The following is a 72,089-nucleotide window of genomic DNA, read 5'->3' as shown; positions in this document are numbered from 1 at the left end:
AACCTTATAACTTAACAAATTAATTATTACTTAAGTTAACAATTGAGATTTACTTTCTAAATTTGTCGTTAAAAAAAATCTGGTCTATAATCTATGATTCTACAATATATAAAATTAAAAATGTGAAGAATTTGTTCTGTATACAATTTTATCCTTAAGTATTTTTATAATACCTAAATTAACTTTTAGAGGTTATTTATTTCATGGGAATCCAAGATTTTCGTGGACTAGACATCTGAAATACCTCACTCGATTTGCGACAATGTAAGATGCCTAGACATCCTAGGATTCCCTTATGGAAGGCGTCTCAAGAATTTTGGATGTTCTTACGAAACATGAATTTTCTGAATTCCCTTGTTGAGAGCATCTGTTTTTTTTTTTTTAATTTTATAATTAAAATAAATATTGACAATTATGTATTTTACTCTCTTTGGTTACATTTGTAGTTGTTTTTATTTTTAAAAAGATATTAAAATTAAAATGTATTTTATAAACCTTAAATTAATATATGTTATTTTGTTGAGAAAAATAAATAATAAAATAATAAAACTATATTAATTTAAGAAGAAATTCAAATCAACAAAAACAAATAAGTTACATAAATTCATATTATATTAAATTAATTATAAATTAATAAACAATCGTAAAGATATTCTTGAAACTAAATTTAAGAAATTTCCGAATAAAAATCATACAAAACAAAAGCAGTCATTCAAGTCTTTCCAAATATCTTTAAAAATATTTTTACAAAATAAACATGGTTCTTAAAAGATGTTGGATATTTGTAATTCCCAGAGTTTATAATTTCAGACATCTAAATATTTTGGTTATCTATATTTCTAAGAACAAATGATCACGCCTCAATTTATTTAATTTAGTTATTAAAAATGAAAATAAGCATATGCATCGAACGAATGTGGAAGAAATGCTTTTTCTACGATATAACCTTTGATTATTTTACAAATACCAACACAATCTTTAGTTAATTATTAATTATTAATTATTTATCCATCTTTGAATCATAAGTTTCTTTCCCACCTACTCTTTCAATTCCACAATTTTCTCCCTCATCAGTACATTTCTCATCGTTTTCTTTCTCAATTATACATCTCTCTCTCAATACTCCTAATTTCTTTTTTTTTTAAAAAAAAAAAAAAAAAAAACTTAAAGTATGTGAAAATTTGAAAGATAAAAATGGTTGAAAAAATTGGCAAAAAAGAGAGAGAGACAATCTAGTAAGAAAGAAACTTTTATTTAAGAAAGAACAAAGATGGACATTTTGAGAGAATACATTTTTTACTCTCTAACACTCACTCACTTTTCTTTGCTAACTCTCTTATTTTGCTTTATTCCCCTCTTTTCTTAGCGATATATATTTATAATCTTTTAGTGACCCTAGAGATGTCTAATATTTACACATAAGCTATTTATGTAAATACTTCAAGAAACTAGTAGAATAATTAGTATTACTTCTATTTCAACACTTCTCCTCAACGATAATTATTCTAGCTCTTTCCATGATTTCTAGTCGTTGTTGGAACTCTGCATGCTTGGATGCTCCTAGTTTTATGGCACCAGGGGTGCAAGGCAAAAATCGAAACCGAAAAACCCGCTTAAAGCGATTGAAACCGACGTTTATTGTTACCGACCACCCTTTGACGGTGAAATTCAATAGTAGCGAATGGATAAAAACCATGGTCGTCAGAAATGTGGAACATGCAAAACAAAAACTCGTTACGGGCTGAGTCAAGATTTCGCTCTCTTTAAGACGTTTCATGGCTCTGCCCAAGTGTGCAAGTAGGTCAACAGTATTGTCACATCGTCCCCAGGATAAAACAACCCCAAAAAGGTCTCGATCGGAGATACAACGTCACCGACCAAAAAACTCACACCATTCAGACTAATTGCTCAGAAAAAAAAATCGAGAGAATATAAACTAAAAAAGAGGGTTGAGAGAGGAAAGTGGAGAGTATTCAGAATGAAGAAATGGTCCTTAGCAGCTTTTATTCTCTCATCTACAGGTTGAGTTTTCCTTTCTCAACTGCTTATGATCAATTATTACCCGTTGAACCTATTTCTTGGGATCTCCAGACTACAGGTTGGATTTTCCTCACAGTGATTCATTTCTCTATAGGCAAGAGTCCTATCCTTTTTGAAGTTTTGAAAACCTTCTCTCTGGCTAGTCCTTTCGTCAAAGAATCTGCCAAGTTTTCATCAATTCGTATATGATCTATTCTAACTATATCAATAGTGAGAAACTCTCTAATGGTACTGTGCTTATGACGTATTCGTCGTCTCTTTCTATTGAAATAACGGTTCTAAGCTTTTGCGATTGCTGCAATACTATCGCAATGGATCAATACGACTGGTACCGTCTTTTCTCATAGGGGAATATCTGATAGCAGACTTCTAAGATAGTCTGCTTCTTCACTAGTCGTTACTAGTACTATCATTTCTGACTCCATTGTAGACTGGGCTAAAATAGTCTGTTTCTTAGACTTTCAAGAGACATCTCTGCCTGCTCTATTGAAAATATAGCCACTTATTGCATTTGAATCATCCAATAGGGAGTTCCAGTCAGCATCACTAAATCCTTCAAAAACAGCGGGAAACTTCTGATAATGTAATCCTAGGTTCTGGGTTTTCTTCAAGTACCTCATTACCCTTTCTATAGCATTCCAATGCTCTATACTAGGTCTACTTGTAAACCTACAACGTAATCCTATAGTATAAGTTATATCAAGCCTAGTGCAGTTAGCAACATATCTAAGACGGTCTATGATGCTCGCATACTCAGATTGATTAACACTGTCACCAGTATTCTTAAACAATTTAACACTAGGGTCATAAGGGGTATATGATTTCATTGACCTTGAAATCGTTAGATAGTATCAGGTTATCAAACTTTTCATGCCATTGCTTAGGAGCTTGTTTCAGACCATAGAGAGATTTATCTAGTTTACAAACCTTGCCTTATTGACCATGGACTACAAAACCCTTAGGTTATTCCATGTAAATCTCTTCTCCAAGTTCACCATTTAGGAAGGCGGTCTTTACATCCATATGATGTACTAATAGATTATAAAGGGCAGTGGAGAGAACAAAACACGGATTGAGGTAACTCTAGTGACAGGGGAGAAGGTGTCAAAGAAATCCATGTTTTCTCTTTGTCTAAAGCCCTTTGCCACTATCTGGCTTTAAACTTTTCAACTGTTTCGGTGGGTCTAAGTTTCTTCCTTAAGATCCATTTTACACCCTATTGCCTTACAACCTGGAAGTAGGTCTACTAAGTGCCAAGTCCTATTTGACTTAAGAGAGTCCATTTCATTATTTATGGCTTCTTGCCATAAGTTGGCATCTACAGAGGACAAGGCAACTTTTAGGTCTTTAGGATACTCTTCTACATTATAGGTCTGAAAGTCATCCCCAAAATCCTTTGTGGTTCTAGTTCTTTTGCTTCTTCTAGGTTTTGGGTCGACTTCCCCTATAAAGGTAGGATTTCTAACTAGGGTTAGACTACTAGATCCCAAGCCCTCACTATTTCTCGATTTAAAAGGAAATCTATCCTCAAAGAAGTCGACATCATATACATCACACACACACGCTCGTCCCACCACGTCACATCACGACACGTCTGTTCGTCCATCCGACTGAATGGGCAACGGCTACATGCGGGATTCCCACCGTACCCATATGAAGGAAATCGACACTCGAGATTTTCGTGAGCAGCAGAAGCAAGATTATTCCAAATTACAATCATGAATCAACAATACATTTACAGTCGACTTTAATACAAACAGTTATACAATTTACAGAGAAATTACAGCATGATACAACAAATGCATAAAGAGAACTCTACGCACATAAGAAGATGTGTCTCCACGCTCCGATGCGCGACTCTGATCGAACAGTAGCAACCACGAGCGCTCGATCTACATGACTGCAACACTGCACGAACACAGCACGAACTCTTCGCACTCGTCCTCAACGATCTCCTCGGTCACGAACTCCTCCGCAACAACGAACAACCTCCGCAGCACCACGAACGGCCTCCGGAAAACCTCAACAGTGTCGAGTTGAATCTGACACCACCAACAAGGCGACCTTGGTATTCTTGGTGTGAGAATCCAGAGGGTGGGCTCTGTTCGAATTTGGTGTGAGGCAGACGAATGGAGGAAATATAGATCGTGTACACGACTGGGCAAGTGGGAGAAGTCAGAAATCTATCGTATAAGTCGATGCCCAATCGTTTAGATAAAATTATGTGATCGTCTAGCAAAAGCTATGCGATCGTTTAGCTTTATCGTTTAGCTCAGTCGAATCTACACGATCGTTTACCTTGGGCCAACGATCGTCTAGCAAAGCTATGTGATTGTTTAGTAAACATTGCACGATCGTTTAGCTAGCATCTGCATGATCGTTTACCTAGCCCAGCCATCGTTTAGTAAATCTGTATTTACTTGATGACTTTCGTGAGTTTCTTTTCGCCGGAGAAAAAAAATCTTTTTCAATCTTTTGTAAAACACCCTTTTTCAAAATAGGAAACCGATTTCCTTTTAAAACCTCACGATTACCATGATCAATAACTATCCACTACATTTGGTTATTTAAAAGAAAAAGTATTAATTATCTAATAACTAATATTATTATAAATATAAATGATAACCAACTTATCATACTATATTTATAACCTTATAGTTTTAATATTTCATCCCATGAAACATATAAACCATAGTTCTTTTTCTATTCCATAGTACTTAATGTAAATCTCATTTACATCAATCATCTACTAGATGTATCTCATACATCATACCGATTATATCACATATAATCAAAATATCTCTTGTCAATTTGAACATTTTAGTATTTTTAATTACAAACATGGCCTTACCTGCTTTCATATTCTATTTCTTCAAAGTAGCAACATTCTCAGGTGGCGTGACTTCAATGCCTCCCACAACATCCCACAAGTCTTGACCTTAGAGATATGACTTCATGCATGTGGACCGTGTTTTATAGTTATAAGTGTTGAGCTTCTTGATTTCTCCAACAACTTGAAGGTCTCCCATCATCTTGTAGTGATGAATGCACTCTGTGAATAGTTGTGTCCTAGACAACAAGCTTCACAATCCTTGACTGTATTCGATTTCAGAAGCTCCTCTATAGTAAGTTATGCTAACTTGACTCTGATACCAGTTGTTGAAGAAATTGACACAAAAAAGAATAGAGACAACCTTGGAAGAAAGAAAATTTTATTTAAGAAAGAACAAAGATGGACATTTTGAGAGAATACTCTTTTACACCCACTCAATTTTCTTTAACTCTCTAACTTCGCTTTCTTCCTTTTTTTTTCTTTTTTTTTTAAGATATATATTTACAATCTTCTAAATAAACCTAGAGATGTCTAATATTTACATTAGACACTTAAGCTATTTATGTAAATATTTCAAGAAACTTCTAGAATAGTTAGTGCTGCTTCTACTTTTAAAAAAATAAAAAAAATAAAAAAAAAACTTCATTTATTTTATAGAAATTAATTAAAAATTAACAATTTCTTCCTTTTTTTTTCTTTTTTTTTTAAGATATATATTTACAATCTTCTAAATAAACCTAGAGATGTCTAATATTTACATTAGACACTTAAGCTATTTATGTAAATATTTCAAGAAACTTCTAGAATAGTTAGTGCTGCTTCTACTTTTAAAAAAATAAAAAAAATAAAAAAAAAACTTCATTTATTTTATAGAAATTAATTAAAAATTAACAATCTCACATTAATTATAATTAATAATAGAATTTTAAAAATTTTGAAATTCAAAAGTGTTGTAACATTCCTCAACTTCTACAACTATATAAGAGTTTTCCCCTACTTTTATGTTTTATCTATACACAGTGAGTCTCTTTTTCAATCAAAGTGAACTTAACTCAGCGGTAATTAACATGATCTTTTTCTTTAGAGATCAAAAATTCGATCTCCCATCCCATTGTACTTTAAAAAAATTCAAAGCTAGGATAATTCAAAGTCATTTATTATTTCTCATGTATTGCTTTCCTAATTTGACCTTTTCTTTCATTTCTGTTTTTTTTTTTTTAAAAAAAAAAGTTCATTAATTAGTCTCTCTAGTTTCTCCAACTATCTACCACATCACACAAAATCTTCTAAAATTGATGAAAATGGTTCTATCAGTTAGGTTAGCATCTTGTAATTAGTCGCATTAACAATAAAGGCTAGATATAAGCCACACAAATTTCTAAAATGCAAAGCTCAAAATAGGCCTAAATTTATAATTCAGCTTTTTTCTTTTTGGTTTGTTTGTTTTCAATGATACATTAATGTAAAAAATTTGACAGAAATATGGATGAATTGATTTCGAATTAGTTTGATAACCATTTTGATTTTTTATTATTCAAGTAAAAATATATAAAATTAATAGTGTATGCATGTTAGAGTGATTTCAGTTTAGTTATGGTTTACCATTTTTATTTGGATCTCGTCAACATATATATTACTAAAAGTTAATGTTTTATTATTGATGCAACAAAAAATATTCAAGTCAAATCTATGGCTAAGCAAGGAAAATCCATCCCTTAAAGATGAGAAGACTCTTTAAGGATAATGTTCTATTGAAAAGGATAATAAAAAAACTTCCTATTACAACATGAAAATAACATAATTAACTAATTAATTTTAAGTAAACATTAATTAATCTAAATTACTCATTAAACTAAATCTAAAATCAGATTTACAAATTATTTCCTATTTCTCCTCATCATTTATTTTATTTTGTTTTTTTAGTGGCATGCCTTCTTTTAGATGTCATCCCTCTACCATGTGTTCAAAAGTTCTTAGATTAAATAGAGAAGGAAAAAAAAGACCAAAACTTTTACAATTGGGTAAACACAAATTGTGTTTTGTGATATTTAACACCATTATAAGAACAAAATTAATATTTTTTTTTAAGTATGAGAACTATTATAGGTAAATTTGGACTTATTATGAGAAAGTTCAAGAGAGGGAGTAAAAAAAGAGGATAAAATCAGAAAAATAATTTCATCCCAAACGGATTAAGACAAGCAAGGAAACAGGTTCAGAAGAAATGCCAATGAAGAGTGAGCAAAGCAATTGAGTTGTTCGGCTTAATTGGCCAACCTCGACCTCCTTGCACTTCTCATTTGAATAAATGGCAATGAAGAGGGAGCGAAGCAATTGGGCCACGAGACCAATTGGCTCATGTTAACTCTAAAAAAGAGCTATTATTCCTAGCTTAATTCTGGCTCGCTATCGGATTTTACATGATCATTTCCCTATTTTGTAGGTACTGAGCAATCATGAGGTGGAATTTGTGATTTGGAGCCAAACGAGGTTAATTGAAGTAGTTAAGAGATTATTTAAGCATCAAGGCTTCAAAGGAATTGAGATAGCCAAATTACCATCGAGTACGGATAGCCATCGAGTTCTATCGAGTTAAATTCCACCAAGAAAACAAGTATTAAGCATTGAGGAAGTGAGAAGGAAGTATCAAGTAGCAAGTAGCGAGTATCGAGTATCTGGCAGAACATTCAGCGTCGCAACACTCTTATCAAGCCTTGGTCCAATGCTCACTCGACACTAGAAGGCAGTAGCACCAAATACAGGGCATCGTTGTAATGCTCCCCCAAGCGTCGTGACGCTCTGAAGTTAAATCATCACCAGCATTGCAACGTACCTCGACGCTGTAAGGCAGTGCACTTAGCGTTGCAACACCCCTTCAAGCGTTGCAACTATGACAGTTGACAAAAAATTGATGATCGGGCGGTGCAAGCAAGCGTTGCCATGCTATTTCGCAGCTTTGCGACGCCACGAGAAACCTATAAATAAAGCGTTGATGTTCGACAATGGAAGACACGCAGGGAATAAGAAAGTTACAGCCGCCAAACGTTTTTCGTCTTCCAAATAAAGCGAATTCTGAGAGTTTAGTTCAGTTTTAAGAGCCATTGAAGCCAATTCCCTGATCGATCTTCATCAAAGTCAGCCTCGACTCATTCCTCTGTTCATTGTAATATGCCTTTTAGGGGTTAGGTAATTTTCTTGGGATAGTTTGTATGCCTTAATTCTTGAAGTTACTATTTAATTTATTCAATTGTTGTGAACCCTTTGGGTGAATTTGATTTATTAATAATAGAAATTTGATGAATTTTTTATGCCTTAATTCTTGAAGTTACTATTTAATTTATTCAATTGTTGTGAACCTTTTAGGTGGATTTGATTTATTAATAATAGAAATTTGATGAATTTTTTTTGACAAACTAATTTATTGAATTTCTTACATGCAAAATCATTCTAGCCTGTGCATAATTGAGTGATTAAGTTGCATGTATTAGGTTTGCATGTTTAGGGGTAGATTTTTTCTGGCCAAATTAATGTATGCCCTAGTATAGTCTTCCCAAATAAATCGCGCTATAAGATGTGGTTGTCTGGCTTGTAGTATGTCTCGACGATTGAACCCTTTACTTAATGCTTTTCAGTTTTAACTCGTATGTCGTTGATAAGGAAAAGTTTAAAACTAATTTAGGGCTGGTTTAGATTGTTATCAGAATTGGCTAATTGGGCTATTAAAATTTCTAATAGGTTGAAGGGATCACATAATTGAAGGAATTAACTAGTAACTAATGATAGAAAACAAAAAAACATGCAAATTAGTCCCAAGATTTTTCATTAATTTGATTCAATCCTCTTTTTTGTGCTATCTCTTATTTATTCTTCTTTGTTTGGTTTTTAATTTATTTTGTAAACAAAATCAAGAATCACCAAACCCCCCTCCCAATTTTACTGGGAATTCATTAATTGATCTAAGTTAATTTGACAGTCTCCTTGTGGATTTGACCCCGATCTTATCACTTTGCTACTTTGTAGTTTAAGTCTTGGATTAGTGGTGGTCATTCAAACTGCAAAAATCGAACCGAAAACTTAGTGAAATCGAAAAATTCAGTTCGGTTCGGTTTCATTCACTTTCGAAAACCGAATTTGAAACCGAACCGAACCATTTTTAACTATATATATATATATATATATAAAAAGAGTAAAACCGAATTTAAAACCGAACCGCTTTTAATTTAAAGAACAAAACTGAACCGAACCGAACCGCTTTTAACTAAAAAAAGAATATAACATGGATTTTTTTAAAATGCCAAAACCGAATTTGAAACTGAACCGAACTGCATATATGCGGTTCGGTTTGACCACCAAACCGAACCGTTTCCACCCCTATCTTGGATCGGTGAAAATAAATTATCTTTGCTCGGGCTAGGGGCGCTCACGAGATACTAGTCTCTGAGACCGAACAACTCACCTTGGTCCCAAAGGTTAAGGTTGAGACCAACTTGCCTCACTGTTTGGGGCTTATTGTTGACAGGCTCCTATCTAGCACCCTTATGTGGTTCGACCCAACTTTCTTGAGTCCTATTTGTAAAAGAATGAAGGAAACTTACTCTATATAAAGCATGTCATCTATGAAGGGATGAGTGATCATCCGCAGCGAAAGTGGATCGAATCCCATTTTCATTATTTTACAGAAACAAAGAAAATTCAGAACAATTCATATGCAATTAATTAATATAACATGTTTTTTAAGAAAAAAAAGAATCCAGGGTTTAGAAAATACTAACCCCTTGAAGTCACAATTCTTCTTGACAGAATCCTCTCTTGGTCACGAACCTTCTTCATCTCTCCTTTGGAACATGAACCCGCTAAAAGACAGCAACCCAAAACCACCACCGCAATATAAACCTTTGTATTCTCTAAAGGAATGAGAATCCATAAGAGTTCGTGGACTTTTGTGATTAATTTTGCAAAGGGAATGAGAGATTTTTTTTAGAGGGAGAAATATGCAGAGATCAACACTTGGAAAACCAACCAATTATTCGTTCTATGTATCTTGGATGAAGGAGAGATTGCTCAACTGTCACACCCTTTCCAGATTACCCTCTTAATCCGAGAAAGGATGTGAAAACAGCAGTTGACAATCCTCTTATAACAACTACTGCCCAACCTGTTCCTATGGACCGGTATCCTTAGCATCTATTGACCTGATAGCAATTAAAGAAAATCTTATAGCAATTACATACATAATCTCATCTATCACTTAACTACATTTGACTCCAAAATTCTACCTTGAATCCCAAGACGTGTACTGACAAAATTAGGATTTTAAACACGACAAGTGGACCACTTAAACTTCAAATGACTAGAGAATTCTGAAAGTGACTGGCTGACAAATCTACTTGGCTTCGAGATGACGACCTCTACCTAGGGAGAGAGAACATTTAAAAGGATGAGTTTAAAATGCCCAGTGAATGACTATTTAAAATAAAACATATTTTGAACATAACATAGACATGGTTCCTCAATAAATATTTACATGATCATTTCCAGTGTTTGGAAATAAAAACTGCTCATGAAATCATATCATATATGGAACCCTAAAGTGAGCTCATTATTATCCTATAAAGCACCACTGCTCCTCTGTCCGAGCATACGGGAGAGCCATTTTGCTCAATTCCTAATAACCTTAGTTGAGAGAGAGCCCTTTTGCTCAATCTCATCAACATTAATAATACGGGTCATACGTGTGAAGGAACCTTTGAAGGTCCTTGAGCGAAAGTGTGGAGATTGATCCAAAATTTATTTTTACATAATCAAAATTACAGAGTACAAATATTATGCATAATCATAAATTTGCAGCATGCAAACAAAAAGGAAGAGAGAATTAGGGTGAGAGAACTAACATTTGAAGAACAATCTTGTTCCTGTATTCTCTTCTCCAAAATCACGAACTCGAAACCCCACAATGGATACCACTACTTGATTGCCTCAGTATTCTCTGGATGAGAATCCAGGAGTTTTGTGGGCTCTGGCTATTTTAGAAGAGAGAGATGAGAGGAAGATGAGAGGAAATGATGGAATTCAGATTTTGTCAGAACGTTTCTGTGGATCTTTTCATCTTTTTGTGAAACCACACCAAGAAGAAGAAGAACCCTCTCCCTGCTCCACTATCACGTATTAGAGAGAAAAAGGGAGAAGAAGTTACAACTTCCTCCCAAATGATTTTTAAAATAAAATAAAATAAAATAATTTATTTTCATAAATCAATTTAATATATATTTATATGATAACTACCTTATCATATAATATATATTAAATTATATGTTATATCAAATATAACACATAACCTATAGTTTCTATTCTCTCACCAATGACATTTAATATAAATCTCATTTATATTAAATTAAATTATATGAATCAAAATCATATAATTAATACTTGAGTCATATTCAAATATTTATTTCCTCTCAAATAAACTTTATATTATAATGTATCAAATACATTATAGTAATCATATCATATATAATTAGATTAAATCAATTATATCACATATAATTAGTTCCCTCGATTAATTTAAACCATTCAAATTAATCCAAAAATTGATTCTCATTTTCCGTTGAGCTATAGTGGGGACCTCATGGATCTGTAGCTTGAAACTCCAACAGTACGTGAATAATTAATTAAACTTCTTTAATTAAATTGTTCACCATCCATTAACTGTCGAACACTTCACTAAAGATTGACATCTACACTCTTCGCACTACAGATATATTTCTGTGTCCATCGGATATAACCAGTTAACAATATGATGACCCTTCACAAATTGCTCGTATGTACAGTTGGACCAAAATTATCGTTTTACCCTTGTATTTACATCTAAGTCCTTAAGTACCACCGATCCCTCTAATAACAATAAATCATAGTCCAACTATGACCAACCCCTCTCGGGCCAGGAGAGGGTGTAGTGCTATATTGTTCAAGCTCCGGAATCAGCCCTTAAGAGAGCAATTTATCTACTTGCCCCGACGTTGAGGAAGGAGTGAATTCCTTCTTGTGTAGCTGTATTCCTAGCTCCCCAATCAGACGAATCCTCCAAATGGTAGGCTTATTAAGTCGGCGATCTGATCACTCTCTCCCATACACATCAAAATACTGCCTTCATAGGCAGGAGTTCACAATTCACTCAGGATTCAGGTCATGTTACCTATGGTCATCCTAGTGAAATGTAAGTCTCTATTATGAATGGCGTTATATAATGAGACTAGTCATTTCCTGGTCCGGTCTTATTAAACTTCTTTGTATATCCCGTTCACATGTCTCCACATGAACAATCAGGATTAGATCATATGTAGCACTTTTCAACAATTTGTAACATCTACAAAGCATGCCATATTCGTAGTGTCACCAGGATAAGGTATCTAGCCCTATCCATCTATTACAGACCATTTAGGTTATCACTTACACATGATCCATCTATATGTCTCTACATACATATTTAAGCTACAATATATCTTGGATGTTAGTTTATTGGTTTGTGGTTGAAATAAAACATCATATATTTTATTAATTAAATAAGATATTTGTACATTACAAGTACAAACTATAGAACCCTACGAGATTTAGGGCACCAACCCCAATAATCTCCCACTTGACCTAAAGCTAGTGGGATGTACAATATATAAGCCAAATTAATATACAAAATACACAAACAATAAACTAGGGCATAAAATGCCTAGTACTAATCTCTGGCTTGTCCTAGTCTAAACGTGGTATGTCCCATAGACCCATATTCTGCAGGTGATCCTCAAACATCTTACCCGTGAGGGCCTTTGTAAATAGATCAACAACGTTGTGCTCCGAAGCTATCTGCGTGACGATCACGTCTCCTCGATGCACAATCTCTCAGATGAAATGATACTTCCGCTCTATGTGCATTTCGCGCTTGTGACTCCTAGGCTCTCGAGAATTAGCCACAGCGCCACTATTATCACAATAAAGTTTGATGGGCTTTGACATGTCTGGAACGACTTCCAGATCAGTAAAAACAATTTTGTGCCAAACAGCTTCCTTAGATGCTTTACAAGTCGCTACATACTTTTCCATGGTAGAGTTAACAATACACCCTTGCTTAGTGCTCCTTCAGACTACTACTCCTCCGTTAAGAGTGAACACTGGCCCTGATGTGGATATCCTAGAATCCTTATCAGTCTAGAAATCGGAGTTCGTGTATCCTGTAAAGATCATATCCTTAGAACCATACAAAGCAAAGCATGTAGTCCCTCGTTCTTCGTGGATACTTGAGGATATTCTTAACGGTGGTCTAGTGATTATATCTTGAATTAGAGTAATATCTACTAATTATCCCCACTGCATAGCAGATGTCAGGTTAGTACATATCATCACATACATCAAGTTGCCAACAGCCGATGCCTAGGGGACCCGTCTCATTTTCTCAACCTGTTAATGTGTCTTAGGACACTGTTCCTTAGACAATATAACTCCATGCCTGAAAGGTAGGAAACCTCTCTTGGAGTTCTGCATTGAATACTTGAAAAGCATTTTATCAATGTACAATGCTTGAGACAGAGCTAGCATTTTATTCTTCCGATCTCTAAAGATCTGTATTCCCAGAACAATCTGAGTCTTTCCCAAATCTTTCATTTGGAATTGGATCTCTAGCCAGTTCTTAGCTTCAGTCAGTAGACCTACATCATTCCCAATGAGTAGAATATCGTCTACATACAACACTAGAAAAGCTACTGAACTGTTGATGATTCTCTTGTTGGGGTTGATTCCCTAAATCTCATAGGGTCCTATAGTTTGTAATTGTAATGTACAAACATTTTATTTATGTAATAAAATATTTGATGTTTTTTTCAAAATTAGTTGCATTAACCAAAAACTAATAAACTAAAAGTTATCTTGTAGAATGTAGCTTAAACATGTATGTAAAGGCATACAGGCGGATCATGTTTAAGTGGTGACCTAAATTATCTGTAGTAAATGGATAAGGTTGGATACCTTATCCTGGTGATATTACGAGTATGACCCACTTTGTAGGTGTTACAATTGTTGTATAATGATTTGATCCTGATCGTTCATATGGAGACATATGAGCTGGAATATTCTATACAAAAAAGTTTGCATAAAACTGGACCACGAAATGTTTAGTCTCATTATATAACACTGTTCATCATAGAGATTTACATTTCATTAGGATGACCATAGGTAACATGACCTGAATCTTGAGTAAGTTATGAACTCCTGCCTATGAGGCCAGTCCTTTGATTTGTATGGGTGAGAGTGGCCAAACTGCTGACTCAACAAGCCTACCATTTTGAGGATTCGTCTGATTGGGGAGTTGAGAACACAGCTACACAAGAAGGAATTCACTCATTCTCCAATGTCGGGGCAAGTAGATAAATTACTCTATTAAGGGCTGATTCTAGGGCTTGAAGAATGTGGCACCACACCCTCTATTGGCCCAAGAGGGATTTGATCATAGTTGGACTATGATTTATTGTTCATTAGAGGGATGAGTGGTACTTAAAGGGTTAGATGTAAATACAGGGGCAAAACGATAATTTTGGCTCAGTTGTACTTACGAGTAATTTGTGAAGGGTCACTACTACAAAATCTACATTACTTGACACTTGTAGTTTTTAATTACTTGATGTTTCTTTGGAAAAAAAAATCAAGTAATGACCTTTTAGAAAAGAAAATGTCAAGTAAAAGGGTTAGAAAAGCGGATATTGACAGAATTTTTCGGATATTTTCACGCGAACCATTACTTCACACGTTTTTCGTGTCTAGTAATATAAGGTCTTGCTTGACACGTTTTTTGTGTCAAGTATAAGAAGCTTTTACTTGACATATTTTTCATGTCAAGTAAAATATAAAAAATAATATTTTTTTAATCTTTACTTTTTGTTTCCCTCCTGCCAAAATTATCAAATAAAATATAAAAAATAATTAACTTATTATTTTAAACAAGTAAAAAAAAACTTCCCCCTTTCTCATTTTTTCTCTCACCACATCCCCTAAACCCTTTCTTCGCAGCCGCCGACTTTCCCTCTCCTCGCCACTGGCAGTCTTACAGCCAACCTTCGTTCGTCAGCCCAACGAGTGGTTTTTCGGCGTGGGGTTTTTTCTCGGCGGTGAGGGTGATTTCAAGCAGTGAGTTTTTCGATTCATGGCTGGTTTTTTCGATTTGAGCAGTGAGCTCGGACAATCTCGCCTTTCTCAATTCTCACTTCGATGGTAATGCTTCGGTTTGGAGGGTTTTCAGTTGGGACGATCTCACTTTTCTCTATTCTCACTTCGATAGTATAGTGCCCAATCTGATTTAGAGCATGTTTTTAGTTCCAACATCCGACATTTGTTGCTATTGTTGTCTGTTCATTTCTCCTTTCCTTTTTTTCTTTGTTGCCATTCTCTTTGTTTCGGATTTTCTCTATTTTGATTTTTTTTTTTTTTTGTCTAAACTTTGTTTTGTTGTCAGGTTTTTGGTCTCAAATCGAGATGGACACTGGTACACAAGAAGATGTCCTAGAAAATTTGGGTGGCTTGCATTCATTGGTCTTGCTCTCTACATTATCTTCTTCTCTCCAGGAATGGGACTTGTGCCATGGCTTGTGAACGCTGAGATTTATCCTTTAAGGTATCATGGAGTGTGTGGAGGAATATCAGCCACAACGTTTATTAATTAATAGTGTCAAGAGATGGTAATGTGTCCATTCGAGTATAGTCATGTGGATGAGACACCTACTATCACCTTTAAGTCGATAGTTTGATTTTCCATTTCGTAATTGTTGAATTGTTTTCTTAAAAAGAGGATGTAATGTAGTTCTTCAGTTCTCGTAGTGTTGGGTTTGCATATATTTGTCTTTTTCTCTAAAGAAAAATGGGGATTTTATTTGTTTTCCTTTTCTCATTTTAGAGCTATGAACTTTTTAGCTGACCCTAGGAAGCGATGATTCATGAACGACGACATACCCACGCATCCCATCATTGTACCTCTTTACACTTGAATAGTTGTTTATGGATACTTGGATAGGATGATTAGTGTTTAGGGAAATGCCTTTAGTGATTTGTTTTGGTTTGTTGTGTTTGTCTCAGCAGGGAGAGCATTCACACTTCAAAAGTTATGTACATGCATGATCCGAAAAGGAAGGCCATACATTTGAGTTCCTGAAAAAGGATTAGCACAACGTGGTGTGCTTCTCCATAAATTTAATCCCACGCAACCGTAAGTTTGAAGAAGTATATTCGTTTCATTTCTATAGTGCTCCAATGCATAGATCCTCATCGATTTGAATTGACTATACTACTATTTTCTAGGTGTAGGAAATGTACAAAAGATCCAACTAAATGCTATCAACAAGGTACTTTGGATATAGAGGTTTTCCTTTTACTACTACTAGAAATTTGTCTTTTGGGTTCAATTTTATGAATGAATTGAGTGATTAAAAAAAGGTATTGTGTCTTGAAAAGTATCATGTTCAATCTATTCAACCTTCTCTCAAAGACAAATGAATAGGAAAAATGTTGTGGAGGGGATTAGTTGATTTGCTCGTCCAAGTGTTTTAAATGCTCTATTAATAACCAATTGCTTATAATTTTGGGTGATGGTGCTTTGTGGCTTTGATTTAGATGTTTCATTATGTAATGTGAGGTGATTAGAATATGTGTTGGAGTGTTTTTATTATCCTGCAGTTATGATAGTCATAACTTAGTTATTGTTTATGTTTCCATGAGTTGTTATGATTTCTATTAGAGTTTATTTTAGTTCATGAGTTTCATTAACTTCTTGTTCAATCTATTTCTTTTTATAATTTTTTCCAACACATGAAGCTTTTGTCTGAAGCTTGGATTCGTTTCAGATGTATTCAGATACTTTTCAGCTAGGTCCCAACTTATTTTTGGTCAGTTTTCCAATTGAGTTGTATGTGTTTATAGGTTTTTTGGTTTATGTTTATATATTTTTTGTAAAATTCTAGTTTGTTGTGTTTCCTATTAAGTTTAGGAGAATCATTAACTTGCTAAGTTTATGTTGAATAGTTTATATGTTCATTTTCCTTGTGCATGACTTTTTTGTCGTTTTATCTTAACACTTATTCATATATTTTGAAATTTGATGTTATCGCCCTTTATTCTATTTTACAAGTTGACTTGCTTAAACATGGCTTGCCTGACCCTTAGTTCTCGATCTGACTTCAAAGCTCAATGCATAGGTTAAATAATGTACTTTGTTGAGAGGTTACTTATTAAACAATTTGTCACTTTTGTGTTTGTTGAAAGTTGAGTTTTGTACACAAAAGCAATAGTTGAGATTTTATTTTGTGCATGTACATGTGAAAGAGAAATATTATTGTAATTTGTGAGGAGGGTTCATATGAAAGGTCATAGTTGAACATATGGATTTTTAGTGAATATATTGAGTTGATAGATCTTAAATGTATAGTGTTTATTTAGTTGATGTAATTGTATTATTGGAATACAAGGCAGAAAATGAGAATATCGATTGGGGCATTTAATTTGGAAAAAAAAAAAAAAAACATATACTTGACACATAAAAAACGTCAGAGAGTTATCATATATGATATGTAATCAATGTCAAGAATCGATAAACTTGACATACCACCAATGTCAAGTGTATTATCTTTCTTGACACGAATATTGTATCAAGAAACATTTGTCTTGACGTTTTTTCGGAGTCAAGTTATCACACTATATTTGACACTCAAATACTCGACGCTTTTATAAGTGTCAAGTATACTTTTACTTGACATTGGAAAAACGTCAAGTAATCCAATTTCTGTAGTAGTGAGTCATCGTATTGTTGATTGGTTATATCCAATGGACGTAGAAATATATCTGTAGTATGAAGAGTGCAATTAATTATTGTCCGATATTTAATGGATGGTGAATAATTTAATTAAAGAGTTTAATTAATTATTCATGTACCGTTAGAGCTTCAAGCTACAGGTCCATAGGGTCCGTTCAGTAGCTCAATTGGATTTAATGTGAATCAATTTTTGGATTAATTTGAATTGTTCAAATTAATTTAGGGAATTAATTATATATGATATAATTAAGTTAAATTAATTATATATGATATAATTGTTATAATGTATTTAATACATTTAATATAAAGTTTATTTTAGAGGAAATAAATATTTGAATATGATTCAAATATTAATTATGTGAATTAGATTCATATTATTAAATTTAATATAAATGTGATTTATATTAAATGTCATTAGTGGGAGAAAAGAAACTATAAGTTATATTGTATATGATATAATATTAAAACTATAGGTTATATATTATATTTGATAGAACATATAGTTTAACATGTATTATATATTAAGGTAATTACCATATTAATATATATTTAATTATTTATTTAATTAAATATATTTTTTAATATTTAATTATTTAAAATTAATTAAGGAAGGGTGTAACTCCCTCCCCTTTTTTCTCTCTTAATCGTGGAAGTGGGAAAATTGGTTGGTCACTTCTTCTTCCCGCAAAAACACATAAAGTTAAGTTTTTGTAAGTGATCTCAGAGAAAAGTAACAGTCTCATCTTCATCTCTTCCTCTCTATCCCCTTTTCCCTCAAAAATCCAAAATAGCTAGAACACACTCCTCTTGGGTTCTCATCTCAAAGAATAACAAGATCTCCTTGTGGTGGTGCCCAATTGGCCAATTTTATTTTCGGTTTGTAAATTTCACAGAGGATGAATTCGTGAAGATTGTCTTCAAAGATGAGGTTTACTATAACCTTAATTTATTTTTAGCATGCTATATGTTTGTTTAAATTTAAATTCACAATTTTTTCTTCTTCTCTATAAAATTTTTCAATTCTAAAAAATTGGGATTTGGAAGATCCGCTTCCACTCAAAAGTCCATTCAATATGGTTCTTGCACCTCTTGTATACACAAGGCTCATCAACATTCTGATCAAAACTATAAGATTTTATCGCAGTATCAAATCTTATATTCCAAGCTCAATAAGCTTGCTTTAATCCATAGATGGACCGATTAAGCTTACAAACCTTTTGCTCTTGACTTTGGGTTATGAATCCCGCATATTGCTGCATATAAATGGTCTTCTTAAGATTGTCATTCAAAAAGGTAGTCTTGACGTCCATTTGCCAGATCTCATAGTCATAATATGAGGCAAGGGACAGGAGGATCCGGATAGACTTTAACATGCAACAGGTGAGAAAGTCTACTCATAGTTGACTCCCTCAACTTGGGTATAACCTTTTGCCACCAGTCTAGCTTTGAAAGTTTGCACCTTCCCATCAGCATCCCATTTTCTCTTGTAAATCCATTTGCAACCTATAGGTTTAACCCCATCAGATTGATCTACAAGATCCCAAATCAAATTGAAGTACATCGACTCAATTTCGAGACCCATAGCTTTGATCCACTCATCTTTGTCAACATTCACTTTTGCCTTTTTGTAAGACAATGGATCCTTATTATCTCCGTTAGCTACCATAGCTAGGATTTCTGTTAAACCCATAAAACAGACAAGCGGGTTTGCAATCCTCCCACTAGGTTGAGGCCCCTCAGGTGGACATTATCTGCTAGATGAACCAACTTCAACAACTCTTGTTGAGGTGTTTGATTCTTCAACAACTTTTGTTGAAGGTTCAGTAGTTTCTTTAGAAATTTCATTCAATACGATCTTACTGCGGTGTTTATGCTCCCGCATGTGATCCTCTTCTAGATACGTAGCGTTTGTCGACACAAACACTATTTTCTTTAGGATCATAAAAGTAACCACCTTTCGTTTCTTTAGGGTAGCCTACAAATAAACACAATTTTGAACAAGGTTCCAGTTTCTTAAGATTTGCCTTGAGCATATGTATTGGGCAACCCCAGATCCTGAAATGGCGTAAACTACCTTTACAATCATTCCATAATACCAAAGGTGTTCTGGTAACACCCCAAAAGAAGTCCGATAGGGATGCATAACTCATCATAAATCGAACCATGTCCAATCAGGTTTGATTTCTCCTTTCTGATACACCATTCTGTTGAGGTATACCAGGTGCTGAGAGTTAAGATACAATTCCATGTTCTATCAAATAGTTCTAGAATGTAAGATCCAAAAAATCTCCACTTCAATCAGATTGAAATGTCTTAATCATTTTATTTAATGCATTTTCAACTTCAGCCTTAAACTCTTTGAACTTTTCAAAAGCTTCAGACTTTTGTTGCATTAAATAAATATACTCATATCTTGAACAATCATCAGTAAAGGTGATGAAATATTCAAATCCTCCCTTTGCTTTTACGTTCATCGGACCATAAAGGTCTAAATGTACTAGCTCTAAGGGTTCTTTGACCCTGTGACCTTTTCCAATAAAAGATCTTTTAGTCATTTTGCCTTTCAAGGCATGACTCACATATCAGTAAAGAATTTTCTTCTAACTCGCTTAGAAGTCCATTCTTATCCAACCTCTCAATCCTATTGAGATTGATGTACCCTAATCTCAGGTGCCAAAGTTGGGCATTTTCTTTAGGAGAAATTCTAAGTATTTTAGTTACCGCAGTTTTAAAAATTTCAGTGTTATATAAGGCTTTAGTTGCTAACGATCTTAGCATATAAAGATTTTTTTCCAACTTTGCAGAACAAATATTAACACCATTCTTTGAAATAAATACTTTATTTATGTAGAAATTATTTATGGAGAAATGAATAGAATATAATTGTTCTAACAAACACTTTACAGAAATTAAATTCCTCTTCAAACCAGGAATTACATATATATTTTCTAGTAAAATATATTTATTCTGTAAAGTCAGTTGGAGATCTCCTACTGCCACAGATGAGACGACGTGTCTAGTGAAGGAACTCTTATTCAAGAGTACCTCTGAGTAGAAGCAGATCTTTCCAAAGACATTGTGACAAAATTACCACATTTACATTCAAACATACAGATATGCATCATACTATAAAATTATCAGCATGCTTAGAACAAACAAACAAGTGAACAAGGTAACTTACCAGTTGAAGAACTTTTCTTCAGCAAAATCTCACTCTCTCCAAGTGAACAAACTCCTCTCGCTTTGGCTAGAACGTCAAGCCAATCGTTCACCAACACCCGATTGTCTCCTCTCGCTTTGGCTAGAATGTCAAGCCAATCGTTCACCAACACCCTATTATACATCACAAGCATACGTACAAAACAATGTTTACAGTACACAAGAGTTTAAGACATCATCCCCAATACCCAGTTCCAACCCACATCGTCATTTCCCTAGCTTCTAGTTGTCGACAGGAACTAATTCCTTGGAATGAAGAACAAACGTGTTAGTGGCGTTCGAATCAATTATCTAGGCTGAATCATCATTCTCCACTAAACAGGTTTCCAAAATAAGTAAATCATATTTACCTTGCTTGGCATTATTCTTTTTCGCCAAGTATTTGGGACATTTCCTTTTCCAATGTCCTTTATAGTTGCAATAGAAACAGATTCCTATTGCAACTTTGGCTTTCTGCTCTTTTGGGCAGTAGCTGGTAGGTTAGCTTTCCCTTTTCCACAGACCATTTAGGTTATCACTTAAACATGATACAACTATATGTCTCCACATACGTGTTTATATGTCTCCACATATATGTTTAAGTTACAAAAGACAACCTTGGATCTTAGTTTATTGGTTTTGTGGGTTCATGCTACTAAATGTCAAATAAAATACTACTTATTTTCTTAAATAAATAAATCTTTTGTACATTACAATTTTAAGCTACAGGACCCACGAGATTTAGAACATCAACCCCAACAATCTACACATTAAGGGTGTATTTGGTATGTGATAAAAGTAGAGAGTTGAGTTGAGTTGAGTTGGTAATTATTATCTGGAGAGTTAAATTATTTGGAGAGTTAAATTGTCTACGTTTGTTTGTAGAGTTGAGTTGAGTTGGTAATTATTGTTTGCGTTTATTGTGCAGAGTTGAGTTGTGTTGGAGGATCTGATGAAGTTTTTTTTGTGAATGAGAATAGTTCTATTTTTTTCTGTTTGTTTTTTATTTCATTCTTTTATTTTTTTAGTTTTATGCTTTGTTATTGTTAATTAATTTTCAAATATACACGCATTTTCTCAAATTATTTATGACATAAACTGGACAATCTCAATTTTTTTTCTCGATCTGTAGAACATAATAGATTGTTTTTCATATATTCTTTTAAAAAACTGTAATAATTCTAATTTTCTTCAATCGGTAAAACATACCAACAAAATATATTTCATATTGCTGCTCAATTAATTGGTATATTGTATATTATATGTATATATATTGAAGCTAATTATCCCAATTACTAATTGATATATTGTATGTATATATATTGAATCTTGCTAACTTAACTTTATTATTTCACATATCATACTTTATTTTATATAATATGGATAGTATATTTGGGAGATCCAAATGGCAAAGATGAGGGAAGAGAAAAAGAAATGAAAATAGAATCCAAAAGTTTGACGATAAAAAAAAAAAAAAAAAAAGAAAAAAAGAAAGAAAGAAAGATCTGGATCCAAATGGCAAAGATGGGGGAAGAGAGAAAGATCTGGATCAAAATGGCAAAGATGAGGGAAGAGAGAAAGAAATGAAAATATATTGATTTTTAAGGTTAGTTTTGAGGGATAAAAAAGAGGAGTTTTGAGTAGGTAAAAAATGGGTTTTAATAACCCATAGGTTTGACGGAAAAAAAAAATCTGGATCCAAACGGCAAAGATGAGGGAAGAGAGAAAGAAATGAAAATATATGATTTTTAGGGTTAGTTTTGAGGGGATAAAAAATGGGAGTTTTGAGTGGGTAAAAATGGGTTTAATAACCCATAGGTTTTCTTTATGAGCTTAACAAACATGGGTAATAAATACCCACCCAATCCAATAAGTCATACCCATTTATCAAACACTTCCTAAGTAAGTTAATTTTCTTTCCTAAAAGCTTGCTCTAACCCTTCTGCTGAAAACTAATTTAACATTGGAATGTTTGTGGTAAGCACCACATCGGTGTGTTGTTCTTTTCTGAAATATAAATTTACGATTGATGACATGTAAAGGTTAGGTGATTTTACTTGACAAGATTTTCTGAATTATCAAAATGATTAAATACCCTATTAGTTGATCTTTTAAGTGTATTCCATTTTTATCTCTAAATTTTGAAAATATCTATTTAGGTTTTTTTTTTAAAAAAAAAAAATATTCTTTTAAAAGGTGTAATTAATATAATATTTTGTCTCCCAATACCAACCCACATAATGTCAAAACTTACTTTCAGTCAACAAGGTTCATGCACACAATCATCATGTTAATATATACACAATCATCATAGATATCAATAGTGTTTAATGTCAAAAATACCGTCTTACTTCTCCATTTTCCCTCTTTTTTTCACCCATCTCTTCTTCAATACCTCTTTACTCCCCTTTTTGTTAACTATTTGACATTTGTTTATCTAAAAAATAATAAATAAACAAAAATGCACACTTCTTTTAAGGTAAAAGGACTATAATAAAAAGAAGGAGAATAATGAAAGCACCAAAGGATTTTAAGACTTAAATGTTTAACAAAGTTGTAAGTTTGTAGTTGAGTGTGTGCCAATAGTCAAATAAATTTTTTCATTTAACTATTTTCCGTTTGGTATGTTTTAAGGGGAGATCATTTTGATTTTGGAATTTTGTTAGATTTTATATTTTAACTTAAAGATTTATTTTTTATTTTAGTTGTTGAGAAAATTAGAGTAAGAATTAGAAAAATTGTTTTAAAATGGGTTCTTTTCGAACTCAATAAAATTTTAAACAAATTGATCATCATACTAACAATAGACGTATTTTTTAATTTTTTTTTTTAAAAAAACATTCTTGCAATGAAGTATTAAAAGCTTTTGTTCATATACTAATACATTTTTTTTTGTATTTTTTTAAGTTGAAGGGTAATTTTGAAACTTTTGAAAATATGAGATATTTTTTAAACAAAACTCTAACATTTTCCATTTGAAACTAACAATAAGAGTATTTTTTAACTTTTTTTTTTAAAAAGTTTAATGACCCGTTTGGTTCATGGGAATAAGAGGTGGAATGAAAAATGATATTTTATCACCATGTTTGGTATAAGTTTTTAACATTGTGAATGATAATATCTTATTCCAAGACATTTCATATTTTCATCTATGGAGGTTTTCTATAACCACTCAAATAGATGAGTTTTCTCCATTTCTCTTACTTTTTATCTTTCCATTTTATTTGTTTTTTTCTCTGTTGCTAGTGGTTAATATATTTAATTTTTATAAATATGTTTAAATTAAATTTATAATTGATATGTATAATTAATTTTATTAATAATAATGTTAATGTAATAATTTATTCTATTATTATGAATTAATATGAAAAACCTTAATTTTTTGTTTAAAAAAAAAATCAATAACTATAATTATATTTGCTTAAATCCCTTTTTATTGGTAATATATATTAACATCATAAATTATTAATTAATCTTTAAAAAAATATTAATTAATTAACTAATAATAAAATAAGTTAATTTTTTTTATTAAACAATCTTGTATACTTGTACTTTTAGTTTTAATCATAATCATAGTTTTTTTTTAAAAAAAAAAATTAAAATTGTTTGATCATTTAAAACCAATTAGTTTATATTAACTTCTTTTGTGTGTGTATATATATATATATAATTTATAATTAATATTAAACAATTAGTTAATTAACTCTTCAATTAACAAAACTACAGAAGAAAAAAAAGAAAATAGATATTTAAATTAATTATCAATATGTTTTTAATAAAAATTGATAATATAAATGTGCAATAAAAAATTTTTAATTGATAATAGATATTTTAAACTAGAAGTGAGTGAATAAATTTAGTTAAATTGTAATGGCTTAAAATTGATTTAGTAACCTAATGTAATAAAAGTAAATTAAGAAACGAAAATTAATTATTGAAATTAAATTTTATTCGTGTTATACTTTATAATGGCATAAAATAATATAACACATCATATTCTCATTCTCATACATAATCAAATACAATCATTTTTTATTCTCAGACATCTTATTTTCAGACATCATTTATTTCTAGGCATCTACAAAATCTTAATCCAAATGGCTGCTAAGGATATTTTAAAACTTTTGATAATTCAAGGGTATTTTTAACATAAAGTACAAAGTATATGGGTATTTTTTATAATTTGAAACAAAAATTTTAAGCTGGAATTTTATTATAAAAAAACAGGTGTCAAACTCTAAGACACCGTTTAGTAACCATTTTATTTATTTTTTTAAAAAAAATTAAATTATAGACACTATTTCCACCGTCAGATTTATTCCTCGTTATCTTTTTACTAATTATTTAAAAAATCAAACCAAAATTTGAAAAATAAAAAAAAATGGCTTTTCAAAAACTTGTTTTGTTTTTTGAATTTGGTTGAGAATTCAACCATTTTACTTAAAAAAAGATGTAAATCAATATAAGTAATGGGAGGAAATAGACTTAATTTTTAAAAAAACCAAAAATAAAAAACGAAATGGTTATCAAAATCTAGTCTTGGTGACTAAATATTTTAACTATTCTTAATACTTATTTTAATTTCTTTAGACTTAAATAAATTAGAATATAATAACTTTTAAAGAAATTAAATATTAGAATATTCAATTAGCTTAAAAAAAATAAACACACATGTTTTTTTGTTTGTGTGATTGTACCAACACTAATGCATAGGATTCTATCAAAACACACCTGTTGAAGAAGGAAATTAAAAATAAATAAATTAATCATGTCATTTATTTATTTTTTCTTTTACAACGTCATTAATGACATCTTCATTGGGTGGTGAGAAAAAGGGAAACCCAGAGATCGAATCAGGTGCTGACACGAACACTCACGTAATTACTGACCGCATGATCTTAACTACTATTTCATAACGTGGAGCTTTATACGCCGTTAGATTTAAAGCGGGACGCATGTGAACCATTGGAAACAGTTGGGCCCCGCCGGGTGTTTAATGGCCGCCCTTTTACTGCGCATCTGCCGGTAGAACTTCAATGTTTTTATTTATTTATTTGTGTGGGTCCTATAATATTTTAATTTACGATTTTGGTTCCAATATTTTAAGTTATTCGATTTTTATGGGTATTGATAGTAGAGTTGAGTTGGGTGAAAGATTTTTTTAGACCCAATTCAATTGTTTGGATTGTAAATTTTTTCAACCCAAATAACACTTATTAAAAAATGAACCCAACCCAACTTAAAAATATTTGGGTTGGATTGGTTCGGGTTAATCGAGTCATTTTTATTTAAAATTTTGTTCTAAAAAAAACAAAATGTTAATATGTAAAAATCTAATTTAATTATTTTCATATATTTAATTAAGATTAATAACTCAATTTCAATTTATATAGTGAAAATTTTCTTTTTATAGTACAAAGAAACTATTTTTAATAGTTGTTGAAGAATAAATTATTAAAAAAAAATTGGAATTAAATAAAATTAAAATCAATATATAAAAATAATTTTGTATAAGTAATTAAAAAATATATTTTAAAGTTAATGATAAATTGAGATTGGTTTGGATTATATTAGGTAAATTCGTGAACCAACTCAACCCATAAAATTTTCATTTATTCGAATCCAACCCAACCCAACCTAAGTCACACGGGTTAGGTTGGGTTAATATTTTTTCGAGTCATCGAATTTTTTGAACACCCTACTTATATTTTTTAATGCTGATTTTTAGTTTTTGTATTTTCAATACATCTTAAATTTTATCATATGAAATTAATTTTATTGAATTTAATTCCACAATGATATTGATATTCATGCAATAAAATACAATGATGAACATATTTCTAAAATTTAAAGCAAAAATGCTAATAGATAATAAAAAGTTTTTGAAAAAAATCAATAATAAACTAATATTAAGGACTAAATTTAAGATTTGATTGAAAGTTTAAGGACTAGTAATTGATGTTTAAAAGGTATAAGGACTAAATTAAAACAAACTTCAAAGTACAAGGAGTAAAATGATATTCTAACCAATATTTTAAATTTTATTTAAAAAAATTACGTCGTGAATGTTATTCTAGTATTTTCCTTTACTTTGGTTTTAGCACATTGATGAAATAGTTTCGAGAATGTGTACTAGTAGTTAAGTATAGATTTCAAATTATATAGATTGAAAACCAACATTTAAGCAAGTGGACATTAGTAGAAAAATAATTCTAAATGGTGGTCTCTTAGGAGTTTTGAAACTAAGATGAATATATTTGAAATTTTAAGATTAAATAAACTTAAAAATTAAGAAATTAAAACAAAACCTTTAATACAAGGAACAAACTAAGAGTTAAAATGAGATAGTTTATTAAAACTTTCAATTTGGCTTATACAATATACACATGATATACGTAAATCTGGTTAAATTGTTAGGTAAGTCTCGTTTTTAGTTCAATAATTGAGAATTAGGTTGAATTATGTTGGAGAAATTAGTTTCTTCATATTAGAATTTTCTTTTCTTGTAATTACTATCTTGTGTATTTTTATATAATTGTAGGTAAAGAGATTCGAACCACGGATTTCGTAGTTTCTCAATTTAATTAATATCTCATATTCTTTAACATAAAGTTACACGATCATTCAATAAAATGTCTTAAAAATAATGTCAAAATATATCAATACATACGTTTTTTTTTTAATGATATATCTATATCAACTTTTTATTAATATTTTTTTTCCAACGATCTAATTAAGATTTTTTATTATATAAATGTCAAATCGACAACTTTCTCTAATCGACAAAATTGAAAATACCCAAAAATATTATGTATTAATTTTGCATATGTTACCTCATAACTGTTTTATTTAAATTATACTTCGCTTTTATGTTCCATTTGAATTTTTAGTTAGTTCATCCCTATTTTATGAAATTGATCTATTTGATTATGTTGATTTACTTCATTGTGTTTCTTTCAAAAACCAAACACTAAATTTTAAAAACTATTTTTTTTTTTCAAATTACATTTATTTTTAAATTTATATGAAGAACTCAAGTGATTCATAAATATGATAAAAAAAATTCAGAATTAAAAAAATAAAACAAAATTGTTATCCAACAAAACCTTACATTTACACACTAAATATCACTTTCAAAATTGGGAGGAATTGATGCTTTAGAAATAAAACAACCAAATTTGCAATATAACGAAATGCTAAATCCTAATAAAAAAAAGGGAGAAAATAGCAAAATCGAGAGTTGTCTTTTGATTTTTGCAAAAAAATGGAAATAATAATATTTTTCACAAAAGCGTGTTGCGCACATGACATATATTTTTTTAATCCCCAAATTGCCCCCTGGTATGGTTGATTAGCAGTTTTTCGAGTACTGTGTAATTGTTATACCGTGCATAAATTTGGTCGGTTATGAGTCTTCAACCTAACATATTCAAGAGATAAAAATGCCGAATTTTTCTCCCATTTTAAAATTGGAATTTGAGGTTTCATATATGTTTTGATTTGATTTAACCAATTTTCGAAAAATATTCATAATTAATCAATCTTTAATCTGTTTATTACCATCTTGATTTTTATTTATAATATATCTTTAGATTTTACATTATTTTATTTTTTTATTATTTTAAATTCGAACTAAAATCTTTTATTATGATTAGGATTTTACTTAATATTTTATACGTATTATTATCTAACAAACTGTATATTTCATTTAAATTTTAGCATTTTTTTTTTTGTATTTTTCTAATCACCTTTTATTCATTATCATTTTATTATATTATTATACCATTAATTTGTCTTTTTGACAAACAAATGCATATTCACTTTTGCATTTTGCATTCTTGTTATTTTTGCTATGTTTCTACAACGACTTAGGCTCGTTTCGTAGGTTTTGTGGTTGATGAAGTTATAAATACAGTGTAATTGTTGAAACTTAAATAAAAACAGAATTATGAATACAACTTAAATGAAAATGGAATTATGAATACTATGTAATTATAAATAAACGAGCTCACTTTCTGATTTTTCTCTACAATTTATATTTAAATTTATCTTTTATTATCAAATTTGATTTTATTTAACTAACTTTCGATTTGTTTAAATGCCTGCTACAAATTTAATTGTATGAAAATATTTTTGTTCATTATTTTATAAATATTGTTATCACATTAATTTGATTTTTTTTCCCCATATTTTCGATGTTTTCAATTTTTCATATAGAAATGCATAAAAATGGCTTGTTGGACCTAAAAAAAAACATATAAATGGAAATTAAAGTTTAAATATTTGAAACATGTGTGTTATATATATATTGTTCAATTTATAATTATTATTAATATCAACATCATCATCATCATCATCGTTATTATTAAAATATAATAAAAAAAATTGAAATCTCATCTTATTCATCTTTTTTCACTTAGCCACCACCAAAATCACTTTTTCTCTTTATCAATCTCGTGTTTGTGATCATTGGTTTAACAACATTTTCTTGAATTCGATCATCTTGGCTAACTTTTGACGACCACCCTCGCTAGGTCACCGACCTTTTTCATTTGCACACATGTTTTTTGCTTTTGTTTCTACTTTGAACATCATTTTCAACAATGACGTTATGAGATTGATAGTGTTTAAAGTTGGGCCGTTGACTTTCAAAGATTCTATGAGTAAGATGGTCACATAGAATGAATGTGATGAAACTCCATACAACTGGTTTGGTGTCAAATGCAGTCATATTTTCAATAGTCATATCGTCCTACAGTTGCAATTCATTCAAATATTTATTTGGCATTAACAACTTCACTGGTACAATCAACTTTGATATTTCTCACATTGAGGGAAGTTCATCGTTGTGGACATCCATAAGTTTCTAATGACCCCCACCACTTGGTTGTCATCTTCTCTTTTATACACGCGTTCTATAGGTAACCGGAAGCGATAAGGATCATATTTGGTGATTTTTAATTTTTGCTTATGGAATGTTTAGATCGTGTATATTTGTGGTTATAGAATGTTTAGGTAGAATGTACTTGTGGTATTCAAGTTGTTTTTTAAACAATGTATCTTTGCCTTCTCGTTTGTATTTAATTTTGTTGTTTTATGGTAGTTTTGTCGTTTACTAATTAGTATTTTCTATTATATAATTTTTTTTTTTTTTTTTATAATTAAAATTTTTTTTTTATCATTTTTCTAAATGAAAGTTTAAAATTTACCATTTCTCTTGATAACCTAATAATAAATTCTTGTTGATGGGATAGACCACAATAGGGGCTCAATTGACGTGCATTCGTTTTGGAGCCCATGGGCTCAGGTCTCGTGTTTGGGCCTTTTCCAGGATTTAAATTTTAACTTCGTAATCAATCTATACGTCATTTAACATTTTTTTTTTTAAATTTAAAATTTTAAGTTTCTTTTGTCACAAACAGTTGAAGCATGACACTCGCGATACTTGGTAATGATAGTTTGTAAATGAGTTTCACCACAAGAATAATAAACAATTTAATCCAAAATAGTTTCCTTCCAAGATAAAACATGATGTTCATAGAATATTTCATTTAAAAAAACCAAATTTATATCATTTTATCATTGGAGATGACAAAATTATCTTTATAATCCATTTTAATCTCTCTACTTTAAACTAATTTTGGTATATATTCATTAAAGCTCCAAAGAAGTAGACGGTACCCAGCTGAACAAATCTCTTTAATCCACCAACTAATAAGAAAAATAAGTGTCTGTTTGGTAGAGAATCTGATAACATAAAATTGAAAACAATGAACTAAATGAAAACAGAGTTGTATTTCATATTTTCATATATGTGTTAGGTAGCATAATTAAGAAATTGAATTATAATTTAAAAAATTGCAAACTAGTTGTAGTTATCTACTAAATATTAGTTGACAATAAACTAATAATAATCTATTTATGAATATGGTTTTATGTTAAAAAATTGTATAATTATTATTTTTTAATGTCATGTAATGTATAGGATAAATTGAAACTTTTGTCCTTAGAGGTTTTATGTATTATAATTAGAATTTACTCTTGCAGTTTGATAAAAACACTTTTAACTGTATCCAAACTATAGAGACCGAATTTGGAATTTAATCTAATTTATAACAATTACATAACACATGTTTTAATATTCTTAAAAAATTGAATTGAGTTTATAACCTGACATACTATATTTCTAAGTGTTTTTTTAATCTTTATTTAATATAATTTTGCATTTAAAATTTTAAAATTCAAATTCTGGATACAATGAAATATAAAAATGTTGTTTTCAGAATTTACATTTTTTGGATCACATAATCCGAAAACAGTTTTCAAAAACAGAATTCGGGTTGTCTGTCAAATACATACTCGTTAAACTCGGTGAACCTAAAAAATCCATAAATTTCTCACATCTTCCAAATTGGAAGAAACAAACAAACCAAAATAGTTCTCAAAATCTGCAGTGAAATGAGCTATGTAGTGAGCAATTTGATTTCGAGCAGAATGAAAAGGAGAAAATATCTATATGCTTCACCAAAACAACGATCTCATCAATAATATTGTTCAACTATTCGAAGTTCTCATAGCAATTATTAATCGATTAACCACCAACCTAGCATCATATTTGATCTCAATATGGTAGGAAAGGCGAAGGAAAATTTCTTAAACCCCTCATTAATAGATTGAGCTTCCGACAATTTGATAGACCATTAATAAAGTTCCAAAACCGATACACATGAAAGATTCAAGAGAGTCACGAACCACTCAACCTAATCTACTCCATGCTTGAGCTTGGCCGTCCAGCCACACTTATAGTTTTTATAGTCGACGTTTAAATATAAAATGTGATTGAAAGAGGATAAAAAGAACAATATATATAAAATTCAAAGTATAAGCACTAACCATAAAGTTTGGAACGCTTACGCACTAGCACTTGCACTAGCCATGGCCGCAACGAGCATTGGAGCTCGGTGGAGTCTAAGAAGAGCAGCTCAATCTTCGAGTTTCCGAAGTCCCCTTGCTGTCAATCTCAATAAGCTCTCCTTCCACGAGGCCCGCTTTCCCTCTTCTCCCTCTTCTCCTCTGGGGTCCTCAGGTTTCGATTCGCTTCTTCACCATTCCTTGTTCTTGAGCAATGCAAAACCCTCTCAATGTTATAGAAAAATATGAATTGTTACTGTTTGGTGGGCGGTTTATCCTTTAATTGCATCGTGATTGCTTGCTAAGATCAAAATAATCGAACACTTAGTTCAGGCGATTTTGCGATTTGTATTGGGTACCGATTAGAATTAATCTTCCGTTTCTGGACTTGTCTATAATGAGTTTAATTCCATTTTAAATGAATGACATAAAGGGTGACTGTAACCGTGATTGTTTCTATAGAAAGGATGGTGGCTAATTGAGGAGATAAGCCCGAGGAGTATTTAGTTGAGAGAGGATGATGGATGATTTAGGGCGTGTTCAGATTAGCTTTCTAAGTGTTTTTGGTGGGCAAAAAATGCTTTCCTTAAAATCTAGTTTGTTTCGTAAGTTATACTACATCATTTTTTAATAATCATATTGGTTTAAAATCATTTTTTTAAAGTTGATAATCCAAAAAAGTGATTTACCGGCAATCACTTTATGGTAATTTAGCACTATGTTTTAAGAAAAATGCTTTCTTAAAAAGTGTGTAAATTAGAACGTTTAGCACATTGTTTCCTACTGTATGAAGTGGCTGTAGCATTTCGCTTGTGCAGTTATGGTTTTCCTTTTGATGATGTCATTCAATTGTGAAAGAGATTTTTAGCTTAATATTAAGCTTGCAGGTGTTCCTAAAGGGTGCCTATTGGGTTTCAGGCCTCCACCTTCTGGTTGAGAACTTAGTAACTTAATGTCCCTGTTGTCTGTTGAAGCCCATGTGGGGCATTCGATAACTCAAATATCAGTAAAGGAGAATTATATGTTGAACTTGCAGATAAGCATAATAAATTTTGAGTAAAATAACCTTGGTTTGGAAAGAAGTACTTCCTCTTAAACTATGTATCCACCAGACTGTCTCCTACATCTATCAAATTCTTAATTTTTGTCACTTGCATTGTAACTCTAAAAATGAAAACATGGGATAAAGGAAAAGACTAAGTGCTTCTTCTAATCCTGAATGTTAACCCAAGTATTTTTACTTATACAATTCAATATTTGCATGCTAATAATCGTCCAAATGCCATTTCAGGAATATGCCAATTAGTGCAAGCTGTAAAGGGAGATATTGATGTTTTACTCAATGGAGTTGGAGATAAAGGTGTCATTGTCGACGTGAAACATATTCTTGTGATGGTATTGAATCCTGATAAACTTTTAATGACATGTTAGTATCCAAGACTAGAGCTTTAACAATCTTGTTGCACTATATTTTCTTTTTCCTTGCCTTCTTTAATCATGCTGTGAAGACTGAATAAGCACGACTCCACAAATTTCTATAGATTTGAAGGGAAAAAGCTAGTCCTTTTTCTTCCCCTTCCATTTTGATGAAATTTGTATAAGAAACATCAATATAGTAACCCCTTTGTCTCTTGGTTGTGACTTGTGAGGGATGATTCTTGTTCTTCACTCCTTTTGGTTTCATCTAGGCCAAACGTTCACTATCAAGACGAGTAGTTCTCCATACAAATTTTCTCACCCCACCTGTGGTGAAAGAGTCAATACTAGCTTTACAAAAACTAGCTGACGTGAAAGCAATAGCTCAGGGAGGATACCCAGAGGTGAAAATATAGAAGTTTTGCTTGTTTTCTTCAATTGGGGATTGGGTTTATGAATCTAAGATATATTGCTGACACCACACGTCTTTCAAGTTGCCAAAATCTTTAGGCAGAGCGCTGCCGGATTTCTGTTGGGCATGCAGATGAACTACTGAGTGATCCAGACATAGTTTCAGCATTGAGGTATCGTTCTTTAATCCTTCACTTTTGTCCATATATTTGAGCGGTAAAATCAATTACTATTTTGTTCTACTTCTTTTTGAAGGGTTTTTTATTTTTATTTTTATTTTATTTTTATTTTTATTTTTGTCCTAGTATCACAGGAAATTTTATGTTTCACCCTTGCTCACATGGGGACTTCCTTGGAGCAATTCTTGGAACAGGGATTGCTAGGGAAAAGCTTGGTGATATCATACTCCAGGTATCATTATATTCAGTATTAAGTATAATTACAACTATTTTGTTCTCATTCTTACTGCACATTTGATGCTTCATGTCCATTGCTATTGATGGTTTCTTTCTAATGATTTGTTATCTTATAATAATTGTTTGAACTTGTGACTCATGAAGTATTATAAACGCATTACACTTTGGTCATCTGTGGGTTGGTTTTATTTTGAGAAAGTATAAATTTCTCTGACAAATCCCAAAAACTGATGGTAAAAGTTGTGTTTTGGGTTATCATGCTCTTGGCGCCTACTGATAGAGTCCAAAAGTTTGATCAGAAATGTGAATATATTAATTTTATTTTTTCAGTCATTTCACGTGGAACAAAATTTATGAAAAAGATTCAGTTTAGATAAATGCTACAACGGCAAATTCCATGCCTTGTCTATTTCCAGAAGTAGCTTTGTGTAAAATTTGTAGGTTTTCGATAAAAAAATTTCCACATGGCTATCATGGCCAGTCTCTCTCTCTCTCTCTCTCCCTCTCTCTCTTTCCCCTCAGTAACAAAAGTTTGATCAGTGTTACCTTTTTTTCAGGAAGAAAAGGGAGCTCAAGTAGTCGTTGTTCCAGAACTTGTTGACTTCCTGGCATCATCACTGCGCAAGGTAGTGTCATTATCTTGGGTGGTTCCTTCTACATGACGTTACATAAATTAATATGTGAATGAAAAAATGTTTTACCGGAGATTTGGTCCTTTGCTTGCCTCCATGCCTCTTTATGGACTTCGTTTTCTTGTGTGTATTAAACAAATTAAGATATCTATTGGTGAGGCCTGCATGGCCGAATAGATAATAAAACTCTTTGAAAATTTTCTTCACCGATCTCTTTATTTGTTATGTCATTTTTAATTTCAGGTTGGCAATGTCACAGTTTCTTGTACGAGGATTCCATTGACAGCTCTTGATTATGAACCACCTAAGTATGAATTTATACCGGTAAATTTTGATATTGGTTTCCATGATTATTTTAATGTAGTGTTTTCTTATTTCATTTGCAGGACTAAGACATTTAAAACCATTGAGGCATCTCTTAGGGTGGATGCTCTAGCAAGTGCTGGATTCAAGATTTCTCGATCTAAACTGGTGGATTTAATCAGGTAAAGTTGCTTCCAGTCTTCTACTATCATATTTATTTCACACAATTAATGTTAGTATGGAATGAGTCAATTATCTATTTTTGTACCATATTGAACAAAAACAGTAACATTGTTCCTTCAGAGTTCCATTTTTCTTGGAAGTGTCAACCATTATATAAGAAGGATTAAACTTTTCAAATGGACAATTTGCAGAACTCTTGTCTAAGTTGCAATCCCTAAAGAGAAAATGTATAATTTTATAACATACTTTTTATGTTGACTTCTACGCAATAGTGCTTCTCTTCTATTCCCCATTTTTACTAGTGGAATGGAGCTGACTTAACCCAAAAGTGTACACCTTTTGCTCGAAACCAAAGAAAGCATTTGAGATTACATTAATTGGGTGATACATGACAAACTTTAATGTAGGTTTGCTTATATCTTTTGCTGATTTGCCTGTTTGAACTTAACTAATCTGAAACTTTAGACATCGTCTGTAGTATTTGTAGATGGTTAAATTGTGCCTTCATATGATGATGAATGATAAATTGACAACTTTCTTAAAGTTTCTGGGAAATAAGATGTTGCTATGCCTTATCTCCTATTTCTTTTGTGAAAGTGTATGAACCTGAAATTGTTACATGAGCAGTAGTGGGGATGTTCGTGTCAATTGGACGCCAATTACAAAAAATGGAACCATTTTGAAGACTGGTGATATTGTTTCTGTTAGTGGAAAAGGGAGACTAAAGGTGAGCTGAGCTTTTCCAATTGAATTGAAACCAAAACTAGTGGCACTGAGTTTGTAAATTCTTGAGCTTAGCATTTCTAACTTCTGGTTATTTTCCTCATATTCAGATTGGAGAAATAAATTCAACAAAAAAGGGAAAATTTGCTGTTGAGCTTATCAGGTATGTGTAAGCTCTGGTGATATTCAATCAGTTGGAGGTGAAATGGGTAAGGATGTCATGGAACCTCTTTATGGGGTGAAATCAGGATTGCTTCCTTAGGAACAATAAAATTAAGTCATTGTTTAACATGACATTAATCTGATTGTATATGTTAAAATCCGAACATGCATTCATCCATTCTTAAAAGTTTCATTGGGAAAATCTGTCTCAGCATTTCAATGCCAGGGCTTATTAGTTCTTTTGTTTTTGGGTTGTGTAATTTTCTTTCCTGGAATGAATTCGTTCGAACTGATGTAGTCTAAGGAGGATAAATGTAAGCACGAAGTTATAGCTTCACATTAACTATTTGTTTATTCAACGATTTATCTTATTTCCATTTCGTAATATGCAGTTATTGATGTGTAGTAGTTGGTGCATAAGTGTTTTTCCCCCTTAAATTTTAAGAGATAAAGGAATATATTGGTTGTGAGAAATTCATATTGTACCCCTGCAACGGCTAAGAGGGTGTTTGGCCTCGACTCAAAGTTGGTGAAATGAGCTATTATAGCTCTCTCTATGTTTGGTGTTCCAATTATTATAGTTGGTGTTTTAAACCATTATAACCTATATAATTAAGTGCAGTGTTACTATTTCAAACCATTTTTTTGCTACAATGTTTACTATTTCCTATTCATTTTATCTGGTCTTTGTTACAATGTTTATTATTTTTTATCAAGACTAAAATAGTTTGCATCTTAAATAGACTATTATTATCTCGACTAAAAATACTTCTAATACATACTATTATAACCTACAAACTAATATAACCGACAAACTATAACAACCACTAACTATAATAACCAACTCAAGGCATTTTATCAATTAGTCACAATATTAATAATTTTCAAACCAAGATTGGCAAAGATAAATCTAAATGATTAATGTTATTCCCAATTCATTGGCTAAATCTTTTGGCTTTAATTGGTGATTTGGACGTAGTTAAATAGTTCTTCTAAAGAATACCTAACGAATCAATGCTAAAATGGGCCATAGTATCTGTTATTTGCTTTACTTACAACACTTCAAAAGTGAAAAACTGGCATTTTGATCCGAGTTTTGTTACATAGGCTTGCCCTAGACAAGATTAAGTACAACCACTATTGTACATACAAAAAACATTTCTTCAGTTCAAACTTTAAACAACAATGGCTGAGGGAGAAAATGGGGGAAACTCTCTGAACGGAACAGTCTTTCAGGGTGAAGTTGTCAAGCTGTGATGTAATTGATCATTTGCAGGTTTCTTTGGATGTAATTACAAAATGTAGTTTCTCATTTCAGATTTCAGAGAAGGAAGTGATTGTCTGGAAGCCGTGATTATCAGGCAGTGGACCATTTCCTGGCCGGATTGAGATCGCCACCTGCAGCCCTGAAACGTCGTGGATTGCATTCGAAGAAGTATGAAATTAGTAAATCTGCAATTTTTTTGGAACTTTATATGATGGTTTTCACAAGAACTTTTCAGCCAAATGCAGTTTGGTTATAGCACGAATGGATTATAGAAAAGAAAAAGGGAGGTTTTTACTCATTTTTCGTCCATAAACTAACAACAAAGAGTAGCTAAAAGTACAGACTCATTACCTGCTGCTTTTGCTGCTACAGCTTCCTGACAGACATCTGTGATGAACAATATCTCTGATGGCGTATCAACTCCGACAGACTCCGAAATCTCAACATAACTGCTTATTTCTCTTTTGTTCCTGAGATACAATAGCAGTTCCACCATCATTTTTGTAATATTGAGTATGATTAAAACATGGAAAACAAAAAGAGCAGCAATTGGTTACCCCACAGCAGTGTCAAAGAATCCTGATAAGTATTTTCTTAGATCACCATAATTAGTCTTCCCAAATATAAGCCTTTGTGCCAGCCTGCTGCCGCTCGAGTATATGTAGACCTGTTCATGCCAGAAATGACAAGTTATTCCTGGTTCGTAATGTCTGCTGGAGAAATTTTGTTCAAATATCACCGGACTTCCAGATGAGAATGAAGGCAAATCAATCACAAGATACATCTACTATCATATAGGTTTGTCATCTACTAACCCAAGTATAAAATCGTCAGTCTTATCTAATAACTGAGTCTAGTTTTCCCTAAATAGATTCCATTGTGATGAAAATTGTGAACACATCTGCAAAAATTTTGCTTCAAGTGATTTAGGTAAGCTTGAGTATAGTCTTCTCTACGTACCAATGTGATTTAGAGGATTTAAAACGACATCAACTCAAATCTTGGACCATTGAATTGGAAGAAATCAAGAAAGATCGTATTGATTTTATTGGTAATTACATCATTTCTTCCTCACTTGGGTCAATAGTTTGTTGAAAAAGGTTGGATCATTCTTCCACTAAAGCAAGACGTGAGTTGGGTTCTAAACATCTAGAGATAGTCCGGTCTAAATCTGGTGTGGGAGCAAGAGAATTGGGATGACCTTTCTCTAGTTAATCTCAAATAGCAACTTGTACAGGTTTTAACAAGAGTCAAGAGGGGTGATGGAATTACCTTAATGCCAGAAGCATGCCATCTCTCAAGCGCCTCTGGCACGTCGTCAAAAACCACTCCCTCCAATTCATTGCCTGAAAATCCTGTTCTCCATATATGACCCTGCATAGCTAGAAGTCAGCTCACCCAGAAAATCTGCCAAATGAATTGCAGTAAGATAATTGGACTGTTTTACTTCCTTACTTGCAATTGTTTCAAGGCAGTTATCTTGCGGTCAGCCTTTATCATTGCTTCAACATTAGCAACCAATGCTGCAATGACTTCCTCTTTCCCAGCATTATCAGGAGGAATAGGCACAGCTCCAGCAACTCCTTTCTCCAAGTCTTCTTCAACCTGAACACATTTTTATTGATAAACAGAAAATTCAGAAAACAACTCCCAAATAGCCTCTCAACTGCCGTAGCGCAAAGGCTGTTTTCCAGTCTAATTAAGACCAGGAATGCACAAGTAAATACTGTTGACAGAATAGATATTCTACAGATTGCAGCATAATAAAACAATCTTACTTGTGAACGCAACAACTTAATGTCATCTCGAGTTTCTGCAGTTTCATATGTTAAAATCAAATGCTTTCCAACATTATCACGAGCATATGGAAAGAGGACATCAGTAACAAAAGATATTGGAGTAGTAGTCCCTTCGATATCAAGAACTATGCAACGCTGCATCCAAAATATAAATGAGAAATGAACCACAATTGAAAAGAAGATTGAGCTCAAACTATAAAGAAACACTCCTAACCCAGATACAAAAATGGCTTACCTCAAAGGTAAATGAAAAGAATGAAAAATTAAAACCTCAAATCTTAAGCTTTGCAATTTTACTCACTGGCAATGATTCATTTTTATTATCTAAACCCTGGACCCCAGCCTTCACAGAAATGTTGCTTGAAATTCCTTTGATGCTCCCAATCCGACCCTGAGTTGGAGAAGACTAATCAATGCCTAGTTGATGAAGCTTAATAGCAGCATCAAAGAGATAGTGATAACAATCAGCCTGTAAAATCAAGTTATTGATTAAACTGAAACAAATGAAAGATTAAGACAGACTCAAAATCAATTTCTTGCAACTGTATGAAATCAGCGGTTTCGTCATCCACAAAGTTCAAAGGAACTTCTTGTTATCAAACAAATGGGGATGACAAGAAAAAGTATATACAGTGCTGAATAAACTTTAGATTTAAGGCGCAAAATCACATAACGAACTACTCCTTACATAAATTAATGCCACAACTATAATTATTGTCGCCGTGTTTAATAAAAAAACACTGTAATCATAAAATGTACAGGAGAAAGAAGAGAGGATCAGATATCCACTGAAGCTAAGTAAGAGCCATACAGACTAGCAAACACTTGATGTAGGGCTGTCTTGGGTTTTTCTATTCTCTGCACAGTTTCTGTGTTCTGTTTCTGTTTTAGCTTTAATTAGTTAGCTGGGTAGTTTGTTGTATAGGTTCTTAAGTACCTTGGAAAACCACATCCCAAAAGCCAGCTATTGAGGTGAGAGAGCAAAGCCACTTAAATATCACATTGGTCATCCCATTCTAACTAATGTGGGACAAAGGTAGCCCATACTACCTTGGTTCCTAACAATACCTCATCCCTGGAAAGCCGACGTCCCGGCGGCTAGACCGATGGTGCCTCACTCAGAAACACCCAGTCAGAACGTCGACAACTGACTTTGATACTATTGTTAGGTACTTGAGTACCTTGGAGAACCACACCTCAAGAGCCAGCTATTGAGGTGAGAGCCAAGCTACTTAAGTATCACATTGGTCATCCCATTCTAATCGATGTAAGACAAAGTTAGCCATACTACCTTAGTTCCTAACAATCTTTTGGGTTGTTTTACTTTTGTTATTTGGTTGTTGGAGGCTAGACTATAAATAAGGGCCTAAGGCAGCTCTCATAGTCTTTTAATATTCTGTTATTCTGTTATTTTTTTTATTTGGTTATTCGGTTGGTTCATCATGCAGAGATCAACTAAGTTAGTGTCTCGAGGTATAGGAGACATTGCTTGTAAGATAATAGGTCATAGCATTACTATAACTTTTCTCTCGAACTCAAGGACACAATTGTACAATCTATACAATAGATTCAGTTCAAGTAAGGTCATGATTAGCTTATAATTGGTTCATGATGTTTTTGGAGTCCTTATCCAGATCAGTATTGTACAGAGGACTGGTAACTATACCTTCATAAAAAGTGGTCCACAATCAAAACAGTTTGGGAGTTCGTATGAAAATGGTTTTGGAGGTGGTGAATATAAGATTGACCCAGCATAAGATAACTTGCAGGTGTCCTCACGTAGCATTCTCTCCTTCTTAACACCTATGTAAAATCCAACAAAAGAAAAAGAATATTAATCTAAATCCATGAATTCCAATCCAAGCAATCAATTTTTAGAGGGGAAAATAATAAAATAAAAAAAGAGAACAGGCTCTTTTTACCCTAATGCAAGGAGTTGAGTTGTACAAAATACCCTCTTGCCAAACAGAAAAAAAAATTTTAAAAGAAAAAAAAAGTGGAAAAGCAGCTGATCTTGCACCATGAAAAAGACACCCCATAGTCTAGTTCTCGATAGCTTGAACCCTAGCAAAACATTTTTGGTTCATAAGAAGAACAAGAATCTTCTTCTGCAAAAAGAAGGGGCAATTGGTTGAATTATAAGGTTACAAACAGCCAAGCTTGTTAGACAGAGAATAGTAGGGAATATTTCGGATGTGGCCAGAAGCACCGCATCCAAATTCATCATGTTTGAAAGTAACACACATGTGGTTGTGAGGAACGTATAAAGCACCTTAAATTGTTCAGTAAGAAAGCATTTAGTTCTAGTTTATGTTCTAGTTCTAGATTGAAGCATTTCAATAAGGATAGGATAGAACCAAACATTAGACTGATTAACTCTTGAGCATTCATTTTAACAGCACTCCTAAATACACCCTTTCAGGGTGGGTTAGATGGATGATTTTGAGACGGTGCTTCTTCAATGAAACACTTCTTCGAGAAACACTAATTAAGTGTTTGTCTAAAACCACTTTGGACCATGGCATCGAACATTACAAAAGTTAAAACAGCTTTCCCATTTTAGATTTCGTAGCAAATTCAGAGAAAGGAGAAGCAAACACAACTTACAGGGAAATCGGGGAACCTCGAAAATCACTTTCCCAAGAGACAAACAGATCCAATTAGCTCAATTGAAAGCAATGAAAGTAACAAAATGACCAGAAAATGCAAGAAAATAAAGAGGAAGAAAAGATTTGAAAGAGGGAGATAAAGATGGAGAAATGCCCACCAGAAGGCGACATAGCGATTAGCCGTCGTCTCTTGGGAATGGAGTAGTCGTGAACCGTGATCGCAATGCTGCCGCCGGTGCCGGAGACCCATCTAAGGCCGTCAAATTGGCGGGAGAGCTCCGATAATAGAGCCTTGGTGTCGTTTGCAGCCTTGCTCTCCAGATAAGCTTGAGAAGTCGTAGCCAATTTCAGTCCATTGACGGCCAGAGCTGAAGCCATTGCCATTTGAGCGATCCAATGAAGAGCAAAGGAGGATATAGAACGGATAAACCTTGGCTGGCCTTTCTTAGTGACATTCTACTTTAGTCTCTTTTATTTTCAAACTTTGGTTTTTGCATCTTGGTACTTCTAATGTATGTATAGTTTTTTACCGTCCGGAAATCAAGATTTGAAAGGTTCTTCAAAGGTATGTCTTGAAATAAATTCTATTTGAGCATGCTTTAATTAATAAATTAGAGTACTTATCGATCTTTGTCGCTTCCGCTGCGTGCTGGTACCATCCCAACAATTATTTTTAAACTAGTATTTTTAAGGGATGTTTAGGACCATGTGTGAAGTTGTGAAATCTGAAGAGTTATGAACTCTTGAAGTTCGACTTAATAAAACATAAAATTGGTATTGTTTAGTTGAGGGCGCACATAAATTTTTCGAGTCAAACAAGAATTGGAGTTTGCGACACCTACTCCCTAATTCCTTAGGCCAAACACTCCTCACATGCTCCGTTCCTCTTTTTTTCTCATCTTCAGGCGAACTTTGTCGGCATTAGTCTTCTTGTTCCTCTCCACTCCTTCTCCTTCGACGTAAGGGAGAGAAAAAATAGTGTATATACTGAGTTTTTATATTTTTAAATTGTTCACTTTTTTTCATTCTCTTAAAATATTCAATTTCGTTTGTGATTTTTTTAAAAAGGAAACAATGGTTTAGTGTCTTAATATTTATTTATTTATTTTTATCATTTCAATGCAACACTACACTTGAGGAGTTTAACCTTTCTTAAATAAGTATCAAAATTAATTACTCTCCGATCAACACAAACATTTTAGGGCTAGAAGATCAAGATAGGATTTAAACTCAGATGTCTCTTTATTTAGTTACAAATCCATGAATTTTGAATTGAATATTTCTTTAATACTTGCTCTTGATTCAATTCAAGAAATAATGGTGTGACTGTATGAGAATTTGAGAGTTTCTATATATGTGTATATGTAGATGGAAACACCTCCAACATTTTTGGCGTTAAAGTTATAATGAAATATTGGAAATATTTTTACAAAGTGGAGATAAGTATGTAAGTTCTCTTTTATTTGATTTTTTTTTGTAATATTTATTTTTAGGAGAATTTATGGAAAGACAAAATATAGAAAAAATAAAAGGTATGTTTGGATGAATTTTCATGTGCTTGAACAAAGGGTTTTAAGTACTAAAAATGAGATTTCTAAACACTTGGAAAAACATTCTAAATAGGTTCTAGAAATTAACTTATATAAATCTTTGGGTACAATAAATACCATGGGCCAATGAGTCAAAGGGTTGAAACATGCACGTCACATGTTCTTGAACTAAAAGAAGAAAAAAAAGTGGAAAGGGATCTAAATTGCAAAGATAAGGAGCGATTATCAATCTAAGCTACTAATTAAGGACCTGGTATACACCATCAATCAATATATGAAAATATCGAATTGTTTCACTCTAGAGATTGTTCAACTAAAAAGAGAGAGCGTGTCTTGAAATTAAGGCTTTGGCCAGTTGCCCCTTTCTTGGACTCGGTTGTGTATAGCCTTTAAACAAAGCCTAGCTCGAGAGTTCTTTCTCAAACTAAGGTATCCATTGCTTCAAGCTCAACCTTGGTAAATTTCTCGTTTTTTGTGTCGAATTTTCTTATAAAAAGGATTCACTTTGCCATCAAAATTCACCACACTCCACTTTTTTCATCTTTCTTCCATTATTCCTTATGACCCATTTGGTTCATGGGAATAAGAGGTGGAAATGGAAAATGATATTCTATCACCATGTTTGATACAAGTTTTTAACCTTAGGAATGAGAATATCTTATTCCAAGGCATTTCATATTCCCATCTATGAAGGTTTTTTTATAACCACCCAAATAGATGAGTTTTCTTCATTTCCAATGGGTTTTCCCTCTCTTACTTTTTATCTTTTCATTTGATTTGTTTTTCTTCTTTGCTCATAGTGGTTAATATATTTAATTTTTATAAATAGGTTTACATTAAATTTATAATTGACATATATAAATAATTTTATAAATAATAATGCTAATATAATAATTTATTCTATTATTATAAATTAATATGAAAAACCATAATCTTTTTAAAAAAAATATGAATAACTATAATTATATTTGCTTAAATCCCTTTTTATTGGTAATATATATTAACATCATAAATTATTTATTAAAATTATTAATTAGTCTTTAAAAAAATATTAATTAATTAACTAATACTGAAATAAGTTATTTTTTTTTCAATTAAACAATCTTCTACTCTTGTATTTCTAGTTTTAATCTATAATCATGGTTATTCTTTGGATATTTGTAATATATAATAGAATAAGAGAAAAAAATCTAAAAATATGTTACATCTTTAAAATATTTGCAAATATGGATGAGTTGACTAGTCAATTTTTGAATTTTTTAAAATTTTAAATTTTGCCTTTCCTTGTCTTATCTTGTTGTATACTTTTTTTTAGTATTTTTATTTTCTTTATTTTCTTCAATTTTTGCTTCTTCTCTCCATTTTTTCATTTTTTCATTTTCTTTTCTTTCTAAGTTTTTGCTTCTTCCTTTTTTTTTTTTTTTTTTTTTTTAAATTTTATTCTTTCCTGTATCTGATTTTTGCTTCTTTCTTTTAATTTTTTTTATTTTCTTTCATTTCCTTGTTTTTCCCTTTCTTTTTCTTTCCTTTATTTTTTTATTTTCTTTCATTTCCTTCTTTTTTCCTTTCTTTTGGTTTTTCCCTTTCTTTTTCTTTCCTTTATTTTTTCTTTTATTTCATTTCCTTCTTTTTTTTCTTTCTTTTGTTTATTCGGTTTTTGCTTATTCATTTTTTAGTTTTATTTTCTTTCTTTGGTTTTTGCTTATTCCTTTATTTATTATTATTTTTTTTCTTTCTCCGATTTTTTGCTTCTTCCCTTTCTTTTTCCTTTTCTTTTTCTCTTTTTAAGTTTTTCTTTCATTTCTCCGGTTTTTGCTTCCTTTCTTTTTTATTTATTTTTCTTTCCTTTCTTCAGTTTTTCTTCTTCTATTTCTCTCTCTCTCTCTTTTTTTTTTTAAATTTTTCTTTCCTTTATTTGAATTTCTTCTTCTTCTTCTTCTTTTTCACAAGAAACACCAACAAACCATCATTAAGTTTGATTATTATAACAAATAGTAAATATAAATAGCAAATGAAAGTCTATTGGTGATAACCACTAATATTTTCTATCATTGATAGCTTAATCTTTGATTCTGTTTTCATAGTTAATAGCCACTTATAGAAATCTATCATTGATAGCCAAATTAGTGAATCTAATTAATAAAGTTGAATCTCGAACTAAAATGTAAGTGAAATGTCTAGAAGTTATCACTAATAGCATGTTTATCAGTGATAGAAGCTATCATAAAAAAGAAAAGGGACTTATAAATGTTTGGGAAGGACAAGAAAGGGGCAAAAAGGTATTCAACGACTATGATTGATAAAAGCTACTACTGATAGCATGTTATTAGTGATAGAAGCTAATACTAATAGCATGTTATCGATGATAGAAGCTACCCGATACAGTGATAGAAGCTACCCGATATAGTGATAGAAGCTACCCGATAGCACGTTATCGGTGATAGAAGCTACCACTGGTAGCACGTTATCGGTGATAGAGAACTATCACCGATAGCATGATATCAGTGAGATCATTGTTAGCATCTTATCAGTGATGTTATCAGTAAAAGAAGCTATCACTGATAATCACAATATGAGTGATGTTAGTGATATCAGTGATAGATCTTAGGTGATATCTATATATCAAGTTTCTTTCAAAGGTGATAACATTGATAACCTTAAATGTTAATATTTCTGTGTTGATTCTAATTGATAAAAGTCTATCAGTGATAGAGACTGATAGCTGCTATTAGTGATAGCCATGATAAAAGATTATTAGTGATAGCTACTGTGGTAATCAAAGTTGTTGGTCTTCTTTCAAAGTTGATCACTATTTATAAATCTATTATTGATAGCCACTAATAGCCTTAAGTATTGATATTTCAAGGTTGATTCTAATTGATGAAAGTGAATCAATAATAGCTACTGATAATTGATAGGAAATTAAAAGCTAATATTTCAAGATTGTATTATTTTTTTTCAAATTGAAAGCTATTGCTGATAGCAACTATCATTGATAGAAATTGATAGAAGCTATCAGCGATAGCAACCGATAGCAGCACTGATAGCTGCTATCAGTGATAATTTTTAATTTGAGAAAACTGGGAAGAAGCGAGTAAAATATCGACTCGACATGAGTTTTTTAGTCTTTTACCATTTCTTGATCTATATATGTAATTATTTTATCCTTGTACTACATATTCTATTATTTGATGATTTAAAATAAATTAGTTTATATCAACTTCTTTTGTATATATATGGCTTATAATTGACATTAAACAATTAGTTAATTAACTATTCAATCAACAAAATTACAGGAAAAAAATAGATATTTAAATTAACTACCAATATTTTTTTTGACTAAAAATTGATAATATAAATGTACAATATAAAAAAATTAAATTGATAATAAACATATTAAACTGAAGGGTGAGTGGGTAAACTTAGTTAAATTTTAATGACTTAAAATTGATTTAATACCTTAATGTAATAAAAATAAATTAACAAACGAAAATTAATTATTGAAATTAATTTTTATTAATTTAATATTTTATAATTGCATGAAAAAGTATAATACACTCCTGGACATCTTATTCTCATTCCCATATATAACTAAACGCAATAGTCTTTGATTCCTAGACATCCTATGCCTAAGCATCCTTTATTTCTAGGCATCTACAAAACCTTAATCCAAACAACTCCTTACGGTAATCTCCTACTTAACTTACATTTGTTCATGGAGAACATTCAAGTCTTAGATTCTAGGGTCGATATGTCAATCGACTCTGATGATATCGATTTTGTTCCCAATCAAAGGTCTTGAAATTGTATTCAGAGGGGGTGTGGGTTGGGTTCTGAAATAATGGTTTGGTTCCCCACGTTCCTTTCTCAGGTCTCTTAAACATAGATATTTTAGATTCCCTTAGAAATAAATTTAGGATTATTGACTCGGTGCTTATGAGAATCTTCCTTAGGCGCAGAGCCATTTAACCTACCTTTAGGTGAAGTAGCTTTTTATTATTCAATGTTTACCTATGGAGTTAGGCTTCCACTCCATCCCTTTATTCCACAGTTTCTAGCTTATGTAAATGTGGTGCCTTTTCAACTATTTCCCAACTCTTACTATATCCTATTAGGTTGTTACGTTCTATGGCTTCAGCCAGGGAACCCAAATCACATTACCATGGAGGAATTTATGTCTCTTCATACTCACAAAAAATTAAAATTTTCATCTTATTCTTATTATGTTAATATTCACAAAGGAAATTCCATTATTTCATGTTCGATTACCATAAAAGGGTGGAATAAACAATGGTTTTTTGTCAGTGGCTACTAGCTCGCATTAGACTGTGGAGGTCCTTCTTTCCTGGTCTTGACCAAGTTTTGGACTTTTAGTAAGTTTCTCACATGTTCACTCAACCGGGACCAACTTTTACAACTTACTTTGACAATTTTTTTCTTTTCTTTCTACAGTTGATCGCAATCCCGCCTTGACTAGCGCAACCGCCCACCTTTCGAGATTCAACCCTCTTGACTGACAACTTATTCCGCTATGGTCCAGACATGGTTCAACAAGAATTTCTTGATACCTTTTGAGCTCAACCTCTCAACACATACTGGTATGGTTGGTTATCTCTCTCTCTCTATTTTAACACAAATAGCTATGAAGAATTGAAGGAATCGAATTTCCATGGAAGCGTGTGAGCGCCTTGCATTTAGACATTCAATTTTTATGTAAACAAAAAAAAAAAAAACATCTAGTTGTAGGATAAACATTCAAACAAAAACATAAGCATGCTAGAAAAGAGGAAGAAGAGAAGAAATCAAAGCTCACCTTTGTCGATTCCTTTAGCTTTCCTCTTCCACTTTTATCAATGATCTCAAAATTCTCCAAGAAGAAGGACACCACCAACAAAGTTACCCTGCTATTTTCTAGGATTCCAAAGAATCTGGAAGAGTGTTCCAAGAACTTTTGAGGAGGAAAAAGATAGAGAATTTCTAGAGAGAAGTTAGAGAAAAGGTAGAGAATTTCTAGAGAGAAGTTAGAGAAAAGGTAGAGGCTTGTGTAAAAAAACTCCTTGCCCTAAGTGGGCTATAAAGATATATTTATATGGAGAAGGGTTAATCATTTCTCTAATAATTTCCTTTTATACCCTTAGTGCTAATTAATTAAATAACCCTTATTTAGTTAATTGACACATTAATTAAATAACTATATATTAAATCCTATTTAATATACATTTATTTAATTATCATAAATATCATATATTTATACTAACCTCCAATCTCCATTATTTCTTAATCAATTAATTAACCATTAATTAATCAATTAAATAACTATATTAAATCATATTTAATATGGAGTTAATTAACACATAAATATCTCATATTTATATGTATGCATCTCTTTATGAATCCAATTCATATAAATTTAATATTTGAATCTTATTCAAATATATCTCTCTTACATAATTTGGATTATAGATCATATCTATAATTAACCATTATATATTAATCCCATTAATATAGAATTTCCTCATTTGATTTGAACAATTTAAATAATTTCTCATTACTATTCTTTAGTGAGCTAACAAGGGGACCTTATGGACCTACAAATTAGAAGCTCCACTGATATGAGATTAATTGATGAAACTCTTTTAATCCAATTAATCAATATTCATTAACTACTGATCACTCAACTAAAGGCCGATAACTGCATTCTTCGCACTATAGATATATTTTTGTATCCATGGATATAACTAATCAATAGAGCGATGACCCTTCACAAATGCTCATAACTATAGATGGGTCAAAAATACCCTTTTACCCCTGTAGTTACATCTAACTCCTTAAGTACCACTGATTTCTCTAATGAACAAACAGTTTATAGTCTAACTATAAACTAATATCTCTTAGGCCAATGAGAAGTTGAAGCCTCATTGTTCAAGACCTGAAACTAGCTAAGGGGGCGATTTATCTACTTTCTCAATGGGAAGAAGTGAATTTCATCTTATATAGCTGCGTTCCTAGCTCCCTAATCAAACAAATTTCCAAAATGGTAGGCTTATCGAGTCGGCTATCATGGCCACTCTCACCCATACATATCAAAAGATTTCAATCATAACAGGAGTTCACAACTCACTTAGAATTAAGGTCAAGTCTCCTATGGTCATCCTAGTGAAATATTAGTTTATTCAAGTAATGGCGTTATAAAGAGAAACTAATTATTTCACGGTTCTGTTTATGTATAAACTTCTTTATACATGATACCCCTCGCTCACATGTCGTTACATGAACAATATGGTTCATATTATTTGTAACACTTACATCTCATGTAACAATTACGAAGTGTGTCGTATCCATAGTGTTACCAAGATAAGGCACCAACCTTCATCTATTTACTGTAGACCTTTTAGGTTATTACTTGAACATGAACCACCTGTATGTCAACCACACACTGTTCAAGTGACATCATATAACCTTGGATCTTAGTTTATTGGATTGAATTAATGTTGTCTAAATGTCATATAAAATACCTCTGATTTTAGATAAATAATTTGTGTTAACAAAACTACAAACCACAAGATACACTAGATTTAGGACTTCAATCCCAATAAGAATTACTTTGGAGCTTTATCTAACCACCTATTTTTTTAGACATGGCTCCCTGCAAAACTATACACCAAAGAATGGAGGCCGGACTGGGATTAATGCGCGTATTTCCTAAATTCACTCTACAAACTTTATCCCTATAACTTTTATGGGTGCATCAATGAGGTTTGGCACCATTCAAAGTTCATATGACGAACCACCTTCCCAACACCCATGTATCCATACTTTTCCTTATCACGATGTCTTTAACCAAATCGTGATAATTCCTACTCCCTCAACCGCTGAAGGATCCAACTCATCCTCTCCATATCTTTTCGACTTCAACAGTACATACGAGTCTGAAAGCGACAAGAATGCATACTTAACTCGAGCTATGGCCCAATGGTTTGGTGTAAACGAAAAAGTGTCATTCCGATGGCATGCCGACCTACAGTACCTCCCATGGTAAGGGATTTCATTAGATCATATTCTTATGTTTTTTAGCTATATATATATATATATATATTCCCATCTTTCTCATTTTTTTCTAAAAAAGGCGTCCTACAAGATATTGATGTCCTGCTAGAAGTTAAGCGATGAGGTGGAATTTCATAAACAAAATCGTGTGAGACCTCGTGAGGAGATGGAACTTCTCAGGAAAACTTCTGTCTCTCGAGGGGAATTTGATCTAATTTCATTTTATGCTGATGCATCTACCAAGCTTGCCAACTCTCAAGAATCTTTAGTGACACTTCAATCTCAGTATGATGTTTTGATCAATGAACTAAAGGAGAAACTATCCATTGCTGATATTGAATTACAAAAAGCTTGGGCCAAGCTATCAGATGCTAAATATTGGCTAAGAGCTTCCAAAAAATGGAAGCATACTGTCAGATGGAGGAAAATTACCTTCAATATGGAGTCACACTGGTTATGGACATTGTTAAAGCAAAATACCCCAACGTCGACTACAACTTCATTCAGTCTAAAGTAAATGCTTGGTGAGACGATGAAAACCAAAGTCTCGATAGTGTGGGTGTTTTTGCGAGCCAAGCGTTGCCAACTGCCCCTCATGTTGGAGTTAGGAACAAGCAAGCAAAAACAATTCAGATATTAAGCACTATAATTACATTAATTTTAAGGATCAAACATGCTTATTCAAAATAGAAAAACATAGTTTGATGAACAACCCTTAGTGTAGTTCGAAATTGAAGTAATCCTTTGGGTTTTTGATCATGAACACTTCGTGACCATTGCTAGAGTCTTCTCCACTATTCTCTAGCCTTAGAACGGATTGTGGGATCCAAGTTTGTGATGAATTTTAAAAGAAAATTGGAGTTGGAGATAATTTGGGGCTAAATAATTTGAGAGGAAAATCACAACTTCAAAAGCCAAAATTTTCCAACAAAATTCTCAGCCATCTTTTCTCTATTTAAAGAAGAAATCATGCTCATTAATTTATCATAAAGTGACACCAAATCAAAGATTATTAAATGGGAATTGAGGTGTTAAAAGTGTTCAAATGTGGGGAAAACCCACTAACATATATTTCTTTGAATTTTCAAAATTCCAAAACAAATTAAATGAAAATTAATTTTCTCAAAATTAATTCTAATAATTAATCTTTAAATTAAATTAATTTGAAACTAATTTTTAAATAAAATTATTCTAATAATTAATTAAATAATTTAATAATATTAATTAATATCAAATATTTAAATTATTTAAAATTATTTTTAAATAATTAATTAAATAATTTAATTAATAAAATTAATTTAATATCAAATATTAAATTAATTAATAACATCAATCATGATCATAAATCCCTATTCATGTGATATTTAAATCTTATTTAAGTTTTTCCAACTGTCCATATTTTTCACTTCATAATTAAATAATAAGTCATTAATTATATCACATATAATTAATACTTACTTCTTTAAGTGAATTTGAACAATTCAAATTCTCTCATCATACTGTTTTGAGGTTTAGTTCGATATGAGCTAGTAGGGGGGCCTAATGGACCTACAGATCATGAGCTCCAACGATCCAAGATTAACCGACTAATCTCTTTAACTTAGTTAACCAACATTTATTAACTCTCGGGACACTCCACTATAGCCTAGTAGTTGCATTCTCCTCACTGTAGATATATTTATGTCCACTCGATATAATCATGATTAGTAAGTCGATCATTCACAGGTTGTTTGTAATTTCAATTGGGTCATAATTATCGTTTTACCCTTGTAATTACATCTTATTCCTTAAGTCACACTGATCCTCTAATGAACAATTGATTTGTAGTCAAACCATCAAACCAAGGCCCTCTCGGGCCATTGAGAGGGTGAGACCTTTTCTTCAAGACTCGGAGTCAGCAGTTAAGAGAACGACTTATCTACTATCCCTAGAATCGGATAGGAGTGAATTCCATCTTACAGAACTATGTAAGTGAATTCCATCTTACAGAACTATGTACCCAGCTATCTACCCAGTCTTATCTCTAAAATGGGGAGTTTATTGAGTCGGTGAAATCGGGCCACTCTCACCCATACAGATTAAGCATAAGTTCATAGTCAGCTAAGGATTAAGATCGAGTTGCCTAGTTCATTATATTGAAATAGTCAGTCTTAACAGTAAATGGTGTTAAAAAGTAAAAGTGACTATTTTGTAGTCCGGTCTTATGCAAACTCATTGCATAGAATGCGCCCACACACATGTCTCCATATGAACAATTTAGGATCATATCGTTTATATCAAATACAAAGTGGCCGCATCCATAGTGTCCTAGGATAAGGTACCCAGCCTTATTCCTACACTATAGACCGTTTTGGCTATTTACTCGAACATGATCCACTTTTATGTCTCTGCTGTTGGGGTTGGTGCCCTAAATCTCGTAAGGTCCTATAGTATGTAATTGTATTATACAAATATATTATTTATTTAATAAAATATGTGATGTTTTATTTGACATTTAGTTGCATTAATCCACAAACTAATGAACTAACATCCAAGGTTATCTTGTAGTTTAAACATGTATGTAGAGACATACGGGTGGATCATGTTTAAGTGATAATATTCTATACAAAGAAGTTTGTATAAGACCGGACCACGAAATGACTAGTCTCATTATATAACGCCATTCATAATAGAGACTTATATTTCACTAGGATGACCATAGGTAACATGACCTGAATCCTGATTGAGTTGTGAACTACTTCCTGCATATGAAGATAGTCCTTTGATTTGTATGGGTGAGAGTGGCCAGATCACTGACTCAATAAGCCTACTATTTTTGGGTTTCGTCTGATTGGGGAGCTCAAGACGGAATCACTCATTCCACAACGTCGGAGAAAGTAGATAAATTACTCCCTTAAGGCTGATTCTGGGGCTTGAATAATATGACGCCACATCCTCTTCTAGTCTGAGAAGGGTTTGGTCATATTTGGACTATGATTTATTGTTCATTAGAGGGATCAGTGGTACTTAAGGAGTTAGATGTAACTACAGGGGCAAAATGGTAAGTTTTGCCTAGCTGTACTTACGAACAATTTGTGAAGGACTATTCTACTATTGACTGGTTATATCTAATAGACATAGAAATATATCTTTAATGCGAAGATTGCAGCTGTCGATCTTTAGTGGAGTGCCTAACAGTTAATAGATGCTGAATAATTTAATTAAAGAGTTTAATTAATTATTCAAGTACCATTGGTGCTTCAATCTACAGGTCTATGAGGTCCCTTCTATAGCTCAATAGGGATTAAATGAGAATCAATTTTGGATTAATTTGAATTGTTCAAATTAATTGAGGGAATGAATTATATGTGATATAATTAATTCTACTTAATTATATATGATATAATTACTATAGTGTATTTGATACATTATTTGAGAGAAAATAAATATTTGAATTTGATTTAGATATTAATTATGTGAATTAGATTCATATAATTAAGTTTAATATAAATATGATTTATATTAAATATCATGCATTGTTGAGAGGATGAAAACTATAGGTTATAATTGTATTTGATATATATTACATGATAAGGTAGTTATCATATATTTATATATTAAATTATTTTATTTTTTTGAAAATGGTTTTTGGAGGGAGTTGTAACTCCCTTCCCCTTATGTCTCTCTATTTTAGTGCATGTTTGGATGTAGTGCTTAATAGACTTACAGAATTCCAAAAAGGAGATAGAAGTTTTTCTCTGATTTTTCCCCCTATCAATTACTTCATTTCTTCCAAAAACCTAAGAGCCCACGATTCCTTAGTGATTCTCATCCCATTAGAGAATACAGGAGGCTCTTTTCGTGGTGGTGACCATTTGGATCGAGTTTGTTCGTGATAGATCCGAAGAAAGAAATACGTGAAGAAGGGTTCTTCAAGTGTAAGTTTTCTCTCACCCTAATTCTCTCATTTCCTTTTTGTTTGCATGCTGCAAATTTATGATTATGCATAACATTTGTACTCTGTAATTTTGATTATGTGAAAATATATTTTGGATCGATCTCCACGCTTCTGCTCAAGGTCCTTCAAAGGTTCCTTCGATTGGTAACAGAGCATAGATCCCCAATTTTTATTGTTCCAAATTTTAATTTTACAGAATTGGTTGGTAGCATTCTATATATGTTCACGTGATGAATGTTTGTGAATGTGAATAGTTTACAATTATTGGATGTTTTTGGGATTGGACTTTTTAGATTTATTGCTTTCAATTTACAAATTAGTTTGTAAGGGCCCCTATTTTTGGTATTATTGTTTGCGATCGAGTATGTAATTTAAAGTTTTGAGTCACTCGTGCTATTTCCAGTGTGTTTCAGAGGAAAAACAAAGCAACGCTATGATGAGAAAGAGATCACTCAGTGTTTGCTAAGAGATCACATAATGTTTGTTAAGAGATCGTGTAGCATTTGCTAAGAAATCGCGTAACATCTGCTAAGAGATCGTGTAGCATTTGCTAAGAGATCTCTCAGTGTTTGCGAAGAGATCCCTCAGCGTTTGTTAAGAAATCGCTACTGAGAGATCATTGGTGGGCGGTTTGATTGGAGCAGTTCAAGGCCCAGTTCACTTGTTTCGAACCAGTTGATAATTATTTTGTAATAGTTAGATTTTATTAATTAATTAAATTAATATAAGTGTTATATTAACTTAATTATTTGTTAAGGTGTCCAATCCTGGTACATTCTGAAATCTTTACTTGAAATTTTCGTACAATTCCATAGCAATGCTGTAATGAACAGGATTGATAACAACCTGACCACCTTGCTCTACGAACTACAAAACTTCCAATCTTTGAGGAAAACCAAGGAAAAGAAGAATGAAGCAAATATTGCTTCATCCTCTAAGAATTTTAACAGAGGTTCAACCTCTGGGACGAAGTCAGTGCCTTCTTCTTCCGACACCAAAAAGTGGAAGAAGAAGAAGAAAGGTGGAAAAGGGAAAGCTAACCCACCACTTGCTGCCCAAAATGGCAAGAAAGCCAAGATTGCAAAAGGAATCTGTTTCCATTGCAACTAGAAAGGACATTGGAAGAGGAACTATCCTAAATACTTGGTGAAAAAGAAAAAGGCCAAGTAAGGTAAATATGATTTGCTTGTTTTGAAAACCTGTTTAGTAGAGAATGATGATTCGACCTGGATAATTGATTCGAGTGCCATTAACCACGTTTGTTCTTTATTTCAGGGAATTAGTTCCTAACGGCAACTAGAAGCTGGGGAAATGAAGATGCGGGTTGGAACTAGACGCGTCGTCTCAGTTGTGGTAGTGGGAGGTCTCCAACTAACTTTACAGGATAAATATATTTTAATAGAAAATGTATATGTAGTTCCTGGTTTGAAGAGGAACTTAATTTCTATAAAATGTTTGTTAGAACATTCATATTGTATTAACTTTTCGGTAAATAAAGTGTTTATTCCAAAGAAGGGTGTTAATATTTGTTCTGAAAAGTTGGCAAACAATATTTATGTGCTAAGACCATTAGCAACTAAAACCCTTTATAACACTGAAATGTTTAAAATTGTGGTAACTCGTAATAAAAGACTTAACATTTCTCCAAAAGAAAATGCTCAATTTTGGCACCTGAGATTAAGACACATCAATCTCAATAGGATTGAGAGGTTGGTGAAGAATGAACTTCTAAGTGAGTTAGAAAACAATTCTTTACCGATGTGTGAGTCATACCTTGAAGGTAAAATGACTAAAAGATCCTTCACTGGAAAAGGTCATAGGACCAAAGAACCTTTAGAGTTAGTACATTCAGACCTCTGTATTTCGATGAATGTAAAGGAAAGAAGAGGGTATGAATATTTCATCATCTTTACTAATGATTATTCAAGATATGGGTATGTTTATTTAATGCAACATAAGTCTGGATCCTTTGAAAAGTTCAAAGAATTTAAGGTTGAAGTTGAAAATGCATTAAATAGAACAATTAAGACATTTTGAAAATGCATTAAATAGGCAAAATGCATTATTGACGGAGAAGTTTGGCTTCAAGGGTAACTAATTCTTCTTCCCTATTTCTCGAATTAATAGCATGCTATAAAGTCTAGATTGATAAGGCATATGTTTTGTTTCTATTTTGTAATTTAAAGTTCTTTGAAAAAAATTAAAATTGGGAACAATCCTCGCTTCCGCACAGGGACCTTCATCAGTTTCCTTCAATTGGTATAAGAGCAGCCGGTTTCAATACCAATTTTTTTATTTCCAGAATTTAATTACAGTGGTGGGTTGAATTCTGTAAATTATTCATGATGATGAATATTTATTGAATGGTTTGCTATTATGGATGTTTCAGGATTGACCTTTTAGTTTTTACAGCTTTTATTTTACAAATTTGGTTGTAAGAGCCCATGTTTTGGGGCGTTTAATCGCTATCGAGTCTGTAATTTGTTGTTTTGAGTTGCTCGTGGTGTTCCCGATGACGATCTGGAGAAAACGAGGGTAAAATTGGAGGTTGTTTTTTGAAGAAGTTCGAAACTATACAGTGGGCGACTGTACGGTAGCATCGTGATGTTGCAATGCGGCGGACGAAATCTTTTCTTCGTAGCGTCGCAATGTTAGGGCACGACGTCACGATGCTCCGAGATGGAGAAGACACACGGTTCAGCTCTGGTTCGCGTGCAGCTCATGGTTTGTCGGTCTAGTTCGGTTTGTGGATTCTCCGGTTCGGGTGGTTTGGGTTCTTCTGGACCATTTCGTGACTGGTTCGAGCAGTACGTGGTCTAGTTTGAGTGGTTCAAGGCCTGATTCACTTGTTTAGAACTGGTTGGAACTTTTTCTATTGTAATAATTAGTTTTTTTTATTAATTAAATTACTATAAATGTTATATTAATTTAATTAATGCTTTAGAAGTCCAATTCCGTTCCATGATTTCTATTTAAATTATGCATATGATGTATGGTTTAATTATGTTATATATACCATAATGTATATCATATAGTAAAATTCCACCATAGGTTATGCATTATTCATGCATCATTTATATTATAAATGTTATAATATATAGTTGCATGATTAATTTTTATAGCATCCTTATGCATCATATAATATAAGTGTTCTACTATATGGTTGCATGCATTAATAACATAACCATGCATCATTTATATTATAATAGTTATAATATATAGTTTGGATATATGGATGCAATGTATGTTATTTATTTCATTACCCTAATAGATAAATGTTATGTATATATAGTAATGAAATGGGAATTGCATGATGCATGACATTACTTTAGATAATTTTATAATTGTTATATTTTTATAAAGTATGTCATACAATGCAATGTATTTTAATTTTTTTTATTTATCTTATAATCGTTATAATTAAATGAAATTAGAAATTAAAATCAATTTTTTTTTTTATGCTAGCAATTCTCTTCTTCTTTTTTTAGAAGGCCCTATTTTATCCTCTTTGTCTAGACTTGCTTCTAAAACAAGTTGGTTGTTCTTAGACCAAAGGTTGTCCTATCGAGTAACAAAGAAAATTGAGTAGATATGACATTTCTAAAAGTTTTAAGATTCTAAATAAATCTAAAAAGCTAAGTATTCGATTTTTTTTATAAAATTTTAAAAGAAAAAGAATTTTTCTTCTGAAAAATTTGATTTCAAATTTTGTTTGAAATTTTTAAAAGATCTAAAATTTTGTTTGTATCTTTACTTAAAAGAGTGCATCATTGAAATTCCATTGATAAGAATGAAATGATTGTGTAAATTAAATGATGGCTAGAATAAAGTGAATGAGATTCTTTTATTATATGCTTTCATGCATTTATTGCATTCAAGACAAAACGGTCTTTTGGAGTATAAAGAATTCAATGGTCATGCTTTCAAAGAATTGAAATTATGCCATCAAAATGAATTAGAGCCTCAAATTTACCTAGATATTTCATATCAGAGTTGCAAAATTTATGTAATCAGTCTAACTATCAACAATCAATTAACCCGAGCTCAGATGCTCAAAAGTTCCAAGCATGCATTTATGATTCTATATAAATCATTATAGAGTAAAAATTTTCAGTAATGAAGCCTTAAACTGAATTTTTCGTCAACAAAAAAAAAATGAATTTTCTCTTCTTCGTGAAGTCTGAAACTGAAGCCTTTTTGTTCTGAAGAGAGTCGCAGCATTGCGACACTGCGAATAAGGAGTCCAACGTTGCGTTGCATATGCACGCGCAGCTTTTTACTTTTTCGCCAACTTTCAAAGCATTGCATCGCTGCGTAGAGCATTGTGACGGTGCCCTATTTTGCAGCAAAATAGTGCATTTTGTCCTTCAACGTCAATCTAGTGTTGAGCTTAGTGTTGTGATGAGTGTTGCAACACCTCGAACATTGCTGAAGCATGTTGAATTGATCCTTTGAGGGGCAATGAGGTAACTTGTATTGGCTCTTCTTCTAAAGTGATTCTTTGGTGTCATTTGACTCGATTTAGCTCTAAGTTATTCGAAATAACTCTATTTGTGTCAGAAATTGATTTTTCCTATAAAATAGACTTTTTAAGCAAAAAAAAATAGTATATAATTTAGGGATTTGGATTTAATAAGATAGCTCTTTACTAGACTTAACAGCTGGACATCCCCAAATTATGAAGTGGCATAAACTACCTTTATGGCCTCTCCATAACTCAAAAGGTGTTTCAGAAACACTCTTTGAGGGAATGTTGTTCAAAATATAAACAGCAGTCTCTACTGCATATCCCCAAAACGAGTCAGGAAGTTGAGCATAGCTCATCATCGATTGAACCATGTTCAACAGTGTTCTGTTTCTCCTTTCTGATACACCATTCTATTGAGGTGTACCAAGGGTTGGGAGCTGAGACTTAATTCTATGTTCTATCATATAGTTTTGGAATCTTAGGTCCATATACTCTCCACCATGATCAGATCGTAGTGTTTTTATCTTTTTACCTAACAAGTTTTCAACCCCAATCTTGTACTCCTTGAACTTTTCAAGTGCTTTAGACTTATGTTGCATTAGGTTTAAATACTCATATCTAGAATAATCATCTATGAAAGAGATAAAATATTCATACCCTCCTCAAGCTCTTATATTCATCGAACACAGAGGTCTGAATGTATAAGCTCCAAGGTCTCTTTGGCTCTACAACCTTTTCCAGTAAAAGATCGTTTCATCATTTTGCCTTCAAGGCATGACTCACATACAGATAAAGAGTTTTCTTCTAAAACATTTAGAAGTCTACTTTTTACCAATCTCTCAATCCTATTGAGATTGATGTGACCTAACCTTAGATGCCAAAGATGGGCATTTTCTTTAGGAGAAACTCTCTGTCTTTTAATAATTGTTGTCGTTTTGAACATTTCAATATTTAGCATGACTTTTATGACTAACGGTCTTAATACATACAAGTTACTTTTTATTGAACCAAATCCTAATTCCATGAATACTTTTGTTCAATTAGACAAGAAACGATATATGTTATTGGATGACATATATGTAGTACCTCAAATCATGATGAACTTAATTTCAGTTTCTTGTCTAATTGAACAAAAGTATTCATGGAATTAGGATTTGGTTCAATAAAAAGTAACTTGTATGTACTAAGACCGTTAGTTATAAAAGTCGTGCTAAATATTGAAATGTTCAAAACGACAACAATTATTAAAAGACTGAGAGTTTCTCCTAAAGAAATGCCCATCTTTGGCATCTAAGGTTAGGTCACATCAATCTCAATAGGATTGAGAGATTGGTAAAAAGTAGACTTCTAAATGTTTTAGAAGAAAACTCTTTATCTGTATGTGAGTCATGCCTTGAAGGCAAAATGATGAAACGATCTTTTACTGGAAAAGGTTGTAGAACCAAAGAGACCTTGGAGCTTATACATTCAGACCTCTGTGTTCGATGAATATAAGAGCTTGAGGAGGGTATGAATATTTTATCTCTTTTATAGATGATTATTCTAGATATGAGTATCTAAACCTAATGCAACATAAGTCTAAAGCACTTGAAAAGTTCAAGATGTACAAGATTGGGGTTGAAAACTTGTTAGGTAAAAAGATAAAAACACTACGATCTGATCGTGGTGGAGAGTATATGGACCTAAGATTCCAAAACTATATGATAGAACATAGAATTAAGTCTCAGCTCCCAACCCTTGGTACACCTCAATAGAATGGTGTATCAGAAAGGAGAAACAGAACACTGTTGAACATGGTTCAATCGATGATGAGCTATGCTCAACTTCCTGACTCGTTTTGGGGATATGCAGTAGAGACTGCTGTTTATATTTTGAACAACATTCCCTCAAAGAGTGTTTCTGAAACACCTTTTGAGTTATGGAGAGGCCATAAAGGTAGTTTATGCCACTTCATAATTTGGGGATGTCCAGCTGTTAAGTCTAGTAAAGAGCTATCTTATTAAATCCAAATCCCTAAATTATATACTATTTTTTTGCTTAAAAAGTCTATTTTATAGGCAAAATCAATTTCTGACACAAATAGAGTTATTTCAAATAACTTAGAGCTAAATCGAGTCAAATGACACCAAAGAATCACTTTAGAAGAAGAGCCAAGACAAGTTACCTCATTGCCCCTCAAAGAATCAATTCAACATGCTTCAGCAATGTTCGAGGTGTTGCAACACTCATCACAACACTAAGCTCAACACTAGATTGACGTTGAAGGACAAAATGCACTATTTTGCTGCAAAATAGGGCACCGTCACAATGCTCTACGCAGTGATGCAATGCTTTGAAAGTTGGCGAAAAAGTAAAAAGCTGCGCGTGCCTATGCAACGCAACGTTAGACTCCTTATTCGCAGTGTCGCAATGCTGCGACTCTCTTCAGAACAAAAAGGCTTCAGTTTCAGACTTCACGAAGAAGAGAAAATTCATTTTTTTTTTGTTGACGAAAAATTCAGTTTAAGGCTTCATTACTGAATTTTTTTTACTCTATACTGATTTATATAGAATCATAAATGCATGCTTGGAACTTTTTGTGCATCTGAGCTCGGGTTAATTGATTGTTGATTAGTTAGACTGATTACATAAATTTGCAACTCTGATATGAAATATCTAGGTAAATTTTGAGAGCTATTATTTCATTTTGAGGCATAATTTCAATTCTTTGTAAGCGATGACCATGAATTCTTTATTACTCCATAAAGACGATTTTGTCTTGAATGCAATAAATGCATGAAAGCATATAATAAAAGAATCTCATTCACTTTATTCTAGCCATCATTTAATTTACACAATCATTTCATTCTTATCAATGGAATTTCAATGATGCACTCTTTTAAGTAAAGATACAAATAAAATTTTAGATCTTTTAAAAATTTCAAACAAAATTTGAAATCAAATTTTTCAGAAGAAAAATTCTTTTTCTTTTAAAATTTTATAAAAAAAATCGAATACTTAGCTTTTTAGATTTATTTAGAATCTTAAAACTTTTAGAAATGTCATATCTACTCAATTTTCTTTGTTACTCGATAGGACAACCTTTGGTCTAAGAACAACCAACTTGTTTTAGAAGCAAGTCTAGACAAAGAGAATAAAATAGAGCCTTCTAAAAAAAGAAGAAGAGAATTGCTAGCATAAAAAAAAAATAAAATAAAGTAAGCTTGCAAAATTAACATAACTTTCACTAACGTGTGTGTGAGTGCATGGATAGAGGTGAAAAGAGCTACATTCATCATGAACAATTAGGGCCCGTGAGAAAAAAACGATAGGTTCCCTACGGTATGAGTGTGAAAGCTATCCCTCTAGGTAAAAGAAATGCCAATTAACTTTCGTGTCCATGAGTTTTAAAAAAGCACCCTTGTCTTAGAATAGCTTCTCTTTTTTGCAAGTTAGGTATATCTTAAATCGATAACTGAGCAAGTGTAGGATGAAGAAGAATTGAGAGTTTGATCTCACCTTTCTACTAGTTTTGGTCTTTAAATAAACTAAAACTCAGTAGTCTTTTCTTTTATGACTTTGCAAGAAAATGACATTTTCTCTTCAAAAATAAGTTTAAAACTTTTTGTTAGTAAAACTTTAAATTTCTAAATGCTTGCTTATATCACTACTTCCTTGATTGTTGAGAAAAGAGATGAGAATCAAATCATTATGTAAGACATTAGAATGCATATGAATGAGTGGACGAAAATGTAAGACCATTTGAATAAATGAATGAAACTTTGAATAACAAACAACCAATTCATATTTGCTTGAATGAATGCATACTTCTATTCTTAACTTGCTCGGGACAACCAAGAGTAAAGTTGGGGGTATTTTGCTAGGTCTTGTAAAGAGCTATCTTATTAGTACTAAATCCCTCAATTATATACATCCATTCCCGACACAAATGGAGTTATTTCGAAGAATTTAGAGCTAAATCAAGCTAAACAACACCAATGAATCACAGAGCCAAGACAAGTTACCGCATTGCCCCTTAAAAGGATCAATTCAACATACTTCAGCAATGCTCAGAGCATCGCAATGCTCCTTACAACACTAAGCTCAAAGCTAAAGGACAAAATGCACCATTTTTCTGCAAAACAGGACAGTGTTGCAACGCTCTACGTAGCATTGCAACGCTTCAAAGTTGACGGAAAAATTAAAAAGCCACGCGTGCGCCTATGTGCAACTCAGTGTTGGACTCCTTATTTGCAGCGTTGCAACGTAGAGACCCTCTTCAGAACAAAAAGGTTTCAGTTTTAGACTTCACGAAGAGGAGAAAAATTCATTTTTTTTGTTGACAAGCAGAGAGTTCTCGAAATTAGAGAGAATTTGAAGAATTTACTTTTATCTGGAGGGAATTTCTTGTAAAATTGACAATTCCCTAGTGAATTGCTTCATGATTTTAATCATATCTTCAAGGATTTCTTTCAAGACTTCTCAATTCTATGACTAGGTAAGCAATTTCTTGGGAAATCTTTAATCCAAGTTTAAATTCTTGAGTTCTTTTGTATATTTTTTTGAACTTTCTACATTCTTAAATGTTCTTGGTCTGATGAATAGAAATTAATAGAAGATAATTGATGCTTTAATTATATTGATTTCTTGTATGTAATTCTTGCTTGGCACTATTGCATAATGGTGACATAGGTTACAAAAATTAAGTTTTCTTGTTTTAATTAGGATTTTTTCCGAAGGTAACTCTTGAATTTCTTAATTTAGAACATTCATACAATCATTCTTGAAATTTACTCCAATGTGTTTCTTGAATGTCATAATCATGATAACCTATGTTTTTAAAGCAATCTATTACTTTTATTTGCATTCTATTAGTTTCTTCCCCCCGGTCCAATTTTTATCTTTTTGAATTTAAAGTTCAATTTTTTAGCCAATTAGTTGAGGTTCCCTTGGGATCGATCTCTTATTTCCACTTTAACAACATATTAGTTTTATTAGTTGTTTGAGCATTATAAATTTCATTTGCTTGGGTAAGATAGAATTAGCGACACCTATTTTGCATCGATCACCAACCCATGTGCTCATGACAAACCCCAAAAAGTTGAAACCTCGTTAAAAATATGCCTATTTGTAGGCTACCCCAAGGAAACGAGAGGTGGGTACTTCTTTGATCTAAGTGAAAATAAAGTGTTTGTATTGACAAATGCTACCTTCTTGGAAGAAGACCATATGCAAGATCATGAGTCATGAAGCAAAATTATTTTAAGTGAAATTTCTAATGGATCTACTGGGACTTCAACAAGGGTTGTTGATGGGGCTGATACATCTGTTGAGGTTGATGCCCTAAATCTCGTAGGGTCCTAAAGTTTGTAAACTTTGTATGAACAAACTCTTATGTGATTAATAATATATGATATTTTATTCTCTTTGTCTATAAAATATGTGATATTTTAGTTGCATTAACCACAAACCAATAAACTAACATCCAAGATTATCGTTGTAACTTAAACATGTATGTGGAGACATACAGGTGGATCATGCTTAAATGATAACCTAAATGGTCTGTAGTATATGAATAAGGCTAGGTACCTTATCCTTGTGACACTACGAGTATAACCCCCTTTGTAGGTGTTACAATTGTTGTAAAATACTACAAATGACTTGATCCTGATCATTTATGTATTAGACATGCGAGCAGAGAACCTAAATGGTCTGTAGTATATGAATAGGCTAGGTACCTTATCCTTGTGACACTACGAGTATAACCCCCTTTGTAGGTGTTACAATTTTTGTAAAATACTACAAATGACTTGATCCTGATCATTTATGTATTAGACATGCGAGCGGAGATATTCTATACAAAGAAGTTTGTATAAGACCGGACCACGAAATTTTTAGTCTCATTATATAACACTGTTCATAATAGAGACTTTCATTTCAACAAGATGACCATAGGTAACATGACTTGAATCCTGAGTGAGTTGTGAACTCCTGCCTATGAGGGCAATCCTTTAATTTGTATGAGTGAGAGTGGCCAAATCACCGACTCAACAAGCCTAGCATTTTGGGGATTCGTCTGATTGGGGAGCTAGGAACATAGCTCACAAGATGGAATTAACTCTTTCCTCAAAACAGGGGTAAGTGGATAAATTGTTCCCTTAAGGGCTGATTTTGAGTCTTGAACAATATGACGCCACACTCTCTCCTGGCTCAAGAGGGGTTTTGTCATAGTGAGACTATGATATATTGTTCATTAAAGGGATCAGTAGTACTTAATGAGTTAGATGTAACTACAGGAGAAAAATGGTAATTTGGCCTAGTTGTACTTACAAGCAATTTGGGAAGGGTCATCGTACGGTTGATTGGTTATATCCAATGGACACATAAATATATCTGCAGTGCGAAGAGTGCAGTTATTGGTCGTTAGTGGAGTGCCCAACAGTTAACAGATGGTGGATAATGTAATTAAAGAGTTCAATTAATTATTCACGTACTGTTGGAGCTTCCAGCTACAGATCCATGAGGTCCCCTTAGTATCTCAAAAGAATTTAGTTGAGAATAAGTTTTTGGGTTAATTTGAATTGTTCAAATTAATAAGAGGGAATATAATTGTATATATGATACATTATAGTTTTTGGGTTAGTTGATATAATTAAATTGATTCAATTATATATGATATAATTGTTATAATGTATTTGATACATTATAGTTTAATTGGAGGAAATAAATATTTGAATGGGATTCAAAAATATTTTCTATGAATGTAATTCATAATTGTTAAATTTAATATAAATATGATTTATATTAAATGCCATAAAATAGAGAAAAAAAATAATAGTTTATACTGTGATACAATATTAAAACTATAGGTTATAGATTATATTTGATATAACATATAGTTTAATATAAATATAATATGATAAGTTAGTTATCATATTTATTTATATTATTTTATTATTTTGAATAATAAATTCCTTTTTTTCACTCCAACCACCTTAGTAGGTGCTTATTTGGTTTTATGGCAAAAAGGAATAAAAGAAATTAGTTTCTCTTCTTCCTAAAAAGACTAACGTGAAACACTGTACGATTGAAGTTCATTGCTTATGCGATAGAGTTTTCATAGAATCGTTCTGTGTTCTTCAATCTTCATCTTCCTCCAAACTCAAACAAACCCTCAAAACCAAAATAGTTAGAGCCCACTACTCCTGGGTTCTCACACTGAGAATACCAAAGATTCATTGTGGTAGTGTCTCCGTTTGGTTTGTGAAGTTCTTGAAGAAGGTCTTCAAGTTTTTGCTGAGTTCGAGGCTCGTGACCGTTCGAGGGATATACACGAAGAAAGGTTCTTCAAAGATTATATCTTTTGAAACATTTTTCTTTGTAAAAAGCATGTTGTAATTTGTTTATGAATGCATATCTTGTATATTTACTATAAATTCAATTTTCAATAAAAATGGAATTTGGACGATCCGCTTATGCTGAAGGATCTCCTTGTAAAACGAGTTCCTTCAATTGGTATCAGAGCCAGGTTGTAGTTCTGATTCTAAATTCCATTTATGTATTGAATTCGTTTACAGTAGTGGTGGGTTTTAGTTTCTGCATTGCATTTATGAGATAAATCTTTGTGGATGGTTTGTGATGGATTTTACGGGATAGAAGTCTCTATTTATGGCTTTCTGTTTAAATTTTACAAAGTTAATTTGTAAGTGAAGGAGTAATAAAACATGCAACGGAAGACTTCGGAATCAATAAGTACTTAAACTACATTTAATTTAAGTTTTAAACATGCTGTTCATATGATATTCATAAGAGGGTTTGAAACACATATTACCTTTGAAGATTTCTTCCACGAATTCAGCTGAAATCCACCAAGATAGAGTCTTGAATCTTCAAGAAGACTACCACTAAGATCTTCTTCACTATGCTCAAGCAGGAATGTGTGGTGGAAACATTTAAATCAAGTTGAATTGAAGATGAACAAGTGTGAGATGAGTAGGGTTTTCAGGTTTTCACTTCATAAGTAAAACTCAGATTTCTTGATGATCTTTATGTATGGAGCTTCTATATATAGATAGATCCATGCAAATATACAGGGTTGCATGGAGGGCAGCTCTTCCTTGGAGATCATCACAAGATTAAAATGGATTTGGGTGATAATCCATCAAAGTGGTTAGTGGGTTTTTTCCAAAAAATGGAAAAATCCATTAACTTAAAATGATTTAAAAAATGATTTCCTTTGTTATTTAAATTAGTTTTATAAAATTAATTAAAAAATAATCAATTTAAATAAAACTAATTTTAATTAAAATAATATTAATATTAATTTAGAATCTTAATATTAAATCAATAAAATATCAATTTCACCAATAAATCAATTTTATATTTAAATCATAATTTAAATATTAATTGATTCTAATTTCATTTTATTTCAATTAAATTAAACATTTTTAATTGTACATATGCAATCAATCGAAAACTCTAAAAATGAAATTTGAACATTTCAAATTCATAACTCTAATTTCATATATCAATACTCAATTTGTTTTCCAATTTAAGAGTTAGTTGAGGGACCTAATGGACCTATAGATCATGAACTCCAACGATCTGTAATTAATTCGTTAAACTCTTTAATTGAATTAATCACTATTCGTTAACTATCAAGACACACCACTATAGTTCAATAGTTACACTCTCCCCACTGTAGATATATTTCTGTCCATGTAAACTATAATCAATAAGTCGATCCTTCACAGATCCTTCATAAGTACAGCTGGGTCAAAATTATCGTTTTACCTCTGTAAATACATCTTGTTTCTTATGTTTCCACTGACCCTCTAATGAACAATTTGATTCATAATACTACTTATGAATCATGTCCCTCTCAATCATGAGAAGGCGGGGCCCCGATTGTTTAAGACCTGGAATCAACACTTAAGAGAACAACCTATCTGCTAACCCTAAAACAGGTAAGAGCGAATTTCATCTTGCAGGGCTATGTCCCCATCTATCCATTCAGTCGTATCCCTAAAATGGAAGGCTTATTGAGCAGTGCTGTTGGGCTACTCTCACCCATGCAGATCAAAGATAATCTCGAATAAACAAGAGTTCCTAGCTAGCTCAGGATTAAGATCGAATTATCCTAGGTTACTTTAGTATGAAATAGTCAGTTTTAACAGTAAACGATCGTTATAAAGAAAAGTGACTATTCCGTGGTCCAGTCTATATGCAAACTTATTGCATAGGATGCCTCCACTCACATGTCTCTACATGAATGATCTGTGGATCACATCATTTGTATTACCTATACAAAATAGGCTGCAACCAATAGTGTTATCAGAATGAGATACCCAATTTCATCCATATACTTATAGACCATTTAGGCTATATAATATTAACTTGATCTTGTTTATGTCAACATATAAAGTTAAAGTATTCATACTATAGCCATGGATACGTTTATTGGATTTTCATAATAGAATGCAAAACAACTTTATTGAATAAGATACTCAATAATTTTATTGATAAATAGAATGTTTAACACAAAATTTACGAATTGCGAGATCTAAGACATTCCCAACAGTAAGGGCCACTGCGTTTTTGGGCAATAAATTATAATCGAGTATGTATTCATTTAGTTTTGAATCACTAGTGAGGCTTCAAAAGAAAAGTTGCAGTGTGTTTTGATGGAGAAGACGAAAAGAAGGAGGTCACATCGTGTAGTTGGAGCTAAATGATCATTTAGATTTTGTTATGTGATCGTGTAGAGTTTACTACATGACCATGTAGCATTTTCTAAACGATCTCATAGCTAATGCTACGCGATTGTGTAGAGTTTGCTACACGATCGTGTTGCATTAGCTACATAATCGCATAGACGCTCGATGGGTAGACGATCGCTCGATATATAATACTCGACGCAAGCTTGTGTGCTAAACGATCGTGTAGACTATCATGCTCATCACATAGTCATTAGCTACACGATCGCATAGTATACGATACTCGACGCTCGTTATACGATTGTGTCGACTTTCATGCTCATCACATAGTCATTAGCTACATGATCACATGGTATGCGATACTCGATGCACACTACACGATCGCGTAGACTTTCATGCTTATCGCATAGTCAAAACCTATGCGATCACATATAAATGATCATCTATACTCGACGCCTTGTTACTAGACGATCAGGAGTTTGCTACACGATCAACTGCAAGGGTTCTTGGTGGAGCGGTTCGAGGCGAGCGGTTCAAGACCCGATTCACTTGTTCCAAACTGGTGGAGTCAATTTTGTAATATGTTAGCCTTTATTTCTGATTTTTGAGATTTCCTATCTCGGTTCATCAACTTTATTTAAATATACATGTGATGTATGTTTGTTTTATATGCCATAACATATGTCATATAGTTTTAAAACCCACCATAGGTTATGCATTTATTTTTCATGCATAATTTTATATTATAAGTGTTATAATATATTAGTATGCATGATTTAAATTACAAACGTGTTAGCTGGGCCCCTGATCCGCACCAAGGGCGAATATTCATCGTTTTTGCATGGATTACCAGGGTATCTAATCCCGTTCGCTCCCCATGCTTTCGCACCCCAGCGTCGGTAAGGACCCAGAAAGCTGCCTTCGCTTTTGGCGTTCCTTCGTAGAACTCTGGATTTCACCCCTACACACGAAATTCCACTCTCCTCTGTCTCACTCAAGTGAATGGGTTTCAAGAGCATTCCACCAGTTTTTGGCGACTTTCACTTTCAACCCGATTCACCGCCTACAAAGCCCTGGATGAACCGATCGAGTCCCTCTATACTTGAAGACTGCTGCTGAGAGTGAGTTGAAGCTAGCAATCTCTATTCTAGCCACATTCTCCTAAAAGTTCCAAATTCACTTTTTTTTTTTATTCGGGACTCACTTCGCTCCCTTTCGAGGTGCAGGAACTAACTAACTGCAACCCTCATTGCTGCTTGAAAGATGGAGACTCTTACCATCCATTTGTCGGCCTTTACGAGTGCTCTTGTTAGGTTCTTAATGAGGAAAGTGCCAGGTAGTGCCAACTAAGAGAAAGATGCAAATAGTCAAGAGCTCCTACTATTGAATAGAATTCCTCGGTTTGGATTTATCGAGAGAGAGGCCAAAGTAAGACAGTGAAAAGAGTAGGACATCTTTCACGTACTGAAAGGCAGGCCTTTCTCATGGGGAATTCTCTTTGGTTAGGTTGCTTCTGTGAGAAAGGGAGGGGGGAGTGGTGAGGCGGGCCCCTCTAATAATCGTATTAGGCTTTGTCCGAGTATGTCTTTCTCCCAGTGTTGTTGCCCGCTGGGGGAAGGAAAGTTCAGTGGGTTTTCCTTCTAGGACCGGAGAAGGTCAAACTCTGGGCGGGCTGCCGGGTTTCGCCTACGCTACGGTTGAACAAGATTGAACCTTTTTTGTTCAACCGAAGTAAAGGAGTTCCAGAGCACGAGGGAATGGGCTTTCATTCCCGGGACCACGCCTCGTCTATGTACTCGACGCCTCTCTTGAAGATGCATGCGCGATATGAGAAAAAAGAGCCTATTGGTTGGGAGGAACCAATGAAAAGCCAGGGTAGAGCCTCGGAGCTGGCCCAAGCGAAGATCAAAACTCGAAGGCTTGAGGAGCTGCCCGCAAAAGGGAAAGCCGTGGAGATGGCAGACTTGCCAGTCAGGCACACCGTGAGGCTCTTGGTTCGCGCTTTATGGCATTTCCACTATCAAAAAAATCCAATACCGCAAAGGATTATTCATGGAACTACTATCGAGATTCTTTGGAGACCATTTTTCCTAGTATCATTCCGATGTTCATTGCTATACCATCCTTTGCTCTCTTATACTCAATGGACGAGGTAGTAGTAGATCCAGCCATGACTATCAAAGCTATTGGAATCAACGGTATTGGACTTATGAGTATTCTGACTATAACAGTTTCGATGAACAGTCACTCACTTTTGACAGTTATACGATTCCAGAAGATGATCTAGAATTGGGTCAATCACGTTTATTAGAAATGGACAATAGAGTGGTTCTACCAGCCAAAACTCATCTACGTATTATTGTAACACCTGCTGATGTACCTCATAGTTGGGCTGTACCTTCCTCAGGTGTCAAATGTGATGCTGTACCTGGTCGTTTAAATTAGATCTCCATTTTGGTACAACGAGAAGGAGTTTACTATGGTCAGTGCAGTGAGATTTGTGGAACTAATCATGCCTTTACGCGTGTGCCCGGAAACATAGGCCGACTGTTGAGCCCACTCTGGCTCAGCCGCACCACCTGGGGTGCGAGCCACCCGAGAAGCAAGTTATTACAGCAAGCGGCTGGAGCTGTATGGAGCCAAGGAGCAAAGCTGTAGATAAGATCGAAGAAGGGGCCAGGCTCCCGGTGGAGCAGAGGAGACGATTCGACCTTTAATTGAATCTATTATCAGTGCTAGCAACTGTAGAACCAATGAAAGGCGCCAGTTGTTGAGCTCGTTCAGGTTCCTACTCCAGAAAAGGTGGTTGTGTATTTCTCAAGCGGAAAGTCGTTGGTGGGCAAACCAAGGCCAGTGCCCTACGTGTCCAGTAACCTGAGGTCGGGCTAACTAATGAAAGTGCAACGCTCGGTTCAGCTATACATTCATCATATTTTCGAGGCGAATCGAGTGAGCTCATTCGCTTTGGTCTTCTCTGAAAGATCTATGATTTGGTAGCAGAGAAGGGTATAGCTTGGAGTCCGCCATGTCTTCAAGAACACCTCCCTGGATTTCAGGGATGGTTACTAGAAGGAGTCTCCAGCATTGGTTTCTTAGTTGAGCCTGATGGTTTAACCGGTTTTGAAAGGGATCATCATATGACTTTAGGTGCACCTGGGGGAAGGACTACCCTTTTTTGAATATATGCAATTAATAAACGATACCGAATTAATTGATAAAGAGACGAACTCTTGCTGCAAAACTAGCACCTTAAACAACCAATCTCGAGCTCTAGGGCTTACAGCTTAATAAAGACTACTTGTAGGCTTACTCCTAGTATCTGTGGCGGTTTACTATAAGCACCAGCCTCGGGTCAGGAAGTCTTGTGATCCTTCTTCAAAAGACCCCTCAACCAACTAAGACATTTCTGAAGAAATTCCTCTCACCCCCCTATCACAACAAGGCAGAGCTAACCCAACATTCTACTGCTCTCTAAACAGCCCATTCGACGAAGCAATCTTGGACCCTCTTGGCTGCGCTGTGCTTGGATGCACTTGTATTCCACACGCCAGCGATGAGATGAAAACCTCCCCCATTCAGTGGTTCCCGTGCCACCACAATGGCATGGCATCGAAAGAGTGACCGGAACCTATCCCTGACCTGCTTAATCTGCAT

The 72,089-nt window shown here is 32.8% G+C and overlaps 2 protein-coding genes across 3 annotated transcripts; one reads left to right on the top strand and one right to left on the bottom strand.

Moving 5' to 3' along the window:
* The first annotated feature begins 31,747 nt into the window (after nt 1-31,747).
* Nucleotides 31,748-36,406, top strand: LOC120086856 (uncharacterized). Of its 2 annotated transcripts, none has more exons than XR_005484350.2 (10): nt 31,748-31,992; nt 33,109-33,212; nt 33,506-33,637; nt 33,744-33,817; nt 33,950-34,055; nt 34,618-34,686; nt 34,936-35,000; nt 35,079-35,177; nt 35,776-35,905; nt 36,012-36,406. XR_005484350.2 is itself a non-coding variant. In XM_039043677.2 (10 exons), the coding sequence occupies exons 1-10, from the start codon at nt 31,842-31,844 to the stop codon at nt 36,072-36,074; spliced, it is 963 nt and encodes a 320-aa protein (XP_038899605.1). In that variant the 5' UTR covers nt 31,772-31,841; the 3' UTR covers nt 36,075-36,406. The 2 variants fall into 2 exon arrangements, 1 of the variants encoding a protein (XP_038899605.1); XM_039043677.2 differs by having other exon boundaries at nt 31,772-31,992; nt 35,806-35,905.
* Nucleotides 36,407-37,086: 680 nt separating this feature from the next.
* Nucleotides 37,087-42,233, bottom strand: LOC120086848 (putative bifunctional methylthioribulose-1-phosphate dehydratase/enolase-phosphatase E1 1). The gene is made up of 9 exons (XM_039043666.2): nt 41,897-42,233; nt 40,796-40,932; nt 39,431-39,520; nt 39,109-39,264; nt 38,786-38,935; nt 38,603-38,704; nt 37,888-37,997; nt 37,682-37,800; nt 37,087-37,469 (listed from the first exon to the last, which is right to left on the bottom strand). Exons 1-9 carry the CDS (start codon nt 42,120-42,122, stop codon nt 37,378-37,380), a joined length of 1,182 nt encoding a protein of 393 aa, XP_038899594.1. The 5' UTR covers nt 42,123-42,233; the 3' UTR covers nt 37,087-37,377.
* Between the last annotated feature and the right edge of the window lie 29,856 nt (nt 42,234-72,089).

This window comes from Benincasa hispida, chromosome 1 (assembly GCF_027475165.1).
Source record: "Benincasa hispida cultivar pf3 chromosome 1, pf3_genome.v1.1, whole genome shotgun sequence".
Classification (NCBI taxonomy): Eukaryota; Viridiplantae; Streptophyta; class Magnoliopsida; order Cucurbitales; family Cucurbitaceae; genus Benincasa; species Benincasa hispida.
The sequence above is the reverse complement of the archived record's forward strand: the minus strand, read 5'-3'. Positions and strand labels throughout refer to the sequence as shown.

Coding starts and splice junctions, on each gene's coding strand:
- LOC120086856 (XM_039043677.2), top strand. CDS start 31,842: ATGGCCGCAACGAGCATTGGAGCTCGGTGGAGTCTAAGAAGAGCAGCT. Junction 33,213..33,505: donor TGAAACATATTCTTGTGATG/GTATTGAATCCT, acceptor GGTTTCATCTAG/GCCAAACGTTCACTATCAAG. Junction 34,687..34,935: donor TGGCATCATCACTGCGCAAG/GTAGTGTCATTA, acceptor TTTTAATTTCAG/GTTGGCAATGTCACAGTTTC.
- LOC120086848 (XM_039043666.2), bottom strand. CDS start 42,122: ATGGCAATGGCTTCAGCTCTGGCCGTCAATGGACTGAAATTGGCTACG. Junction 39,521..40,795: donor GTGGACCACTTTTTATGAAG/GTATAGTTACCA, acceptor TCTCCAACTCAG/GGTCGGATTGGGAGCATCAA. Junction 38,936..39,108: donor TTAAGTTGTTGCGTTCACAA/GTAAGATTGTTT, acceptor AAATGTGTTCAG/GTTGAAGAAGACTTGGAGAA.